General features: G+C 45.6%; 1 protein-coding gene across 1 annotated transcript; it reads right to left on the reverse strand.

The window, feature by feature from the left end:
• Positions 1 to 22140: 22140 nt before the first annotated feature.
• SSR1 (signal sequence receptor subunit 1) lies at positions 22141 to 33999 on the reverse strand. Its single transcript, XM_077269822.1, has 8 exons — positions 33674 to 33999; positions 32274 to 32386; positions 31117 to 31210; positions 28737 to 28999; positions 25277 to 25353; positions 24857 to 24935; positions 23699 to 23792; positions 22141 to 22988 (listed from the first exon to the last, which is right to left on the reverse strand). The coding sequence occupies exons 1-8, from the start codon at positions 33738 to 33740 to the stop codon at positions 22921 to 22923; spliced, it is 855 nt and encodes a 284-aa protein (XP_077125937.1). The 5' UTR covers positions 33741 to 33999; the 3' UTR covers positions 22141 to 22920.
• Positions 34000 to 55177: the final 21178 nt, after the last annotated feature.

The raw sequence follows: 55177 nt of genomic DNA on the forward strand, positions 1-55177 counted from the left end.
GAGTTTTCCATTACCTGAAGCATTTTGAAAGAGCATTTTTTTTCTGATTGAACAGTGCCTGGTTTAGATCGGATTACATTAGGAGTAGCTCCAAAGAAGTAAAAAGCACTTTCTTTTTTTCCCTACAGGTAATTTTCAAAATCTTAAGTGTTGTTGGGCTTGGGGATTCAAGACTTCTGAATGGTCCCCTAACCAGGTAACCCTGATTACAACTATGGCGGCACAGACTAAGGCTACTTTCACACTAGCGTTGTTGGCTGTACGTCGCAATGCGTCGTTTAGGAGAAAAAAACGCATCCTGCAAAGTTGCCCGCAGGATGCGTTTTTTCCCCATAGACTAACATTAGCAACGCATTGCGAAGTATGGCCACACGTGCGACGGTTACGTCGTGTTTTGGCGGACCGTCGGCACAAAAAAACGTTACATGTAACTTTTCTTGCGCGTCGTGTCCGCCATTTTCGACCTCGCATGCGCGGCCGGAACTCCGCCCCCTCCTCCCCGGACCTTACAATGGGGCAGCGGAAGCGTCGTAAGACTGCTTCCGCTGCCAACGTCGGGCATTATTTTCACAACGCGAGTCGGCACGTCAGGCCGACGCATAGCGACGGCCCCGTGCCGACGCTAGTGTGAAAGCAGCCTAATAGTGCATGTAGGGGAAGCTCACAAGATGACAGAGCAAAACAAACTAAACTAAACAAACAAGAGCCTACTCAAATAAGAAGACTAAACAAAAATCTCTATACAAAGACCAACACTGATAATATCGCCATCTTTGACATACAATGGTAGATACCAGTCATGCAGAACATGTAAGAGATTACAGCATAGTTATAGATGGTGACTTACAGCTGACGTTCTTTCTGGTGGAGTTGTTCATTTTTCCTGTCTTTTCCATCTGGCCCAGACCGTCATGACAACTTCTTCCAGCCAGGACTCGGTTGCAGAGTTACAACAAAGACACATTTCACTTCTCATATTTCCAGCACTATCCTCATCTATCCCCAACTTACACAAACTCCTTAACTTGCTGATACCGCAATACTGAGCCGCTGCTGCCATATCTGTCCCTATTACTACACCTACTTTGTGGTACTCTCTAAATAGCAAAACAACCCTCTAGAACAGGCAGGCATGGACAATTAATTTTCCTGAGGGGCCACATGAGAGACAGTAACTCTTGTTGAGGGCCGAACCAATAGGCTGAAATTAATTCTACTCAATATTAATATCAATATACTATAATTATATTATTGATAATTATATTATTAATTGTATCACTTAATATTGAGCAAAACAGCCCCTTCTGTATATCATATGAGCCCCCTTATATACTGCATGAGCCCCACACAGCCTCCCTGTATATACACTGCATGAGCCCCACACAGCCTCCCTGTATATACACTGCATGAGCCCCACACAGCCTCCCTATATACACTGCATGAGCCCCACACAGCCTCCCTATATACACTGCATGAGCCCCACACAGCCTCCCTATATACACTGCATGAGCCACACACAGCCTCCCTATATACACTGCATGAACCCCACACAGCCTCCCTATATACACTGCATGAGCCACACACAGCCTCCCTATATACACTGCATGAACCCCACACAGCCTCCCTGTATATACTGCATGTGTGCCTCCCTATATACACTGCATGAGCCCCACACAGCCTCTATATACACTGCATGAGCCCCACACAGCCTCCCTGTATACACTGCTTGTGCCCTTCACTACCTCCCTATATACACTGCATGAGCCTGACACAGCCTCCCTATATACACTGCATGAGCCCGACACAGCCTCCCTATATACACTGCATGAGCCCCACACAGCCTCCCTATATACACTGCATGAGCCCCACACAGCCTCCCTATATATACTGCATGAGCCCCACACAGCCTCCCTATATACACTGCATGAGCCCCACACAGCCTCCCTATATATACTGCATGAGCCCCACACAGCCTCCCTATATACACTGCATGAGCCCCACACAGCCTCCCTATATACACTGCATGAGCCCCTCACTGCCTCTCTATATACACTGCATGAGCCCCTCACTGCCTCCCTATATACACTGCATGAACCCCACACAGCCTCCCTATATACACTGCATGAACCCCACACAGCCTCCCTATATACACTGCATGAACCCCACACAGCCTCCCTATATACACTGCATGAACCCCACACAGCCTCCCTGTATATACTGCATGTGCCCCTCACTGCCTCCCTATATATATGCAGCGCCCCAGAGTCCTGGTCGTTGCAGTACTGTCGCTCCGCCGCTAAGGGGAGTGATGGTATGTCTGATGGCACTGAAGGAGTTCATCTGACCAGGTATCACAGACACCAATACACTTCATAGTCTGGCCTCCAGGGGGAGCTAAGGGTGCTATGTATTAGGCCACTCCTCACAATCTGGTAAAACTGGGGGTTGGATAGAAAGTGAGAGAGAAGCTGACTGGGTTGGAATCAGGCAACATCCTGTGGCAGAGGGTGTTGCAGGGGAAGATTCAGGGGGGTCCCTGTCAGGGGTGGGATCCTGACAGAGGCCTGGCGAAAAGGACAGAACGTTAAGGAACCGCGCCTGCACTACATCGCGGCGGTATCTCAAGAAAGGACAAGAAGCGAGGTTTATTGTGGAGAGTGAGAAACGAGATCAAAGCAAAAAGGAGATAACACCAGTAGGAGTCGTGCTGTAAGATCGTGGCAACATCCTACTGAGGCGCGTAGCCGGTGGCCGGAACGCCGAGGAAGTATTGGGCTCCAAGCAGTACTTCAAACCAATGGCAGGACAGTTAATTATAGGTTGGCTGTTTCACCTAAATCAACTAAGCAGACATAGGAGGCAATTGTGGGAGAGGGGCGACTCTAGGGTCCCGGAAGAACTCCAGGCCTACCCGTCATACGGGTGCGTCCTATCCATATCATCTGGGGGACGGAGAAGAACATCAGAACAGACATAAGTTGTGGGAAAGAACATCAGAAACCGACACAACAGTTGTGAGGACTATCCCGTGGTGCTCAGCAGGGAAGTACTACAACAACACACAGGCGCTAGAAGGTAGGCACAGATTTCCACCTGCAAAGGGAACTCTGGAGGTGCCATCGGACCGGCCGGTCTCAGACAGCCCTGTTAGCAGTACTCTGGATTGAGGATCTTGAAGCCTTCAGTAAAAAGGTAAAGAGACTGCAACCCTGTGTCCTCGTTATTCATTGCGACCTGCACCACGCACCACCACCTACAACTTTCATTGGACGCCCCTTAGTAGAGTCACGGACCGGGTCTAGCCACCGTGACAACCCCAGAACTGAGACAGAGAGGCCCGGTACCGAGTAGCCCGCGGCCCTGCGTCTGGGGGCGCTCCATATACTGCATGAGCCCTACACAGCCTCCCTATATACTGCATGAGCCCCACACAGCCTCCCTGTATATACTGCATGAGCCCCACACAGCCTCCCTATATATACTGCATGAGCCCCACACAGCCTCCCTGTATATACTGCATGTGCCCCTCACTGCCTCCCCATATATACTGCATGAGCCCCACACAGCCTCCCTATATACTGCATAAGCCACACACAGCCTCTCTATATATACTGCATGTGCCCCTCACTGCCTCCCTATATAAACTGCATGATCCCCACATAGCCTCCCTACATATACTGCATGAGTCCCACACAGCCTCCCTATATACACTGCGTGAGCCCCACACAGCCTCCCTATATACACTGCGTGAGCCCCACACAGCCTCCCTATATACACTGCATGAGTCCCACACAGCCTCCCTATATACACTGCATGTGCCCCTCACTGCCTCCCTATATACACTGCGTGATCCCCACACAGCCTCCCTATATACACTGCATGAGCCCCACACAGCCTCCCTATATACACTGCATGTGCCCCTCACTGCCTCCCTATATACACTGCGTGAGCCCCACACGGCCTCCCTATATACACTGCATGAGCCCCACACAGCCTCCCCATATACTGCATGAGCCATGCACAGCCTCCCTATATACTGCATGAGCCTCACACAGCCTCCCTATTTGCACAGCGTGAGCCCCACACAGCCTCCCCATATATACAGTATGAGCCCCACACAACCTCCCTATATACTGCATGAGCCCCACACAGCCTCCCCATATATACAGCATGAGCCCCACACAGCCTCCCTATATACTACATGAGCCTTACACAGCCTGCCTATATATACTGCATGAGCCCCACACATCCTTCCTATATATACACAGTGTCAGCCCCACACAGCCTCCCCATATATATTGCATGAGCCCCACACAGCCTCCCTATATACACTGCATGAGCCTCACACAGCCTCCCTATATATATACTGCATGAGCCCCACACAGCCTCCCTATTTACACAGCGTGAGCCCCACACAGCGTGAGCCCCACACAGCCTGCCCATATATACAGTATGAGCCCCACACAACCTCCCTATATACTGCATGAGCCCCACACAGCCTCCCCATATATACAGCATGAGTCCCACACAGCCTCCCCATATACAGCATGTGCCCCACACAGCCTCCCTATATACTACATGAGCCTTACACAGCCTGCCTATATATACTGCATGAGCCACACACATCCTCCCTATATATACAGTGTCAGCCCCACACAGCCTCCCCATATATATAGCATGAGCCCCACACAGCCTCCCCATATACTGCACAAGCCCCATTCAGCCTCCTAATGTGCCACAAGAGGCCTCCATAGGCTCCCCTTGTGCAGCACGATGCCCCCATAGCCTCCCCATGTGCACCATGTCACCCCCATAACTTTCCCTTGTGCAGCACAACACCACTATAGCCTCCCCTTGTGCAGCACAACACCCCCATAGCCTCCCCTTCTGCAGCACAACACCCCCATAGCCTCCCCTTGTACAGCACGATACCCCTATAGACTCCCCATGCCCACCCAAACATCCCATACACATGAAAAAAATGAATTCCACATACTCGCCTCGATCCTGTTCCCCGGCGCTCTGCTTCTCTCCCTGCTTCAGGTGCGCTGACTCTCCGCAGCACACAGCTGACGCGATGAAATGACGTCATCACGTCAGCTATTTCACACGCTGATTGGTGGAGGAAGTGGCCGGAGGCCCCTCTTCCACCAATGAAGTCAGCGCAGATGGAGACAGCGAGCGTATGGGCACGGTGCAGCCCGTGGACCTCTGTTTTCCAGCCCCTCGGCTATCTTGGTCCACGGGACGGACTGAGACAGACAAAGGGCCGGGTGTGGCCAGCCCAGGTCTGCTCTAGAATATAGTAGTGCCATATGCAAGTACCCTAGAAAACAGTGCCCACATTTTGCCCCCTAGAAAGTAATAATGCCCTATGTTCCCCTTTGACAGTCACAATAACCTGAGTTCCCCTATAGCAATAAGTGGCCATTTAACATTTAATAATGTCCTAAGTCTCCTCCCTGTACAGCTTCCCTATACACAGTATTGTGCTCTCTTATACACTGTATAATGCCCCCTCACTGTATAGTATCACACACACAGTATACTGACCCCTTAGTAGCCCCCAACCTGTTTGATGGCTCTAACACTCTATGATGGCCCCCACACTATACAAAGATCCAACATTATCTCTCACACTGCATGATAGCCCCCTCACTGTAAACCTCACACTGTATGGTGGCCCTCTAAATGGTCTCCATATAGTATAATGCACTAGATAGTCTGCCATATTGTATAATGAACTCCCCATAGGTCTCTATATAGTATAATGCACTCCCATAGGCCTCCATATTGTATAATACACTCTTCATAGGCCTCCATATAGTATAATACAATCCTCATAGGCCTCGTCAATGCACTCCCCATATGCCTATATATAGTATAATTTGAAGGGGAGGTTTTGGCCTGCACTCTGTCACGTAGCAAGGTGCTGGTGTAACGGGCCAAATGACCCTTAGTTCATATAGTCAAAATTCACCGCACACGCTAATGTTCATATTTATTATAGTCAGTGAAAACAGGAACCAATAGGAAAGATGTAGGAAAAAATTACCGAGCGACTATACTCAATTGTAGACATTTCGACCTGTCCTAGGTCTTATTCATTATGTCGCTGTAAGAAAGAAAGATACATGAGTGACATGTTCATACAAAACATAAAATAGAAATAATAAAAAAAAAAATGATCATGATACTGAATAACAACTGAAGTCAAAAGGTACTAGACATATTACAATCCCTGATTTTAAATATTAAAACAGCATAATGACATATGTGGAGTATAAGGTAAAATCTGATGTGTCCCCAGTGGGGTGGGGGAGATTTGTAGAGATGATCTACAATATAGAGTCAACCTGACCGGGTATTGGGAAGAAGGTAATGGTCGCTGATCTATAGTCATGAAGAGAACTTACTTGTATGACGCTGGAGATAAAGGTAAGTGTAGTCTGTAATGGGACAGTCCCCAGGATGCAAAATAGTGAGTGCAAAGCTGCAGAGAGAGTAGAGTTTTAAAGGCAAATAGCTGTAGGATTTCATGAGATAAGTAGTGCCAAGGAAAGGAATACCTGTATAGTCCTCAGTTCATAAGGGAATTTGTGGTTTGCTGTAGGAAGTAAGGTGATATGGTTAGAAGATGGAAGCAAGCACATGTTATGAGGTATGCTCCGGCGGTGGTGTGGAACAGCGCTCCTGTACCTGTTGATTGAGATAATGGCGGCGCTCCCGCGCCTTGCCCCCTGTTGCCGGCGTGCCATTTGTGTGGAGCGGGGGATTTTATACACCAGCGCTAGGTGCCCTTGCCTGAAATGCGTCAAAGAATAAAGAATTGCACCAGGAATTGTGAGTGCTGCCTTTTGCTACTTTTTGGACAATGCTGTCAATCAATGTGCTGACAGCCCAGCACAACCCAGCATCAGATTGGACTAAATGGGAGGAGACACAGATTAGATATTAGAAAAGAAACTTTTGACAGTGAGGGTGATAAAGGAGTGGAACAGACTGCCAGGTTTGAGAGTATGATATTAAAAAGCCTTTATTTGTGAACAAAAAGGTATATAAATTTGAACCAAAAATGTCCTACTAGTATCCTACAAGTATAATAGTACAATGCACATGGATAAAAAGTAAGTAGTGTGATATTAACAATTACACCTACCCTTGGACCTGTGAAAAGTTGTGTATAGTATTGCACATGCCCCAAGGTGTGCTTAGTCCATCACCACTGTATATTAAACATATGCTGTGTTGTATCAAAAACTGGTGAATTACCGGATCATATGGTGTCCTGCAAGCTGTGCAGCTCTCATACGAAAGCGTCTTTCGGTGCATCCTTCATCAGGGACTTAGAGAATTATTATTTAAAGATCTATTGATTAAAATGTTGATTAGAATTAACATTGTTCATGGGAAAACCCCTTTAACTTAAGGTACCGACGGTGAAGTTACACTGTACATAGCAGGGGCATATTTAGAATAGGAACATTTTTTTAACACATCCAATTGTGGAACTTGATTAAAAGATTAAAATGTACTTTGTTCGTGGGAAATCCCCTTTAATGTTCCTGGATGACACCCAAATCCTATTGACCAGTTCAAAAAAAGGAACTGACGAACTTTTATCAGATTTTCGTTTGTGGCAAGCTTGAGCAAACCCAATATTCTTTTAAACCTCCTTCCAAACATCCCCAAGCTTCTGTATGGCGACCTCCACCCCAGGACACTCAGAATGTATCCTAGATAAGTCACCGAAATGGGAGTGAAAACCATTATTACCGAAAAATGGCGAAGTTCCAGTGGGTGATTGACCTGACTGTTAAAGATGAATTCTGCAAGAGGTAGGAATGAGGGGTAGTCCTCCTGCTGAGCTGCAAGAAAACACCTTGAAATTTGCTCCAAAGATTGATTTGTCCTCTCTGCCTGACCATTGGTCTCAGGGTGGTAGGCAGAGGAAAAAAGGCAAGTCAATCCCCAGTTTCTTACAACAAGCACACCAGAACTTGGGAGACAAATTACACTCCCTATCAGACACAATTTTAAGAGCAATTCCATGCAACCTCAACACATGACAATTAAACAACCTGGAGAGTGTTTTGTGCACTAGGTAACCCTGATAAAGGAACAAAATTAGCTTGTTTACTGAATCGGTCAACCACCACCAAAATGACAGTTTTCTCATCAGATGGAGGCAAATCCGTAATGAAATCCATGGATGGATGAATCCACGGTCTTTCTGGAATTGGCAATGGAACTAATTCCCCGGCTGTCATGACAAATTTTAGCGTGTACAGACTTCACAGGCAAATACAAATCCTTTAATATCATTACTCCTAGATGGCCATCAAAAGAGTCCGGAAATAGCTTTCTGCGTAGCTATGACCCCAGGATGACCACTCAAGACAGAATCATGAAACTCCTGTAACACACAAGAGGAGGACAGAGGAGGACACAGGAGTATATAGGTTAAAAAATTAGTAATATTTTATTTCACTTACAAGGTATCAATAAATTGTGCAAGTAAATACATACAAACAATTAAGGTGCATAAGGATAGTTACAAAGGATGGACATCCCCCGGTGTGCATAGCCCATAATATCAGTGCAAGTAATGGCAGTGAGCTGCTATAATCAATAATCGTGACCACCAGATATACCAGGTATACAGGCAGTGCTTACCAATAGAGAAGGCAGTAGAACACTGGGTTGGATCCGGAAAGAGAGACCCCCGAAGCGCGTTTCGCTTCTTGTCGCTAGCTTTCTCAAGGGGAAGAAGCAATCTTAAGTACACAGGTACAAATAACTAGGACCCTGAAGTGGCGGATGGGGCCAATGACTGAGTTTTATGGATCTCCACTTCCAACTCCCAGGATACCACAGAAACCACAATGTCCTTAGAAAGAATGGAGGATGGAGGTTCTGGAGGCAAAACTGAATCAAGACTGCTTGACAATGCATCAGCGTTCATGTTCTTAGACCCCGGCGTGAATGTGATAGAGAACTTGATTCTAGAGAAAAATAAGGGCCATCCTGCCTGTCTAGGAATTAACCGTTTAGTTGATTCAATGTAAACTAAATTCTTATGGTCAGTTACCACAGTGAGTTGATGAACTGCCCATCCAAAAAATGCCTCCATTCATCAAAAGCTAAGTTAACAGCGAGTAATTCACGATTGCGAACAGGATAATCTCTTTCCGCAAACAAAAATTTATTTGAGAAAAATGCACATGGCCACAAATTAATCCGAGTTTTGATTAAGACAAAACCATCTTAAGCCGTACCTTATCTGAGGAGAAAAAGGGTACCTGGCAGTCTGGGTGACTATTTTCCAGACTTAGACGTTGACCCGATGGCTTGCTTGCTTGGGAGCAAATTGAACAGGCCTTCAAAAAATGTCTCTGCAAGACCACAGTAGAATCAGAGAACAAGATCCTGTTTCCGTTTCTTCTCCACAGCATGAAGACGGTCAGCTCCATTGGCTCTATTGCGGGTAAATGCACATACTGCAAGAAGTATACAAGGCATCTCGCTGTCCACCATGCCTCTCACAAATTCTGCGGTCCATCCTTATGACCTGGGTTATAGCATCAACCAAAGAACGGGATATCATGCAGAACCAGAGCGTCCTTCAGGGATTCCAACAGACCTCTATGAAATTGGCACCTGAGGGCCGCATCGTTCCGCTGAACATCAGTGGACCACTGCTGGAATTCAGTACAGTAGTCCTCAGCAGGGTGGCTCCACTGTGTTAGGTTCATGATCCTTGCCTCAGCGACCTGGATTCTGTTGGGTTCATCATAGATACCCCCTTAGGCATCAAAAAAAGGCATCAACTGAAGGCGTGGGTGCTTGTGGAGACAAAGAAAATTCCCACGTCTGAGGGCCCCTTGCAATAGGGACATGAATATTCCCACCCGCTGGGACTCATTCCCTGATACCAGGGCAAAGAAAAGCCTACAGCTCTCCCAGAACACCCCCAAGGTGGTTTTTCTCCCCGAAAATGTATTAGCGATGATCACTACTGGTTCAGGGGAGACCAACTGAACATCAAAAGGTGCAGACATCGCAGTCTCCACTGACAGAGAATAGTTATGAGGAATTTTCATAAAGCTAGGCATCTCACCCTGCAACTGGGACTGAGAAGATTTAAGACTCTGATGCTTCTCAGCCAGATCTTGAATCACTAGAGACAGGCTTGCCATATGATCACCAAGCAAAATAATGGGATCCATGCTGGTGAAAAAGTTAAGGTCAGTTGTAATGTGATGCTGAGTCACTACTCATGGACAAGCCATAAGACAGAGTAGTCAGGAAGTCCGAGGTCAGATACCAGGAAGGGACATAGTACAGAGGGGCAAGAAAAAGACATGGTCAGGTAACAGGGTACCACAAGACAAGAGAAAAACAAAGGGGTAGTCAGAGGTCAAGTACTGGGTCAGTTACTTGAAGTCAGAAAGCATCAAGAGCAGAAGGGATAGTCCACACGAATAGTCACAACAAATCCTAGGTCTGGAAACAAGATCAGAGAAACAGACACAATGCTAAGCACATACACCAAACAAAGTTAAGCAACAACTGACACTGGACTGCTCAGAGTTTGCTAGCTAAATAGCCAGTAAATCACTAAATCACTATGGGCGGGAGGCACCTAGGGAAATGCCGCAGGCTGGACCAGATTGAGCAGCAGGGTATGTCAATCAAAGTGCTGACAGCCAACCACGCCCCAGCATCAGATTGAATAACTGGACTGTATATGACTGTCTAGAATATATGGATACAGATTTGGGCATGAAAATAAAATTGGTCGGCAGAGAATGGACATGCAAACCCCACATTATTGAGATAAAGAGTTGTGGGATATGTGCAAATATTATTAAAGGAGCGGTCCATTATAATATAGCGGGGTTTGAATGTGAGCAATACCCCGCGTGGGTTTTTTGAATGCAAGTAATATCCCATGCGGTCATGTGCACCCCATAGTTTTTAAGTATTTTCTGTCTTTTTGCACCTTGCACTTTTTTGGTTTGGCATATTACTCTGTGAATGTTTTAATAAATTAATTAAAGGTTAATTCTCAATCAAAAACGCTAAATGCCCAATACTGTTTGGATTTTTACCACCAGCTAAAACTCTCCCACGTTTGATCCATAAAGATCAAGTGGGATTTGTTCCTTTATGACAGGTAGGAGATAACACTAGTTGGTTGGAGGAGGTGGTTGATGTGGCCAACAGAAATAAGATGTGGGCACTCCTACTCAGTCTTGATGTGGAGAAGCCTAAAACTCTCTTCTGTGGACTGTCAATTCAAGATTTGTACTCCACTTCTGGGTCCCATGCAATTTACCAGGAGATATATGGTATTCCTGAAGTAGATGATTTGTCCTCTTATTACAGTATTCTCCCATAATATCATTAATTTATCAACCTCCATTACCAGGTAGCTTGAAGGCTTTAATGGGTCATCCGTAGATTGCCGTTGGGTTGTTTAGGTTCACTTATCTAGCTGACAGGTCCACATTGGACATCCACACCTTTGAATACTTAAAATCGAACTAACCCATCACTAACCTTGAATTTCTTCAGTTTATGCAAATTAAGCATCTGGCAGTATCTCTTTTGGGTTCCTGTAGACTAGAGTCTCTAGTTCAACTGAGTTTGAAATGTTGTGCAAAAGCACCCCCTCCAATAAAGGGTTAATATTGGATATTTATAAAATAATTAACTCTTACCAGGGAGATTCCTTTTTTTAATATACATATATGACTAAATAGGAAAGCTTTCTGGGAAAGGACTAGACTTGGCAGACAGTTTGGTCCAAAGCGGTCAAGACCTCGATTTGTAACCTCTAAAAAGAAAATCAAGATTAAGATTATCATGCTCTAGTATCATACTCCAGATATGCTTAGCAAAATTAATTCCCAAATCTCGAATGTCTGTTGGCACTGTAGTTCCTCTATAGGAACTTTACCACATATCTTTTGGACTTGTGGGAATTTAGTCCCTTTTTGGGAAATAGTCAAATCCCTGATTCAGGATGTTTTATATACAGAGATTCTACTGGATTCTTTTATCTATTCTACTGGATCCATCTATCCTCAATGTGACTCCGAGGGGAATGGGTAAAAATTCTTCTAAATTGCTTTTCTATCTTCTGACTGCTGCTACATGCTTGTTTGCCTGTTGCTGGAAGAGGCCTTACTCCCCATCTCATCAGGAGTATTGTAGCCGGATTTGTGATATCCATCATATGGAATACTTAGCTGCTACTCTGAATGCAAAGATAGAACTATTTGAAGTAGTGTGGGCCCCGTGGGACTATTACTCGGTGCAACATAATGTGTAAACTCCTTTCCTAAGCCTATATTCTTCTTCCCAGCCTCTCCCTTCCTTATCCTTTGTCCATGTCTTTTGTCTTTGTTCTTTATTTTATTTTTGTGTTTTATGTGAAAAATAATATTATATTTTGTAGTATATGCAGAGACTATCTTTCTTTTGCTGGATCATATGTGACATGTGTGTGATTACCTCTATAAGCTCATATACAGTAATATGCTAACTTGTTTTCTTTTTGTTAAAATCTGTGAAAACGTTGATAAAAATTAGTTTAAAAAAAAGTATATTTTCGCTGAACGACTGTAGCATTTCAGATAAAAATATACCTAAATTAAATTGTGAAGCCAGACTCCGAGTCATGCTGCCCGTGGTTTGGGCAGCATGCATGGGATGACAGGATCTCTTTAAACACTTTTGAGTAACTCCCTCATTACAATCTCAATTGTATCACTTATATCACTGGTATTGGGACTCATCACCGTCTGCCCCGACACATCTGGTATTTTCTTCTTCCTTTTCTAGGTCCAAAGCTGAACTATGTCTATCAGGGTTAAAGTAGGTTTCACCCTTATGCAACCTCTAAGTACCTGTTTTATGGAGTTGTTATGGAGTCCCAATAAAATGATCAATACAAAGTTACTTATCAGGCTGAGGTACGGCAGCACAACCCTCCGGGTATTTGTGGTTCAATAAGTTCAAAAGACTGTGTAAGCCAATGAAGAAATGCTCCCATTGAGCAGTGGTGTAAAACCTTCTGCGAAGGTCCAGTTCAGAGGACAGAGTCTTCATATAAGATATGTTATCTTTGTATGACAGCTCCAGAGGTTGATTGTTACTTTGCAAGCATCACAATAACTGCTAGGCAAGCATCCTGAGCACTTTGGCCATTGCTGCCCTCATAAGAGCAATACATTTGCTGTCTGGAAGCTGTAGTACTGCTTTTAGTGTCTACAGTTTTGGCAGAGTGATGCTGCCAACTGCACCAAATGGAACCAAGATCTGCAATAAGACGATATGGACATACAAGATGTATATAACGAAGCTCAGGGAACTCACAGAAGTCCCACGTCAATCTATGTACGTTACAAGCACATCACTCTTACTTTCATTTCACATATTGTCAGAGATTCTGGTTTCCTTATACACTTTAGAGAGAGAAAGTAGGAATTAGTCCTAGCGGTTATTGGGTTTCCAGGAGTTCATCAAGACAGCACCAACAGGAGGTAGTTCTTCGTATCCTTGATAGGGACAGGAACATACAAGAGGTTAAAAGACCCCTCCCTCTACCACCCACCAGTGATTTTCCAAGTACCACACCAAGATGAATGCAACTCTGTTTTATTGAGGTTCCTTCTACATACATTACCTTTAGTGATAGGCTAACCCATGGATGTTTGGGTTCGGCGGGTTCAGTTAAAAAAAGTTAGGTTAGGGCACCAGAACAGTACCAAAACCCATACCCCATTCACTTGAGTGAGGGGCCCAAACATCCTGTGTTTGCCATGCTGTCATGTTATGCAACCCTCAGCTGTCAGCTTTAGCAAGGCTGGTTATCAAGAATAGAGGGGTCCTCATGCTGTTTTTATTATTATTAAGACTTTTTCTCACTGTGCTAGCAGTGATCTCACCGAGGTCACCACAGTTCAGGGGCTCGGCTGGGAATGCAATATCAGTGACCTGCGGTAACCTCGATTACGTCACCGTTACTGAGGCTGAGATCGCAGCAGCTCATTCCTCAGCGGTTCTCAGCTTGGACGGTGGCATATTGGAACCGTCCAGGTTGAAAGCTGTTTATCTCCATATATGGTTGATTTTTATTTTCGTTTTTTTACAGGAGACGTTGGCTTCAGTGGAATGGGCGTTAGATGAGTATAACAGTGCTTGTAATTTTTAAATAAAAAAGTATTTCAAATAAAGGACTTTATTCTGGCTGTGTATTTATTTACAATATGACTATTAGGTTAGTAATGGATAGGTGTATTATAGGCATTTTTCCATTACTAAGCTCTGGGATTGATGTCACCAGACAATACAAAGGTGACATCAACCCCATAAATGTAAGCCCTACTTGTCACCGCCACAGGGCAAGTAGGAAGAGTCGATATGCATGGCCCCTTACCAGCCTGAGAATACCAGCCCCCAGATGTCTACTTTAGCTTGGTTGGTTGTTAAAAATAGGGGGGGTGGGACAGGGGGGACCCCACCCCATTTTTTAAAAATTATTTATTTACATAATTACTGTTTGGTACGGACCGTGAACTTTACTGTTTGGGTTCGCCCATCTCTAGTTACCTTCACATAGCAGACAGGAATTTTAAGGGAGGGCATGTAATGTGTGCTGTCATGATGGACTCCTGGAAATCCAATTATCGGTAGGATTAATTCCTACTTTCCAGGACATCCCTCCTGACAGCACCATCAGGGGAATAACAGAGAATACATTCAGGGTGCTTGGAGGACTTTTCTTCCAAAGGCCTGATAAAATGTCCAACTTATGTCTGCAAAAGGTGTTGAGACTTGTCCATGTTGCTGCTCTGCAGATTTGGTCTGCAGAGGCCCCTGCTCATTCTGCCCATGATGTAGATACTGCTCTGGTTGAGTGGGCTTGATGTTGTCCGGGGATGCACCTCGTTCTGAAGAATATGTCAGACTGATTACCGACTTAATCCATCTTGCGAAGGACAACTTTGACGTTTTCTTACACTTATTCTTCCCTGCAAACTGAATGAACAGATTGGAATCTATCCGCCAACTTTTTATTGCCTTTAGATATTGGAGGACTGCTCTTCTTACATCTAAAGAATGGGATGTGAGTTCTGACTGTCGTTATGGTTCTGACAAAAGGAAGGCAAGACTATCTCTTGGCTCATATGAAAAGTAGTTACCACTTTAGGTACAAATTCTGGATGTAACCATAATACAATGCAGTCCTCCAGCATTTTTAGATATGAATCTTTGATGGAGAAGGCCTGTATGTCTCCTATCCGTCTTGCAGTATTTATGGCAACCAGGAAAGCTGTTTTTAAGGAGGGAGGTTTTGGGTATGTGCACACGTTGCGGATTTGGCTGCGGATCCGCAGCAGTTTTCCATGCTGTGTACAGTACCATGTAAACCTATGGAAAACAAAAACAGCTGTGCACATGCTGCGGAAAATTCCACACAGAAACGCAGCGGTTTATTTTCCACAGCAAGTCAATTCTTTTTGCGAATCTGCAGCGTTTCTGCACCCATTGACTTCCATTGATTTTGTCAAATGCGCAGCAAAACCGCAGATGGAAAAAATATCTGCAGTTTTGCTGCGGATTAGGGTGTCAAAAACGCTGCAGAGGGAAGTGATGTCAGGCAGGAGGAAGTGTGTGGGCGGAGTGTGTACTGTCGTGGAAGAAGGAAGTCACCATCTTGGAACGAGCATGGAGTCCTATCGTCGCATGGAAGAAGGGGTTGGACAAGGAAATGACATCACATTTTTTTCCTTAGTCAAGTTTGTCAAAGTTTAGATAGCTTTACTGCTGTCAAAAACGCAGACAAATCCCCAGTCAAAACCGCAATGAAAAACCGCATCAATCTGCATCAAAAACGCACCTGCGTTTTCTGCCAAAAGATGCGGATTCTGTGTGGAAAAATCCGCAGACAAATCTGCAACGTGTGCACATACCGTTTAAGTCTGAGTCTTTTAGAGGCTCATATGTTGGTCTACATAGGTCGTTCAACATACTTTAATCTACATCATTAGCTAATGTACTCACATAGGAATTCTGTTCACGTTTTATGAAGCTACAACACAATCTTAAATCTCAGTTTCATGGTTTAAGCTATTTCATTACTACTCTAGCCTTCATCATAAGTTTACATACACATGTAGGAACTCAGTTTCAGGATGTTTCGTTAAATTATGACTTCTATACGTTTGTAAACCTGCCTTTTTCCCCTATTTTGATAGGGTTTCCTTTCCTTATCTCATATCCCTTCCCTCCCCATCCTCTCCTTCCTGGTTTACCCTATCCTGTAAAAATTGTTAAAATCCCAATAAAATTGTTTGGAAAAACATAGGTCGTTCAACACCAATCTCAAGTTCCATAGAGGGACAGAGTCCTTGATTGTGGGCCTAATCCTGCCTGTGGCCTTAATAAATCTAGGGATGGCTTGCTAATGGATCATCCAAGAAAGCACTCTGAGCTGAAATTTGTACTGGGTCTTAGCCCTTTATCAAACCCGGATTGGAGAAAATCCAGTATCTTTGGAATATTAGGGTTTGCAATATCTACCATTGTTTCCTTTAATTGTGAGCAAAACTTCTTCCAGATCTTCGTAGATATTGCCAACATCACTTGCTTCCTACTTCTTTGGATAGTGGATATGATGGACTCTGACAGTCCTCTGGATCTCAAGATCTGCCTTTCAGGATCCAGACAGATAACTGAGGGAACTTCATATATGAATGATCTATTGGCTCTTGGAAAAGAAGATTGTGCCCCACCAGTAGGATGATGGGGTCCTCCAGAGCCATATTTTTTTAACAGTGGAAACCAGATTCTCTTGAGCCAGAATAGTACTATCAATTAACTTGGCCTGATCCTCCTGGATTTTGCTCAGCACTGCCAGAATTAGCGGAAAAGGTGAAAAGGCATATGCGAAGTCAATGTTCCATATTTGGGACAAGATATCTATAACTGCTAGGTTGTCTCCTTGATTTAAGGAAAAAAAAAAGGGTTGAGCTTTTGTGTTTTTTCTTGTGGCAATAAGTCTAGTTGTGAAACATCGATGGGTTATCTTATGGAATTCCTCCCAGTTGAGTTCCAATTCTGATTGTTGAACATGCTTTCTGCTGAAAAAAATCTGCAATGAGATTTTGAGTTCTCTTTAGGCTTATTGCCGAAACTGAAAGGACTGTTTTTTTCTGCTCAACTGAATATTTTTGTGGCCAAAGCCTGAAGATGGTGATGTCTCGGACCACCCCAATGCTGGAGGAAGGCCATTGTCATGACATTGATGGAATTCTGACGTGTTGAACTTTAAAGAAATGCTGGTTAAGTTTAAATTTAAGTCTCCCAGACCACTTGGTCTTCTCTGAGGTTTGATGATGGGACATGTCCTAGTTTTAGAGAGGTGCTCTGTAGGTATTGAACTTGTACATGGGCCCCCATCCGCTGTTGCTTGCATTTGTGGTAATAGCTACAATTGGGGATAGACTCCACATATTTCCTTTCTGAAGGTGGATCATGCAGGTCTACCAATTCAACGACTTTTTTTTAGTTATGGACAATCTTATTTTCTTGTCCAATCCATCTTCTCGTCTGTTCCAGGATGTTAGGATCTGCTGCTGCAAGTTTAACCTCTCTTGCGTTCCTGTCCCTATCAAGGATAGGAAGGACTACCTCCTGGTGGCGATGTCAGGAGGGACGTCCTGGAAACAAGGGTTTAAGACTAGTGCATGATGGCAAAAGCAGATTGCATTTAAGGGTTTACCACTCACTGCACCATCAACAGCTCCATATTACCAAAAATGGCTCTTCACTGACTGCCACTAGCTTCTTCTCGCTGCTCTAGCAACTCTTCTCCCTTCCCCCACCATACCATTGACATAGAATACACAGGGAGCAGATAACCATTAGCACAGACCACCACCACAGCCAGCCAGTGCTAGCATTGCCAAATTGATTTTTTTTTTCTGGACAGCTGATCACAAAATCATGGACAGACAATATTTTTTACGGACACTTTGGAAATCCATAATTATTATAAGTGATACGGGTTTAAACCTCACAATTCTGATGTGAAGACATCAGCAGCATTCATTGTAAACTATATTTTGACTCTTTGACTGAAAGTATCACCATTTGAATCTGTAAACGTGTCTTCAGCTCCCCCCAAAAAATCACAGATGTCTTGCTTTTTTTTTTACCGACAGGATATAGTGCCCTATTTTTACGGATTATCCTGGAATTTCTGGATAGTTGCCAACTCTGCACAGTACAGGAGAAGACATAACTGGTATACATGATACTCCCTATCCAGGGCCGGTGTCAGCACCTGGCGTACCCTGGCAAGTGCCAGGGCCCTGGTGAGATGGAGGGGCCCATTCAGGGCCGGCGTTAGGGGCAGGCAGCTGCCTAGGGCCCCCGCTCCCCCAGGGGCCCTCAGCTAGCGGCACATCAGCCGGTAAAGTTCAAAGCAAATGATGGAGGAGAGAGCGTCACCTGACGCTCCCTCTCCCATCATTCCCCACTCTGCCTCTGACACTGCCGCTGGGGGTGCGCGATGACGTCATCGCGCACTCGCTGTGTGTCAGGCAGTGCAGTGGCAGCCGCCGAGACCGGAGCAGGGAGCAGCGCGGGCACGTTGAGAGGTGAGGAGTGTTTTGTTTTTTTTTAACTATAAGTGATTACTGGACCATGGGGCCATTCTTGGGGGGAGGGGAGCTGTGCTGTATACTATATGTCTGTGCTATATACTACATGGGCCGTGTTATATACTACGTGGGCTGTGCTATATACCGGTACTTTTTGCACCTGTGTTGTTGCCATCATTTATCGGGTCCGATGCGCCCTGCTGGTGCATTTGTTTGGAGGCTTCAGCAGGTAACCATCTCTGCTTTTTTTCTCTGTGATTTTTTTGTCAATTTTCTGGAGGATTTTTAAGTCCACTTTGTGGGTCTGTGAGCTTTTACTCAATGTTTAGCGTTAGGACCGGCAAAAATGTAAGGACCCTTGACGTGGGTTGCCGGCTTACGTACTGAGGCCCCAATATAAACTAATACCTTACATACATTGATATGTGTTTTTTTTGCACTTTATCTTGCAGGGCGCAGTCGGACCAAGATGGTTCTGTAAACTGTAGGCCTCTATTCACACAGCATGCATTTTGTAGCACTGGGCAGCCCGCCTGTATGTGCGTTAGTAATGGGCTGTAGACCAGATGCTCTGCATTGCCTGTGTGAACAATGCCACATACAGACTATTATCGCTTATCTTTTTGTGCACTAATGCCAAACAACCAATACTGGATTGAAAGTGGTTGTTTCATCGGTATTTTTTGCACCTGTGTTGTTGCCATGATTAATCGGGTCCGATGCGCCCTGCTGGTGCATTTGTTTGGAGGCTTCAGCAGGTAACCATCTCTGCTTTTTTCTCTGTGATTATATGCTACGTGGGCTGTGTTGTGTGTTACATGTCTGTGCTATATACTACATGGGCCGTGTTATATACTATGTGGCTGTGCTATATACTATATGGGCTGCTATATGCTATGTGGGCTGTGCTGTATACATATGCTATGTGGGCTGTGCTGTATACTACATGGCTGTTCTACATGGCTGTTCTACATACTACGTGGGCCGTGTTATATACTACGTGGGCTGTGTTATATAATATGTGGCTGTGCTATATTCTATATGGGCTGTTATATGCTGCGTGAGCTGTGCTATATACTACATGGCTGTTATATCCTACGTGGCTGTGTTATATGCGATCATGAATCGTGGTATGTGTTAAAAGGGGGGGGGGGCGCACCGAGACTCTTTCCCCGGGGCCCTCAAAAACCTGGAGCCGCATGCGTCTTTTAATGCACAGTGGAGACGGGATTTCATTAATTCCCCTCCACTATGCTGTAACATCTGGACGCTGCGTTTTTGACGCTGCGGCTCAGCGCTGCGTCAAAAACGCAGCGTTTCCTGAACGTGGACACATACCCTTAGAGCGTCATACACTCTCCCAGACTGAGCCCCTCTCCCCAGTTTGATTTCTGGCTTGTAGAATTTGCATTTTCATTTTTTGCACTATGCACTTACTTGCCACAGTATACAGCTTCAATGGGCTTTAACTCTTTGATGTCAGCCTGCGCAGCTGGTCCTGTTTTGGTGCTTGTGTGTCCCTAGTTGTTACACAGAAGCCCCCTATGTACCCCATCCAAGATAAGCTGTTTTAATGTTATATGTTTGTCATGTTTTGCAAGATACACTGTGTGCAGAATTATTAGGCAAGTTGTATTTTAGAGGATTATTTTCATTATTGATCAACAACTATGTTCTCAATCAACCCAAAAATCAAAGCTTAATATTTTTGGAAGTTGAAGTGTTTTTTTTTTTTTTATATTTGGCTATCTTAGGAGGATATCTGTTTGTGCAGGTAACTATTACTGTGCAGAATTATTAGGCAACTTAATAAAAATCAAATATATTCCCATCTCACTTGTTTATTTTTCACCAGGTAAACCAATATAACTGCACAAAATTTAGAAATAAACATTTCTGACATGCAAACCCCCCAAAAATTAGTGACCAATATAGCCACCTTTCTTTATGATGACACTCAACAGCCTTCCACTATAGATTCTGTCAGTTGCTTGATCTGTTTACGATCAACATTGCGTGCAGCATCCACCACAGCCTCCCAGACACTGTTCCGAGAGGTGGACTGTTTTCCCTCCGTGTAGATCTCACATTCTATGAGGGACCACAGGTTCTCTATGGGGCTCAGATCAGGTGAACAAGGGGGCCCATGTCATTATTTTTTCTTCTTTGAGACCTTTACTGGCCAGCCACGCTGTGGAGTAGTTGGAGGCATGTGATGGAGCATTGTCCTGCATGAAAATCATGTTTTTCTTGAATGATACCGACTTCTTCCTGTATCACTGCTTGAAGAAGTTGTCTTCCAGAAACTGGCAGTAGGTCTAGGAGTTGAGCTTCACTCTATCCTTAGCCCGAAAAGGTCCCACAAGTTCATCTTTGATGATCCCAGCCCATACCAGTACCCCACCTCCACCTTGCTGGCGTCTGAGTCGGAGTGGAGCTCTCTGCCCTTTACTGATCCAGCCTCTGGTCCATCCATCTGGCCCATCAAGAGTCACTCTCATTTCATCAGTCCATAAAACCTTTGAAAAGTCAGTCTTAAGATATTTCTTGGCCCAGTCTTGACGTTTTATCTTATGTTTCTTGTTAAGTCATTTTCAGCCTTCCTTACTTTGGCCATGTCCCTGAGAATCGCACACCTTGTGCTTTTTGTTACTCCAGTATCGTTGCAGCTCTGAAATATGGCAAAACTGGTGGCAAATGGCAGCTTCACGCTTGATTTTCCTCAATTCATGGGCAGTTATTTTGCGCCTTTTTTGCCCAACACGCTTCTTGCGACCCTGTTGGCTATTTGCCATGAAACGCTTGATTGTTCAGTGATCACGCTTCGAAAGTTTGGCAATTTCAAGACTGCTGCATCCCTCTGCAAGACATCTCACAATTTTGGACTTTTCAGAGCCTGTCAAATCTCTCTTCTGACCCATTTTGCCAAAGGAAAGGAAGTTGCCTAATACTTACGCACACCTTTTATAGGGTGTTGATGTCATTAGACAACACCCCTCCTCATTACAGAGATGCACATCACCTGAACAGCTTGGAGTAGGACAACATGTATAAAAAGTATCGTGATCAAAATACATCTTGCCTAATAATTCTGCACACAGTGTAGTTTAATAAAAATATATATTTTTAATACTTGGTTTGGACATGAACTCCATGTTTTCTGTAGGAATTGTACATCCAGGAGTGTCCTTGATCTCACTGATCTAGTCGCTATGTATAGGTATCAGACCTAATTTGGCATTTAATATGCATCACTGGTTATTGTTGTTACCCTGTATAACCCATAGTAGTCCTGGCTGACAATATTAGGACTCTTTCGTATTGTGGTATCTGTATCTGAGACTTTGTATCATAATATACAGGGTACCAGTTTTGCAAAGCGTAAACCTTTAATGAAGAAGCCACACTTGGTGAAATTTCGAAACCTCACTGTTTAGCCCTACAAAAGGTTGAGCAGCAGTACAAAAATGGAGTTCGCTTTATTTAAGAATTTATTTCTTTGTACACTTGCAGGTTGACTGTTCCAAATGACTTTCTCTGTTTACAAAAAGTAAGATTTGTTCTTTGCACACCTCTGCCCACCCACACAGACACAATGTCTTATTCAACCATTCGATATGCCAATCTATTAAAAACCTCATCTTATAATATTCCACATAACCATGATTTCCCAAACCAAGATAGTCAGTAAAAACTTCTGCTAGAAGTCTTTACACACAATTACATTTTCAGGTCACAACTTGGCGACAGGCAAGCTCATCAGCTCTTTCCCCCATAGCAGAGTGTTAACCTAGAAGCCAAATACACTGGTTTACTTCACCAGGTCTCAGAAAACAGGCACAGAGAAGCAGGGCCACCGCAAAAATCCACTGCAACTTGCAATGAGGGGAATAAAAACGTAATACGTCCATAGTCACATTGCTCTCAAATTGTACAAACAGGCCAGTGAATGGAGAAGTCATGCAACTTAGGACTGCCCCTGCAGTATTACGGTGCTTCAAGATCCTTGCTGATGTATCATTCCTTAGTTTAATGGTGGAGGGGGGTGGGGACCAAAGATTTATTTAAAAAAGAAAAAACCCCTATGGGAAAAGAAAAAAAAAAAAAATTGCAGTCAATGATTTTACAAGACTTCACATCCTACTCCACTTTTCCATTATGGATGTCACAGGTTTATTCATCCTGGATAGGAGGGACTGGTATTAGTGGACAGACAATTGTCACAAATCACAAAGTCTGTTTATTCGTCAGATCCTGCTGATCGTTTCTGGGCTCTTTTACGAGGAGATCTTCTTGGGGAAGCTTTGTCTAGAAGGTAAAAGGGGGAAAAAAAAGTAAGTATTGTGCAGATGGACAGCTGTCTGACAGCTCAGTGACCTCACAAATGTGAGACATGCACACTCTTGTGGATACCAATTTAAGCAGAAAGCCATTGGCACAATAGGACGAGTGCTCCGTTACACACAAAACACTTTGGTACTGACCATAAATGTAATGATTAATTGCCAAAAAACTAAACATTTTACCTGTATAGTATATAAAAAGAATGAAAAGCAATAATTTTTTTTTGTAAGTGAAAATAATGAGGTTTGAATTGTATAAACAGTTCCTTATTAGAAGGGAGGAAAAAAAAACAAAGCAATGCTCAGGTATGGTGGCCAAATCTTTACTTTTATAGTCAGTAGTACAGCAGCCAAGATCACAAACAGTGCGGAAACATATCAGTACTTCAGTCAGATTTAAGTGCTCTCACCTCGTCTACTTTGCACTGAAGTTGCAAGGAAGCAAAAAAATAAAGAAAAAGAAAGACAGCAAGAAGTATTAGAGAAGAGAACAGACACTGCAGTGAAATCAGAAGCGTCATTTTCCCACTAGTCCCACCGATAGTTACTAACAGTGTCTCCATGTATCACATTTTAGTAGAGGATCCTACAAGTCTTACTAGCATATTGGGAAGCAATGCTTTACTTATGTATACAGCAGGGAGTAAAGAGCAGCCATGGATGTAGAATACTTACTGATTTGACTCAACGTCTCAGCAGGAATCCAGCTCATATCAACATCATTTTGGTTAGATGTGCCCATCTCCACTTTTTGGGCAGGTCGCTTTCTCTGCAGACAGAAAAACACAGGCATTTACATACAGTCACAATACTATGGGCAAAGCTCAGCCATCACATAAGGCAGCAGCTGCATGGACATGCGGATACATAGTTTTCTTTGTAGCTCGTGTCCACCATGGAATGAAGCTATATTAATATATATTCTTGCTTCCTGGATTCTCTGCAATTTTACAAAGTTATGTGAATAGAGATGTATCTGTTTTGTTGTTTAACCCTTGTTTTTAAATGGCAAGAAATAACTTTTGCATCGGGTGACACACACAGCTACATAAAGTATTTGAACAGGTTCCCCATTATAATTCTTCATTTAGACACATTACATGAACAGTCTTGGGTGATGTGGGTTTGAGTGGATGGCAGGTGACTGCCTCTCTGACAGCCATGTACGCCACCACATGTTGCTACACTGGATTAGAGTTAGGGCTCATAGACTTCAGTGAATTGTCGAGTACACTAAAACTACTGCAAGTTTTGACAGTTCTAGGATAGAAAAAAAAAAAAAAAAAAAAACAGACACTAATGGAGGTTTTTCAAGCATCAAAACGGTCAGTGAAAAATGTACAACACACAGCTGGCATCAGAGTGCTGTCCGATTATTCCACTGACCAACAGACGAGTTTGATCTGACATTTATTGAACAAGTCACCATGGTTAATGCCATGCACATGCCATATAAGTTTACTGCAGTCCACTATGTTGTTTTTCTTAAATATACCCTGCAGTTTTAGAGATATGGGCCTTTTTTTTTTTTTTTTTTTTTTTTTTTTTTTTTTACTAAGTGCTGTTTTTATGTGCTTTATGAATTGGGGGTGGGGTGGGGTTGTGTGCTTACTCTTTACACTGCTCAATTATTACTCAGGGAGCCATGACCCCCTTGGAAAAGACCAGAAGTAGCAGAAGAAAGCCAAAAAAAACAAAAAAAAACAAAACAAACACTCCACCTCATTCTCTGAAACAGTATTGTGGATTTTAAAAACAATAAAACATTACTCAGGAGCAGAAGAATAACATAGACTACAGGTGGAGGTCTCGGCAGCAGTTATCTGAGCTTACCTTTCTGGACTCCAACAACTGATGCAGACCAACAATGACAAGCAGCCCAAGACCACTGAGGAACAAGTACATGAAGATTCTGCCAAGACAGAATGTAACACGAGTCAACACTACGAACAAATAGTAATATACACACACTTTTTTATTTTTTTTTTACTCTCAGAAAAAAGGGTAATGTAAAAGAATGGCGTATAAGGCTGTAGCATCCCATCTTACATCACCCAAAAGTCAATTTGGAAATCCATTATCCCATTCATCTCACTAATATAACATTTGTGAAAATGTTACAAGTGAAAACCTCTTTATGAACAAAATTAGTGTGTGACCACTGGCAAGAACTCTATAGGGACCCAGCTTATACCAGGGTGTGACCAAGCATGACCAATATCCATCTTACAAGGGTAGCAGTTGTACACTTACGTTTCTCCATCCAGGCCATCTTCCTTTTCAATAATTGTCACAGTCTGATTGAACACAGCATCCTGGAAAGAGTTGCCCTAAAGGAAAAAAGAAAAAAAAAAATGTTGAAAGTGCAAAGGTCATGTTATTGTCCCATTCACTGGCATGGTGCTCTAACTCCGTGTTCCCCCAACTCCAGTCTTCGTGGCCCAATCACAAATCATGTTTTCAGGATTTCCTTAATATTGTACAGGTGATTGAGTTATTTAAGGCTAGTTTCACATTTGCGTTTAAAAACGCAGCGTTAACGCAAACGCAGGTGGTGAAAAAACGCATGTAAACGCGTGCAAACGCTGCGTTTTTAGACGCATGCGTTTTTGCATGCGGTAAAAAAAAAGCGGCGTTTTGCCACGTTTACATGCGTTTTTTCATGCGTTTGCGTTTTTGAAACGCATGCTGAGAAGTCTGTGACAGCTGCCAATCATCAAAATCATCTAGAAAACCCAATATAAATAGAAAAAGCTATATTTACTTCAGCGCGATATATGTGAAAAGCTGGTAATTCAATTGCCGGCTTTTAATTTCTCCTGCCTAAACCCGACATGATATGAGACATGGTTTACTGTATGTCATATCCCCCTTTTTTTTGCATATTCCACACTACTAATGTAAGTAGTGTGTATGTGCAAAATTTCGGCGCTGTAGCTATTAATTGTACGGGTTAAATCGCGGAAAAAATTGGCGTGGGCTCCCGCGCAATTTTCTCCGCCAGAGTGGTAAAGCCAGTGACTGAGGGCAGATATTAATAGCCTAGAGAGGGTCCATGGTTATTGCCCCCCCCCGGCTACAAACATCTGCCCCCAGCCACTCCAGAAAAGGCACATCTGGAAGATGCGCCTATTCTGGCACTCGGCCACTCTCTTCCCACTCCCGTGTAGCGGTGGGATATGGGGTAATGAAGGGTTAATGTCACCTTGCTATTGTAAGGTGACATTAAGCCAGATTAATAATGGAGAGGCGTCAATTATGACACCTATCCATTATTAATCCAATTGTATGAAATGGTTAAAAAAAAAAAAACACACACAATATTGCAAAGTATTTTAATGAAATAAACACACAGGTTGTTGTAATATTTTATTGCTCTCTCAATCCACCTGAAGACCATCGTTCTGTAACAAATTAAAAATAATAAACCAACAATATACATACCTTCCATAGATCTGTAACGTCCCACGATGTAAATCCATCTGAAGGGGTTAAAATATTTTACAGGCAGGAGCTCTGCTATAATGCAGCTGTGCTCCTGCCTGTAAAACCCCAGGAATTAAGGTAATGTAGGTCAATGACCTATAGTTACCTTCAGTCGCGGTGATGCGCCCTCTGCTGGATGTCCTCATGAACTGCAGCCTGGGAACTTTTTCCCACGCTCGACGTCATATGAGGACATCCAGCAGGGGGCGCATCACCATGACTGAAGGTAACTATAGGTCATTGACCTACATTACCTTAATTCCCCGGGGTTTACAGGCACAAGCACAGCTGCATTATAGCAGAGCTCCTGCCTGTAAAATATTTTAACCCCTTCAGATGGATTTACATCGTGGGACGTTACAGATCTATGGAAGGTATGTATATTGTTGGTTTATTATTTTTAATTTGTTACAGAACGATGGTCTTCAGGTGGATTGAGAGAGCAATAAAATATTACAACAACCTGTGTGTTTATTTCATTAAAATACTTTGCAATATTGTGTGTGTGTTTTTTTTAACCATTTCATACAATTGGATTAATAATGGATAGGTGTCATAATTGACGCCTCTCCATTATTAATCTGGCTTAATGTCACCTTACAATAGCAAGGCGACATTAACCCTTCATTACCCCATATCCCACCGCTACACGGGAATGGGAAGAGAGTGGCCAAGTGCCAGAATAGGCACATCTTCCAGATGTGCCTTTTCTGGGGTGGCTGGGGGCAGACGTTTGTAGCCAGGGGGGGCCAATAACCGTGGACCCTCTCCAGGCTATTAATATCTGCCCTCAGTCACTGGCTTTACCACTCTGGCAGAGAAAATTGCACGGGAGCCCACGCCAATTTTTTCCGTGATTTAACCCTTAAAATTAATAGCTACAGCGCCGAAATTTTGCACATACACACTACTAACATTAGTAGTGTGGAATATGCAAAAAAAAAGGGGGATATGAGATGGTTTACTGTATGTAAACCATGTCTCATATCATTTCGGGTTTAGGCAGGAGAAACGAAAAGCCGGCAATTGAATTACCGGCTTTAGGGTTAGGGTTAGGATCCCTTTATCACCTTGATGGTGGGGGGTGGCTTATCAGTGTGTATTCTTGTTTTTTTCTATAAAAACGCATGCGTTTTTAACGCAAACAAACGCATGTGCTTAAAAACGCATGCGTTTACATAGACAGCAATACGTTTTTTTGCCGCAAAAAAACGCCTCTAGAAATTACTACATGTTGCATTTCCGCAACAAAACGCAAGCATGGAAAAAACGCATGCGTTGTCAAACGCGGCAAAACGCATGCAAAAAAACGCATGCGTTTTTAATGTTAAGTATAGGAAAAAAAACGCATGCGTTTTTTTGCGGTAAAACGCAGTGGCAAAAAACGCAAATGTGAAACCAGCCTAAGTTAAGGAAATAGTGAAACTGGAACTGCTGGTGGGCTGCGGGGATTAGAGTTGGGGAACACTACTGTAACTAATCTGGTATAATGTAGTACATGGTTACACTTAAAATCATCCCTTCATATATGACACAGTATCAATACAATGTATCTGTACAGATCAGAAGCTGGCAAAACAGGGAGCGGCAACAGCCAGCCTAGTGTGACCAGAACAACTGTGCTACATTAGTCATTACTACAGGATCTGCCTCTAACACCAGCGGGTGGCGCTCTGCACGCTGCCGTTAAATTGTCAATTCTCAACAGCATTAACAGCACTCAATCTGGGGGACATTCCATACGTTCTCAGTGGTTAGAATTTTTTTTCCCCCATTTTACGATAAAAATGAATTGAGTCATTCAAAACAATTATCACATGATTGTATAGATGGAAAAATCAAAAAAAGTTATAGCTCTTGGAAAACTTTCCACTGACTCACTAGAAAGGTGACCTTGCAAGAATTTCGACTAGATGACCAATTTGTGATAAACTTATATGGATTATCGTTTTAACTTGCATGATTTTGGAGACCAAGCACTGGGACGACACGGGAATTTTGCAACAGAGAGGCAAGGCTTCTTTACCATTTAGTTGCAAAATGATAAACCATGCTACAATTTTACATTTAACACCAAATCTTCTCTTTGTAGCCTATTGTAGCACATTTTTTCCCTATATATTATAATACGGCATTTGTTTTTGTGGTGAAAGTGGCCATGTTATATACTCTGAAAAGGTTTCAAGGAAAGTCTTAATGTTTTCTAACAAGAATAATGAAATCTTACACTGGCATCCTTGTAATTCAGATTAATGACCAGCCCAAAGGGACGTCCCCCCATTGGCTCGGCTGGGATAAAAGAATACTCAAAGGTGGCCTGCCTCTGAGGAGGAACCACTGTGTTCAAAGGAAGAGCTGTAAAATTCTGGATATAGAACTGGTAGTCCTGAGGGTATCTGAAGGAGGCATCCAGGGAGTCCACCACGAAGTCTTCGGTACCCTTGTTTGTGAAGCCAACAAGGAACTTTACAATATCATTAGCTGGGAAATCTAAAAGGAGGTGAAAATATGGCATTATTCACACAACACATGCAGAGTATAAGGCTGTAGCATCGATACACACATCTATACTTGTACATACTGCGGTTTCATTACAGGACCACAGCAACCCCTCCTTATCATCCTTATCATTGCCACTTTTTGTACATTTTTTCCTTCTTCCAGAATCCAATTTTTTTATGAGGACTTATTTATTTGCTTGAAAACTTATAATTTGGAATGACACCATTCATACCATATAATGTACTGAAAAATGGGTACGGTATATTAAATTGCAGGCTTTTATTATATTTATTGTGTGGTTAAAATGACCTGTAAACATGATTGCCCAGGTCACTAGGATTAAAAAAAAAAAATCATCAATTTAGCAACGAGGGATAGTGGGGTTTTTTTGGTATGTGGTGCGTTGATAATTTTTTTTATTGACCGAACTTTGGGGGTGGTGGGGGGAAATTAATAACTACTGCTTTTAAGTGCGGCGTTGCTGCAATAGAAAAACAACAATTCTGGAGTTTACCGTACAGGTTAAATAATTTTAGATTTTGAGAGACCAGACATTTACAGGAATAACAGAATGTAAATTTTTTAAATTATTTTTATTTTAAATAAAGGGAAAGCAGGCGATTGTAATTTTATTTTAACCCCTTCTTGACTGGACAATTTTCTATATTCGCTTGTCTTCCAAGAGCCATAACTTTTTATTATTCTATCCACATAGCCTTATGAGGGCTTAATTTTTGCAGGACACTAATCAATTTACTAGAAAATGGGAAGAACAAAAATAAATTAAGTAAAAAAATCAAAGACAAACCCACATTTTGGTTTTATTTTTATGATGTTCATAGTACTGTAAAAATAAACCTGGGAACATGAAATTACAGATCAGTACGATTACAGTGATACGAAACCCAAAAAATTACGGTACTTGTCAAGTTATTTTCCAAGACCCATAACCTTTTAATTTTTCTGTTGATTGAGCCATTTAAAGGCTTGTTTTTTTACACAGCTATTTGATGGTTTTATCAGTAGCATTCTTGGAGTATACACGTTTTCTTCACTTCTTATTACAGCAATAATAAGTTTTAGCCACAAATAAAAATGCTATTGTGGTGTTCATTTTATTTTTCTCTTTATGATGCTTCATCTCTTTATGAGGTTCATTTTATATCTTCATAGATTGGACTTTTACAAACAGTGATATAAAGGGTTTTTTCATTTTAAAATGTCTTTACTTTTGATGGGGGAAAGATGTGGTGTTGGGAAGGGATTCAAAATGGCGCGTCCCCTGGGCCACCTGCTTTTAAATGGTGGTGATCCGAGCTCAGCTCGGTTTGCTGCTGTTACAGGCATATGTGACTGCATAGCTCAGCCACTCGGCCTGTTCCATAAGCCCTCAACAGACATGTGCAGTACATGGATAGCAGATGTCGAGAAAAGGTTAAAACCAGGAGCACTGTGCAGATAAGGAAAAACACACACGGTAAGCAAGGAAAAAAGTTAAGAAAATCTTATGGTAAAAAAGATGAATCTGATAAAACTCTGAAGCCCCACATGCTTTTTCCAGCACACAGACTGAAATTTGTCCCAATGATTATTATAAGGACATGGACTGATCATATTAGTACAAAAACTATTAAAAACAATAACTGCTCAACAAATCCCAGTGTTCCTCTGACTTTAGTGTGAAGGTGAACCAACCATATGAGATTTCAGGAAGGGCAATGAGGCTAGTTGGGAATGCTCATCTTTTATAAATGATAACATATGACAAAGATGTGCCAACACTGTATGATTGCTGGTGGTACAGAGAACAAAAGTCACACAGGCTGCTGTAGTGCTGTGCCCCCTTCCGAATTCTCTGCACAAGAGCTTTTCCATCCACCCGGCTTTCAGGGAATTCTAGCTATGCCACACGCTGCTGGCCTGGGTGCAGGAAATACAGTGATATGGCCACTAAGTGATACCAGGACTGCATGCCCATAATTCTCAAAAATGGCAGGGGGCTCAGTGGTCAGATCAATCATAGAGTGGTGACATATCTTTAGGGCATTCAATCACTTTAGAACATGTGAATCCCCCTTTACTGAAATAGAAGGATTGTGAATTACCTTCGCCTTTAACAAACAAAATAGTGGTGTCAGCATTGGGAGAGGCCTTCGGTTCACCTGAACTCAAATCTTCTTCTTCCTCCTTTTCTTCTGTCTGTTAACAGAGAAAAAAAAAAATATCCAACGTACACAAAATGTTTTGCAGAAAATTCAATACAGATGCTCCAAGCACTAGTTACACAGTGAAGGACCATTTCATATAAATCCTCCTCCTCGCACCATATACGAGCCTTCACATGCCTGCACTGAAGCAGGAGGCTGCCGACCAGCACCTGGGCAAACTATCGGGTACGAAAGAGGCTTCAGATTTACTGCTGGTATCGGACTTTTTAGATTTTACTTTGCAGAGTCCATAGAAGTTATTGCTGTATGGCCATTAAATAAAAAAGCCAAACTGGTTCCTGGCATTTAAACTGTATACTAGCAATTCTCTGAGACATACACAGATATTACAGATGGAACAAGACTGTCTGAGATTAAAGAGTAACTGTTTTTGTTTTTTCACAAATCATTACTACATATTAAAATAAGAAACTTTCCAATGCATCTTAGACAAATCGGCTTCTTTGTCCTCCTGAGTGGAACACTCACTCTCAATTTACTGTAAAATGTGTCTTCAGCAAATAAGATTTCCCCATTTCTCATCTAGGAGGTGACAGTTGGTGCTTATAAAGTTCTATAGAGAACATGTAGCAGAATATCAGCCTCTTTATCCTCCTCCCCATAGACTTTTAAAGGCACCAACTGTCACCTCTTATCTGGTTAGTGAGAAAATCAGTCTTCGCTAAATACAGATTATGTCCCTGAATTAAGAATGAATGATCAGTCCTGGAGGAGAAAGAAGCAGATTCCTCAGATAAGTTATATTACAAAGTTGCTGATTTTCATATATACTATTGATTAAATTAAAGTGATGGTTGAGATGGGGAAACTGGAATTCATAATGTTGGAAGATAATTTTGATATAGTGGGAATAACGGAAGGTAACGGAGGTTGGTTCAGTAAAGCAATTCAGCTTGTGTTACAATATTCTGCGTTTTTAGGGGGAAATTTCAAGCAGCTGAAAGGTGGCAGTAGGAGGAAACAGAGGAAAACATCCCCTGCTCAGGATAGAGCCCAGCTAGACCACCCATCCTCTATTATGTATGCCCGTTTACCAAGTCTGTCGTCTCATCTTCTTCCACTTCAGCCTCGTCATCATCATCTTCTACTACAGAGTCTTCAATGGCTTCTTCATCTTCTGTGGCATCTTGGGCAGCAACTAAAGGACCTATGATAAAAGAAGGCGTTTTAGATTTGGACACTCCAAAAGTCAACGGTGAGATTTTTAGGTGAAGTTCTAAAATGCAAACAGTGATGTGGAAAAGAGCCAAAATGCATGATGCCAAGGGGCTATCAAATGTGGAGTCATCACCTGCTGCGTACTATTTGAAGGACATCCAAGAAAGTCTGAAATAAACTGAACAGCTTAGCCAAGAAAAGACACAAACGCTGAAAAAATAAAAAACAATAAAACAAACAAAGCCCAAAGGTGTGTTATGTCAGAGGCTGCAAAACAAGGTCAGGCACACAGAACATTGTGGCACCTTCCTCTCTCCATCCCTCATTATCTTGTGGCCTTCTGTAGTCCAGGCCTGATGTAGTCATCTACAGGCCACAGAGAATCGGCTATTCTGGGTCACGGATCTCTGCCAAGAAATAGTTACAGAGCCGCATCTGCTCTTCATTTCAAGATGAGAAGCAGATGAGGCGGAGGATCTCCCAAAACAGAGGTAATTAAGGAGGTGGAGGGCCTCCCCTAACACTGCCTGCTCGCCACGGACAACTCCTTCCCATATGTCAGAGGGTCCCTGCCGATCAGAGGATTTCACGACAACCATTCATTTCTTTGGATCCGCTTTACTTATTATAAACTCCACACTGGGGGTCTCACATTCATCTAGAGAGGAGATCAGTAGCTGCCAGGTCAGATCTGCGTATTACAGCAATGATAGTGTAAAGACCCCAACACACATTAGGTGGCTGATACCGTCTGCCTATTATATAGGGGGGGGAGATAAGGCCCAGGCCAGGGGAACACTGACAGTTGGTGAAGAACAATAGAAGGGCCCTTAGCAGCCCAATAACGCTCCACAACACACAATTCAACCTGCAGACGTGGCCCCTTACCTCATGGGCCCCTGATCCTGCAGCCACAGATGTGTGACCTGCTCAGCCGGGCGATGGCTCGCCACACAGTGTGCACAGGGAGCTAAAGGGTCAGATCCTCACAGGTGGGGCACAAGCTGGAGGAAAGTGGGCACTGAGTGAGGACCCATCACTGATCATCCCATGGAGCACCCCGCTGTCCCTGCACTAGTGGGGAGGAGCCGCAGAATGAATGGGCGCAGTGACACGTCAGCCACGGGCCGGAGCACCGCACACCCCGCGCTCCTCCCGCACGGAGCCAGCACCGGAGGACGGGACCAGAGCAGCCGGAAACTCCAGGGCAACCGCCGCACAGGGCTGCGCCACTTCCATCCGGCCACACACTGTAACGGGCGCACACTACACGTACCTCTGCCGAGCAGGGTGACCGGGAAAGCCAGCAGCAGCAACAGCACCAAATGGCGCAGCGAGGTCATGGCGGAGCACGGGGTGTCGCAGCTGTGGAGCCCAGAGAGACGCGCAGAAGCTCAGGCGGTGGAGGGTCTTTCCTGACGTCGCCGCCTCTTACACAACTCTCAGACCCCTTCACTCAATGGCGACGTGCTACGTATTCTAGAGAAATGGGAGGGCGTGGGCGTAGCCAGACAGAGGGGCGGGCATTAGGAAGACAGAGAACCCGCCTTTTCCGGCACTAACGGAAGTAGACGTGGTTGTACGATCGGCTCAATACTGCGCGTGCGTACTGAGGAGGTGTGGCCTTTATATACGGAGATTCGCGCCAACCAATGAGGTGCGAGCAGTAGTTGTAATAGGAAGTATTGACTTCTTATCAGACTGGGGTATTTATTAATGGAGTATTGGGGGCGCTGCACCTGTGTGAGTGCGGTACATGGAGGAGTATGGGGGGCTCTGCACCTGTGAGTGCGGTACATGGAGGAGTATGGGGGGCGCTGCACCTGTGTGAGTGCGGTACATGGAGGAGTATGAGGGCGCTGCACCTGTGTGAGTGCGGTACATGGAGGAGTATGGGGGGCGCTGCACCTGTGTGAGTGCGGTACATGGAGGAGTATGGGGGGCGCTGCACCTGTGTGAGTGCGGTACATGGAGGAGTATGGGGGGCGCTGCACCTGTGTGAGTGCGGTACATGGAGGAGTATGGGGGGCGCTGCACCTGTGTGAGTGCGGTACATGGAGGAGTATAGGGGGCGCTGCACCTGTGAGTGCGGTACATGGAGGAGTATGGGGGGCGCTGCACCTGTGAGTGCGGTACGTGGAGGAGTATGGGGGGCTCTGCACCTGTGTGAGTGCGGTACATGGAGGAGTATGGGGGGGCTCTGCACCTGTGTGAGTGCGGTACATGGAGGAGTATGGGGGGCGCTGCACCTGTGAGTGCGGTACATGGAGCAGTATGGGGGGCGCTGCACCTGTGTGAGTGCGGTACATGGAGGAGTATGGGGGCGCTGCACCTGTGTGAGTGCGGTACATGGAGGAGTATGGGGGGCTCTGCACCTGTGAGTGCGGTACATGGAGGAGTATGGGGGGCGCTGCACCTGTGTGAGTGCGGTACATGGAGGACTATGGGGGGCGCTGCACCTGTGTGAGTGCGGTACATGGAGGAGTATGGGGGGGCTCTGCACCTTTGTGAGTGCGGTACATGGAGGAGTATGGGGGGCGCTGCACCTGTGTGAGTGCGGTACATGGAGGAGTATGGGGGGCGCTGCACCTGTGTGAGTGCGGTACATGGAGGAGTATGGGGGGCGCTGCACCTGTGTGAGTGCGGTACATGGAGGACTATGGGGGGCGCTGCACCTGTGTGAGTGCGGTACATGGAGGAGTATGGGGGGCTCTGCACCTGTGTGAGTGCGGTACATGGAGGAGTATGGGGGGCGCTGCACCTGTGAGTGCGGTACATGGAGGACTATGGGGGGCGCTGCACCTGTGTGAGTGCGGTACATGGAGGAGTATGGGGGGGCTCTGCACCTTTGTGAGTGCGGTACATGGAGGAGTATGGGGGGCTCTGCACCTGTGTGAGTGCGGTACATGGAGGAGTATGAGGGCGCTGCACCTGTGTGAGTGCAGTACATGGAGGAGTATGGGGGGGCGCTGCACCTGTGTGAGTGCGGTACATGGAGGACTATGGGGGGCGCTGCACCTGTGTGAGTGCGGTACATGGAGCAGTATGGGGGGCGCTGCACCTGTGTGAGTGCGGTACATGGAGGAGTATGGGGGGCGCTGCACTTGTGTGAGTGCGGTACATGGAGGAGTATGGGGGGCTCTGCACCTGTGTGAGTGCGGTACATGGAGCAGTATGGGGGGCGCTGCACCTGTGTGAGTGCGGTACATGGAGGAGTATGGGGGGCGCTGCACCTGTGTGAGTGCGGTACATGGAGGAGTATGGGGGGCGCTGCACCTGTGTGAGTGCGGTACATGGAGGAGTATGGGGGGCGCTGCACCTGTGTGAGTGCGGTACATGGAGGACTATGGGGGGCGCTGCACCTGTGTGAGTGCGGTACATGGAGGAGTATGGGGGGGCTCTGCACCTTTGTGAGTGCGGTACATGGAGGAGTATGGGGGGCGCTGCACCTGTGTGAGTGCGGTACATGGAGGAGTATGGGGGGCGCTGCACCTGTGTGAGTGCGGTACATGGAGGAGTATGGGGGGCGCTGCACCTGTGTGAGTGCGGTACATGGAGGACTATGGGGGGCGCTGCACCTGTGTGAGTGCGGTACATGGAGGAGTATGGGGGGCTCTGCACCTGTGTGAGTGCGGTACATGGAGGAGTATGGGGGGCGCTGCACCTGTGAGTGCGGTACATGGAGGACTATGGGGGGCGCTGCACCTGTGTGAGTGCGGTACATGGAGGAGTATGGGGGGGCTCTGCACCTTTGTGAGTGCGGTACATGGAGGAGTATGGGGGGCTCTGCACCTGTGTGAGTGCGGTACATGGAGGAGTATGAGGGCGCTGCACCTGTGTGAGTGCGGTACATGGAGGAGTATGGGGGGGCGCTGCACCTGTGTGAGTGCGGTACATGGAGCAGTATGGGGGGCGCTGCACCTGTGTGAGTGCGGTACATGGAGGAGTATGGGGGGCGCTGCACTTGTGAGTGCGGTACATGGAGGAGTATGGGGGGCTCTGCACCTGTGTGAGTGCGGTACATGGAGCAGTATGGGGGGCGCTGCACCTGTGTGAGTGCGGTACATGGAGGAGTATGGGGGGCGCTGCACCTGTGTGAGTGCGGTACATGGAGGAGTATGGGGGCTCTGCACCTGTGTGAGTGCGGTACATGGAGGAGTATGGGGGGCGCTGCACCTGTGAGTGCGGTACATGGAGGAGTATGGGGGGCTCTGCACCTGTGTGAGTGCGGTACATGGAGCAGTATGGGGGCGCTGCACCTGTGTGAGTGCGGTACATGGAGGAGTATGAGGGCGCTGCACCTGTGTGAGTGCGGTACATGGAGGAGTATGGGGGGCTCTGCACCTTTGTGAGTGCGGTACATGGAGGAGTATGAGGGCGCTGCACCTGTGTGAGTGCGGTACATGGAGGAGTATGGGGGGCGCTGCACCTGTGAGTGCGGTACATGGAGGAGTATGGGGGGCTCTGCACCTGTGTGAGTGCGGTACATGGAGCAGTATGAGGGGCGCTGCACCTGTGTGAGTGCGGTACATGGAGGAGTATGGGGGCGCTGCACCTGTGAGTGCGGTACATGGAGGAGTATGGGGGGCGCTGCACCTGTGAGTGCGGTACATGGAGGAGTATGGGGGGCGCTGCACCTGTGAGTGTGGTACATGGAGGAGTATGGGGGGCGCTGCACCTGTGAGTGCGGTACATGGAGGAGTATGGGGGCGCTGCACCTGTGAGTGCGGTACATGGAGGAGTATGGGGGGCGCTGCACGTGTGAGTGCGGTACATGGAGGAGTATGGGGGGCGCTGCACCTGTGTGAGTGCGGTACATGGAGGAGTAGGGGGGGCTCTGCACCTTTGTGAGTGCGGTACATGGAGGAGTATGGGGGGCGCTGCACCTGTGTGAGTGCAGTACATGGAGGAGTATGGGGGGCGCTGCACCTGTGAGTGCGGTACATGGAGGAGTATGGGGGGCTCTGCACCTTTGTGAGTGCGGTACATGGAGGAGTATGAGGGCGCTGCACCTGTGTGAGTGCGGTACATGGAGGAGTATGGGGGGCGCTGCACCTGTGTGAGTGCGGTACATGGAGGAGTATGGGGGGCGCTGCACCTGTGAGTGCGGTACATGGAGGAGTATGGGGGGCTCTGCACCTGTGTGAGTGCGGTACATGGAGCAGTATGGGGGGCGCTGCACCGGTGAGTGCGGTACATGGAGGAGTATGGGGGGCGCTGCACCTGTGAGTGCGGTACATGGAGGAGTATGGGGGCGCTGCACCTGTGAGTGCGGTACATGGAGGAGTATGGGGGGCGCTGCACCTGTGAGTGCGGTACATGGAGGAGTATGGGGGCGCTGCACGTGTGTGAGTGCGGTACATGGAGGAGTATGGGGGGCGCTGCACCTGTGAGTGCGGTACATGGAGGAGTATGGGGGAGCTGCACGTGTGAGTGCGGTACATGGAGGAGTATGGGGGCGCTGCACGTGTGTGAGTGCGGTACATGGAGGAGTATGGGGGCGCTGCACGTGTGTGTGCGGTACATGGAGGAGTATGGGGGTGCTGCACGTGTGTGTGCGGTACATGGAGGAGTATGGGGGCGCTGCACGTGTGTGTGCGGTACATGGAGGAGTATGGGGGCGCTGCACCTGTGAGTGTGATATATGGAGTATGGGGGGCTTTTCAGCTGTGAGTGCGGTACATGGAGGAGTATGGGGGCGGTGCACCTGTGTGAGTGCGGTACATGGAGGAGTATGGGGGCTCTGCACCTGTGTGAGTGCGGTACATGGAGGAGTATGGGGGGCGCTGCACCTGTGAGTGCGGTACATGGAGGAGTATGGGGGGCTCTGCACCTGTGAGTGCGGTACATGGAGCAGTATGGGGGGTGCTGCACCTGTGTGAGTGCGGTACATGGAGGAGTATGGGGGCGCTGCACCTGTGAGTGCGGTACATGGAGGAGTATGGGGGCGCTGCACCTGTGAGTGCGGTACATGGAGGAGTATGGGGGGCGCTGCACCTGTGAGTGCGGTACATGGAGGAGTATGGGGGCGCTGCACCTGTGAGTGCGGTACATGGAGGAGTATGGGGGCGCTGCACCTGTGAGTGCGGTACATGGAGTATGGGGGAGCTGCACGTGTGTGAGTGCGGTACATGGAGGAGTATGGGGGCGCTGCACGTGTGTGTGCGGTACATGGAGGAGTATGGGGGTGCTGCACCTGTGAGTGTGATATATGGAGTATGGGGGGCGCTGCAGCTGTGAGTGCGGTACATGGAGGAGTATGGGGGCGCTGCACCTGTGAGTGTGATATATGGAGTATGGGGGGCGCTGCAGCTGTGAGTGCGGTACATGGAGGAGTATGGGGGTGCTGCACCTGTGAGTGTGATATATGGAGTATGGGGGGCGCTGCAGCTGTGAGTGCGGTACATGGAGGAGTATGGGGGCGCTGCACCTGTGAGTGCGGTACATGGAGGAGTATGGGACAAATAAAGAGAAAAAAAAAGAGAAAAAAGATGGGCCTAACAAAAAACGGGAGTCACCACCATACAAATAACAAGAAAACAGCTTTATTCCACACATATGCAAAAGACAGAACATTTTAAAAACATTAAAAACTGAGGGATGTGACATATCCCTGTACAAACCAAAGGCCCATAATACGGCCACAGCACCGCACCACTCCCAAAGGGGTATTATTTGCACATGCCCAAAATAATACAATATCTGTCCCACAGGCTCATGTAAAGGCTAAGAATTGAATTAACCAGCTCCCTGAATGCTGACTGTCACTAAGATGTGAAAATGCAATGCCTACCTAATAGTAGTATGCAATCTGGAAAAGGAAGAAAATGCACACAATTTTACACATGAAAAAATCATCAGACTAAGACAGCATGCTGTAAATCACCATGGATGAAATACCCACCAATAGAGGGAGAATCATGACCTGGAGCGCAAAAACACATGCAATAACGCAGAAATACCACAGATTACTAGCATGGGCATGTGTACCCTACAGGAGGTGCGGGCAGCAGACACCCAACGCGTGTCGCCACACAGCGGTGGCTTCGTCAGGGGTGATGTCTGCATGCCCTGCCTTCTGTTTAAGTACCAGTCATAAAGTGACTTACCAATATGCAGCTGTGTAAGCGGCCAGATTGGCCGCATGGAGCAGCGGTAATGGCGTTTGTCTATCAGCCGGGCCCGGCATAAAGTTACTGCGCATGCGCCGGCGTTCCAGAGCGGAAGTGTGAGCTCCGCTCTTGGTTGCCATGGCGGCGCATACACAGTAGTGAGGAGCGCTTGCGCAAAGAAAGAAATAGAAGACACATACTAAAATAGCAGCATGAATCCGCTATAAGTATTAGCGTAATGTTAGGATCCTGGGGCAATTCCTTGGTTTGTTGGTGGGGTATATACATTGTCCCTTTTTCCTTTTATTATTTAGCATGTGCATTGTAGGTGCTTGTATGGCAACTGTTAGTCTGCCTAAATAGTGACAATATTTTCCAGCTGCCAAACATTACGCTAATACTTATAGCGGATTCATGCTGCTATTTTAGTATGTGTCTTCTATTTCTTTCTTTGCGCAAGCGCTCCTCACTACTGTGTATGCGCCGCCATGGCAACCAAGAGCGGAGCTCACACTTCCGCTCTGGAACGCCGGCGCATGCGCAGTAACTTTATGCCGGGCCCGGCTGATAGACAAACGCCATTACCGCTGCTCCATGCGGCCAATCTGGCCGCTTACACAGCTGCATATTGGTAAGTCACTTTATGACTGGTACTTAAACAGAAGGCAGGGCATGCAGACATCACCCCTGACGAAGCCACCGCTGTGTGGCGACACGCGTTGGGTGTCTGCTGCCCGCACCTCCTGTAGGGTACACATGCCCATGCTAGTAATCTGTGGTATTTCTGCGTTATTGCATGTGTTTTTGCGCTCCAGGTCATGATTCTCCCTCTATTGGTGGGTATTTCATCCATGGTGATTTACAGCATGCTGTCTTAGTCTGATGATTTTTTCATGTGTAAAATTGTGTGCATTTTCTTCCTTTTCCAGATTGCATACTACTATTAGGTAGGCATTGCATTTTCACATCTTAGTGACAGTCAGCATTCAGGGAGCTGGTTAATTCAATTCTTAGCCTTTACATGAGCCTGTGGGACAGATATTGTATTATTTTGGGCATGTGCAAATAATACCCCTTTGGGAGTGGTGCGGTGCTGTGGCCGTATTATGGGCCTTTGGTTTGTACAGGGATATGTCACATCCCTCAGTTTTTAATGTTTTTAAAATGTTCTGTCTTTTGCATATGTGTGGAATAAAGCTGTTTTCTTGTTATTTGTATGGTGGTGACTCCCGTTTTTTGTTAGGCCCATCTTTTTTCTCTTTATTTGTCATATAGTGTTTTCTGGGCCTAGGTTTGAGTCCCACCGACCGTGGTGCCCCCGTTTGCTCCTTTTTGGTCCATGGAGGAGTATGGGGGCGCTGCACGTGTGTGTGCGGTACATGGAGGAGTATGGGGGGCGCTTCACCTGTGAGTGCGGTACATGGAGGAGTATGAGGGGCGCTTCACCTGTGAGTGCGGTACATGGAGGAGTATGAGGGCACTGCACCTGTGAGTGTGATATATGGAGTATGGGGGGCGCTGCAGCTGTGAGTGCGGTATATGGAGGAGTATGGGGGGGGGGCGCTGCACCTGTGAGTGCGGTACATGGAGAAATATGGGGGGGTGCAGCACCTGTGAGTGCGGTACCTTTGTGACGTCAGCGTGAGTGCGGTAGGAAATTTTCTCACGGCGCTCGTGCTGACGTCAGAAAAGTGAAGTGAGTTCAATGGCCGTGAACTCGCAGGACCTGTCTGACAGCACCGCGATCAGAACTTTCTCACCCTCGCGGTGCCGTCACATAGGTAATAGGAGTTTACAGAGAGACACTGAGCACACAGTACTCAGTATCTGCTGGATGGCAAGCTATTTGGTCGCATCATGCAAACATGCAGCCTTCCATCTAGATGTAGCAAAGCTGGAACCGTCGTGGGACAAATGGATTAGGCTACGTTCACATTTGCGTCGTGCGCCGCAGCATCGGCGACGCAACGCACAACGCAGGAACACCGCATGCACAACGCATGCACAATGCTGCGTTTTGCGACGCATGCGTCCTTTTTTTGCTTGATTTTGTACGCACAAAAAATGCAACTTGCTGCGTCCTCTGCGCCATGACGCGTGCGCCGCAGTGACGCATGCGTCGCAAAACGCAAGTGCAACGCATGTCCATGCGCCCCCATGTTAAATATAGGGGCACATGACGCATGCGGCGACGCTGCGGCGCCCGACGCTGCGGCGCAGAACGCTAATGTGAACGTATCCTTAGCAGCATCTCTGCAGAAAGGTGAGGAATATTGTTTTGTTTACTTCTTTTTCAGATGACAAGGGCATCGGTGGACTGGGTGAGGTTGTAAGTATGGTTTAATTAAGATTATTAAAGGAGTCTGTCATTCTTTCAATGAATGGACTTTTTCTCTAGTAACCCCCCACGACAGCACACCTGGAGGATGTTACCCCTTTCCTAATAGGGACAGGAAATGACAAAGAGGTTAAATAACCCCTCCCTCATCCTCCCCCTCAGTGTTTTTTCCTGTCCCTACTAGGGATGAAGAGGTCATCCCAGGTGTACTGTGCCGGCAGCGGTCACCGGGGGGGGGGAAAATACTAAACGCCGGGCAGCTGGGGAGCAGATTACCTCTCTTCCCCGATCGCTGCTCCCGTCTCCTCTGGACTCGGGACATCTGCCACCAGTCCGCACCTCAGGGCAAGGTCTGGGCGGCATTTTTCGGCTGCAGACCGCTCGGACGCTCTCCAGCCTCTCTCCTCCTCCAGCGGTATGCGCGCAGTGGGCACTTCCGGTCTGAACTCGGCGGCAGGATGTGACGTCAGACGCCGGCCGGCTTCAGCATTCAGGAAGTGCTTTTGCGTTCCTCGCTGGAACGCATGATGAATAGCGTTGATGTCGGCGGCCCCCCACATCCGGACAGTGGAGGAGGAGGTCCTCTCTCCAGAGGACTGGTGCTGTGTCCGGTCGCCTATTTAAGAGCCCCGGACAAGAAGACATCTCAGGTAGGACCACTGTGTGGTGAAAAAGCATGGAGATGTCGTCTACCTCGCGCTCTGCTCCTGCAGATCCCAGCACCATCCCGGCCCCAGTAAGTAATCTGGCCCAGGGTGTCCACTCCCTGATGCAGGTTGAAATCTTATGATTCCTTCTCCCCTTTATTTCAGGGGGACAGGGAACCTGCATCAGGAAGCAGAACCAAACCTACGCGCAAATGCGCAGTTTGTGTAAAGAAGCTATCCTCTTCATACAAAAAGACACTGCAAGGAATGCACAGACAAGATTGTTAGGAGATGTCGGATGAACCTCCAGAGGAAGGTGAAATATCCTTGGACTCAGAGGCGTCTCAGCAGGAGAGATATTACTTCTCCTCCAGTGACATAGAGGAACTCCTCACAGCAGTGAGGAAGACTATGGAGATTGAAGAGGAAAAAACAGCTCACTCAGTACAAGAAGAAATGTTCGGGGGTCTCCGTTCTAAGAAAAAAAGTATTTCCCATTCACAAAAATATTCGTGATTTAGTTCTAGAGGAATGGGAAACTCCAGAAAAAAGGCTGACCACCCCAGCAGAGATTAAAGATCGTTTTCCCGTAGATGACGACACTGCTTCATGCTGGTTGGAGATTCCAAAGGTGGACATCCAGATCGCTAGGGTAGCTAAAAAGACCACGCTACCATTTGAAGATGCTTCCCAGTTGAAAGATCCTCTGGAACGTAAGATGGATGGCTTACTAAGAAAATCATGGGAGACATCAGCGTCCTTACTGAACATTAATTCGGTATCTACCTGTGTGGCTAGATCAATGCATCGCTGGCTGGGACAACTAGAAGAGCACCTGTCTTCAGGCACTCCCAGAGAGGATATTCTAGCCTCCCTACCTATCTTCCAGAAAGCGACTGGATTTCTAGCAGATGCCTCGGCCGAATCAGTGAGGGTGGCAGCGAGATCATCAGGGTTGTCAAATTCCGTAAGACGAGCACTCTGGCTGAGATCTTGGTCTGGGGACATGACTTCAAAAATGAGGCTGTGTTCTATTCCTTTTAAAGGAAAATATATGTTTGGGCCCGCACTCGATGATCTACTGGAGAAGGCTTCAGACAAAAAGAAGACCTTGCCAGAACCTAGAAACCCTAGGAAGAGGCCCTTTCGCCCCCAACAAGATCATATTCCTCAATACAGAGGGAAAGGCAAAACGGGGCGTTGGAGTTATCCAAAAGGAGGGAAAGATAGAAATCTCTTTCTTTCCCAACCCCAAACTCAAAGAAAACAATGACGCCACCAGGGTAGGGGGTCGTATCTCAAACTTCCTCCCATACTGGCAATCAATCTGCTCAGACCAATGGACCTTAACATCAGTCAGAGACGGAATAAAAATAGAGTTGATATCATATCCTCAAAGGATGTCAAAAACAACATCTTTACCCTCACCAAAACTACAATCCACATTGATGGCGGGTGTACAAGATCTACTAGCCAACAATGTAATCTCCTCAGTCCCAGAGAACGAGAGGAACAGAGGACATTATTCAAACCTTTTTCTAATAAAAAAACCAAATGGGTCCCATCGAGTGATAATCAACCTAAAACCTCTGAATCAATGTGTTGCCTACAGAAGGTTCAAGATGGAATCAGTAAGATCCACGGTTCCCCTCATAGGACAAGATTTCGTCATGGCGACTATAGATCTTCAGGACGCATATTACCACGTCCCAATCCATCCAACGTATCGGAAATTCCTGAGGTTCGCAGTCGCCAGGGGAAAGGAAATAAACCATTTTCAATTCAATGTCCTCCCGTTCGGGCTATCTTCAGCCCCGAGGATCTTCACAAAGATCATGTCCGAAGTAGCGGCCTACATCAGAGGTCAACAGATATGCATAATCCCGTACCTCGACGACCTGCTGATAGTGGCTCCCTCAGTTCCTATTCTACAGGAACACCTTCAAAGGACAGTCCAGATCTTATCGTCCCTAGGCTGGATAGTGAACCACAAAAAATCGGATATGGCCCCGTCAACGTCAAAGGTCTTTTTAGGAGTCCTACTGGACTCTCACAGACAGACATCCTTTTTACCAGAACAAAAACGGACCTTGCTTACAGCAAAAGTAAGAACGTTGCGGGACAAGAGATCAGTCTCTCTAAGATGGGCCATGTCAATTCTCGGGTCCATGACATCATGCATCCAGATGGTGTTATGGGCACAAGCCCACACCAGAGTTCTCCAGACTCATATTCTGTCAAATTGGGACGGATACCCAGATTCTCTGGACAAAAAGATCAGAATACCACCACATGTAAAATCCTCTTTGACGTGGTGGCTACAAAAGCAGAACTTAATCAAAGGAGTTCCCTGGTCGCAGGATCCAGCAATCTCCATAATGGTAGATGCCAGCGAGAGAGGTTGGGGAGCTACGGTGGCCCAGCACATATTTCAAGGAAACTGGTCAGACGAGATAGGCCATCGATCCTCAAACTCAGAGAACTAAAAGCGGTGGAGGAAGTTCTCAAATCAGCAGTAGCGCTTGTCCAAAACTCCCATATCAAGATCTACTCGGACAACATGACGACAGTTGCCCACCTTCGCCATCAGGGAAGTACAAGACACGAGGATCTAAAGGCCATATCAACCAGAATATTTTCCTGGGCCGAGGAACATGTTCTCTCGCTTTCGGCCCTACACATAAAAGGAGAAATAAATATACAGGCCGACTTCCTGAGCAGAGAAAGAATCCATCCAGGAGAATGGGGTCTAGACCCAGAAATTTTTCAAATTTTGACCAGGAAGTGGGGACGGCCAGAAGTGGACTTATTCGCAAGCAGTCAGAACACAAAAGTGGACCAATTTTTCTCACTGGATCCAACCAGTCCAGGGCTAGGTGTGGACGCATTGGCCCAACCATGGACATTCTCACTGGCATATGCTTTTCCGCCGTTACCAATTCTACCAAAAGTCCTACAAAAGATAAGGACAGAAAGGATCAGGGTAATCCTAGTGGCTCCACTTTGGCCCAAAAGAAGCTGGTTCGGGACACTCATCAGCCTAAGAGTGGATGGACCGATAGCACTACCCCCGGTCAGGAACCTTCTCTATCAGGGGCCAATACTCCACCCAGATCCCGAAAAATTACACCTGAATGCCTGGCTTCTGAATTCTCAATTCTGAGGACCAGAGGGCTATCAAAGAACGTCATTAGAACACTACAGAAGAGCCGAAAGACGGTAACTAATTCCATCTATCAGAAAGTATGGAAAACTTTTATCACATGGTGTGCCCCTGATCAGCCTAACCCACACCGGCCGAACCTAGCCAGGATCCTGGATTTTTTACAAGATGGGCTAGAAAAAGGTCTCAAACCCAGCACCCTCAAGGCGCAGGTGGCGGCCCTGAGCTCCTATTTCGACCAGCCTTTAGCCGAACACAGATGGATAAGAAGATTTATGAGAGCGGCATCGCGCATATCTCCAAGATCCATAAATATAGTTCCATCATGGGACCTCAATATAGTCCTAAAAGGACTTACACTTCCTCCTTTTTGAACCCTTGTCATCAATAGGAATGGATAGACTGGCCTGGAAAACCACCTTCCTGGTAGCAATAACTACAGCCAGGAGAGTAGGTGAGCTACAGGCCCTGTCAATCAATGAGCCCTACATGAAGATTCTACAAGATAGACTTATTTTGCGTTTGGATCCTTCCTTTCTCCCAAAGGTCGTGTCTGAATTCCACAAGTCTCAGGAGATAATTCTCCCTTCCTTCTATCAGGAACCAAAGAATGAGGAGGAACAACAGTTCCATACTTTGGATGTTCGGAGAGCGGTACTTTATTATCTTGAAGTATCAGACAGAATTAGAAAGGATCAAAATTTGTTTATTCATCTTCATGGACAGAATAAAGGGAAGAAGACTTCCAAAGCTACAATTGCCAACTGGATCAAGAGGGCAATCCTGGAAGCTTACCACATCCAGGGGCTTCCACCGCCAGAAAAATTCACAGCTCATTCTACCAGAGCAACAGCTGTCTCCTGGGCCGAGAAAGCCAGTGCTTCCATTGAGCAAATTTGCAGAGCTGCCACGTGGTCCTCGGTCCACACATTTTCCAAACATTACAGGCTAGACCTGATGTCAAAAGAAGACTTGGCCTTTGGAGAAAAAGTCCTTAGAGCTATAGTCCCTCCCTAAAATTACTCTTGGGTACTGCTCCAGGTGTGCTGTCGTGGGGGGTTACTAGAGAAAATAGAATTATTCTTACCGTTAATTCGGTTTCTAGTAACCCACCACGACAGCAGGAGTAATCCCTCCCTTTGCTTAATATATGTTCTGGAAAGAATAAATATAATTTGAAGCATTCCTTCTCCTGTGGTCCTTTATAATAACCCCTCCCTCATCCTCCCCCTCAGTGTTATTTAACCTCTTTGTCATTTCCTGTCCCTATTAGGAAAGGGGTAACATCCTCCAGGTGTGCTGTCGTGGTGGGTTACTAGAAACCGAATTAACGGTAAGAATAATTCTATTTTTATGGGTGTCTGTGTTTTCATACAATGTGACTATGGGGTTAGTAATGGAGGTGTCTTATTGGTGCATCTCCATTACTAACTTCAGGGCTTGATGTCACCTGACAATACAAAGGTGACATCAACTCCCCCCAACTATCGCCCCACTTGCCACCGCTACAGGGAAAGTGAGTAGAGCGAGGCTAAGGGTACTTTCACACTAGCGTTTTTTGCAATGCGTCGTTTTAGCGAAAAAACGCATCCTGCAAAGTTGTCTGCAGGATGCGTTTTTTCCCCATTGACTAACATTAGCGACGCATTGACACACGTCGCAACCGTCGTGCGACGGATGCGTCGTGCTTTGGCGGACCGTCGGCACAAAAAAACGCTACATGTAACGTATTTTTGTGCGACGTGTCCGCTTTTTCCAACCGCGCATGCGCGGCTGGAACTCCGCCCCCTCCTCCCCGCACCTCACAATGGGGCAGCGGATGCGCTGAAAATCAGCATCCGCTGCACCCGTTGTGCAGCGCAAACAACGTTAGCGTCGGTACGTCGGCCTGACGCACTGCGACGGGCCGAGTACGACGCTAGTGTGAAAGTAGCCTAAGTGCCAGAATTTGTACATCTTAGAGATACGCCTTTTCTGGGGTGGCTGAGAGGTGATGTTTTTAGCCTGGGGGGGGGAGGCACAGTATCCATGACCCCTTCCTAGGCTATTAATATCAGCCCGCAGCTGTCTGCATAGCCTTTGCTGTTTATTAATTATAGGGGGACCCCACATCATTTTTTTGGGTGTCTCCCATTTTAATAGCCAGTAAAGGCTAATTATCCAGCTGTGAGCTGATATTAATAGCCTGGGAAGCTCCATGAGTACTGCCTTCTTCCCAGGCTATAAACATCTGCCCCCAGCCTTCGGCTTTCCCTCTGCTGGTTGGCAAAATTATGTGGGAGCCCACACCATTTTATTTTTATTTTTTTAACCCCTTCCCGACATGTGACGGAATAGTACGTCACATGTCGGGACCCCCGCTTTGATGTGCGCTCCGGCGGTGAGCGCACATCAAAGTCGCGACATGTCAGCTGTTTTTTACAGCTGACATGTGCGCGCAATAGCGGCGGGTGAAATCGCGATCACCCGCCGCTATTAACTAGTTAAATGCCGCTGTCAAACGCAGACAGCGGCATTTAACTACCGCATCCGGCCGTGCGGCCGGATATGAGCGCATCGCCGACCCCCGTCACATGATCGGGGGTCGGCGATGCTCCTCCATTGTAACCATAGAGGTCCTTGAGACCTCTATGGTTACTGATTGCCGGTGGCTGTGAGCGCCCCCCTGTGGTCGGCGCTCACAGCACACCTGCATTTTAGCTACATAACAGCGATCTGATGATCGCTGTTATGTAGCAGAGCCGATCGGGCTGTGCCTGCTTCTAGCCTCCCATGGAGGCTATAGAAGCATGGCAAAAGTAAAAAAAAAAAGTTTTTAAAAATGTGAAAAAAATAAAAAAAATATAAAAGTTTAAATCACCCCCCTTTCGCCCCAATCAAAATAAATCAATAAAAAAAAACCCCAACCTACACATATTTTGTATCGCCGCGTTCAGAATCGCCCGATCTATCAATAAAAAAAAAGCATTAACCTGATCGCTAAATGGCGTAATGAGAAAAAAATTCGAAACGCCAGATTTACGTTTTTTTGGTTGCCACGATATTGCATTAAAATGCAATAACGGGCGATCAAAAGAACGTATCTACACCAAAATGCTATCATTAAAAACGCCAGCTCGGCACGCAAAAAATAAGCCCTCACCTGACCCCAGATCACGAAAAATGGAGACGCTACGAGTATCGGAAAATGGCGCAATTTTGTTTTGTTTTGTTTTTTGCAAAGTTTGGAATTTTTTTTCACCACTTAGGTGAAAAATAACCTAGTCATGTTAGGTGTCTATGAACTCGTAGTGACCTGGAGAATCATAACGGCAGGTCAGTTTTAGCATTTAGTGAACCTAGCAAAATAGTGAAGCAAAAAACAAGTGTGGGATTGCACTTTTTTTGCAATTTCACTGCACTTGGAATTTTTTTCCCGTTTTCTAGTACACGACATGCTAAAACCAATGATGTCGTTCAAAAGTACAACTCGTCCCGCAAAAAATAAGCCCTCACATGGCCAAATTGACGGAAAAATAAAAAAGTTATGGCTCTGGGAAGGAGGGGAGCGAAAAACGAAAACGGAAAAAGCTCCGGGGGTGAAGGGGTTAAAGAAAAATTATCTTTGTACAGTAAGCAGCACACACTGCACTAATTGTATTTGTCAGTGACCCGCTATCTATTCTATTTGTATTTACTGTATGTAATCCATCTTTTCTATCCTGTCTGCTTTTAGTGATTTTACACTATGCGGCTTCTGAATCGCTGGCTTTTATTGAGATATATATGTGTATATGTATGTGTATATATATATATGTATGTGTATATATATATATATATATATATATATATATATATATATATATATATATATATATATATATATATATATCTATCTATCTCTCCGTTCAAAAGTTTAGGGTCACCCAGACGATCTTGTGTTTTTCCATGAAAACTCATATTTTTATTAACCCCTTAAGCCCATATGACGTACTATCCCGTTGAGGTGACCTGGGACTTAATTCCCAGTGACGGGATAGTACGTCATATGCGATCGGCCGCGCGGCCGGGTGTCAGCTGACTATCGCAGCTGACATCCGGCACTATGTGCCAGGAGCGGTCACGGACCGCCCCCGGCACATTAACCCTCGGCACACTGCGATCAAACATGATCGCAGTGTTCCGGCGGTATAGGGAAGCACCGCGCAGGGAGGGGGCTCCCTGCGTGCTTCCCTGAGACCCCCGGAGTAACGCGATGTGATCGCGTTGCTCCGAGCGTCTTACCTCCTATCCCTGCAGGCCCCGGATCCAAAATGGCCGCGGGGCTGCATCCGGGTCCTGTAGGGATTACTTCCAGGTCCAGTGCAGGCGCTGGTAAGCCTGCAGCGCTGTAAGATCGCTGATCTGACAGAGTGCTGTGCAAACTGTCAGATCAGCGATCTGTGATGTCTTCCCCCTGGGACAAAGTAAAAAAAAAAAAAATTCCACATGTGTAAAAATAAAAAAATTATAAAATAAAATCCTAAATAAAGAAAAGAAAAAAATATTATTCCCATAAATACATTTCTTTATCTAAATAAAAAAAACAAAACAATAAAAGTACACATTTAGTATCGCCGCGTCCGTAACGACCCAACCTATAAAACTGTCCCACTAGTTAACCCCTTCAGTGAATACCGTAAAAAAAAGAGCCAAAAAACGCTTTATCATACCACTCAACAAAAAGTGGAATAACACGCGATCAAAAAGATAGATATAAATAAAATAACCAAGGTCCCGCTGAAAACGTCATCTTGTCCCGCAAAAAACAAGCCGCCATACAGCATCATAAGCAAAAAAATAAAAAAGTTATAGTCCTCAGAATAAAGCGATGCCAAAATAATTATTTTTTTTCTATAAAATAGCTTTTATTGTATAAAAGTGCCAAAACATAAAAAAATGATATAAATGAGATCGCTGTAATCGTACTGACCCGACGAATAAAACTGCTTTATCAATTTTACCAAACGTGGAACAGTATAAACGCCTCCCCCAAAAGAAATTCATGAATAGCTGGTTTTTGGTCATTCTGCCTCAAAAAACCAGAATAAAAAGCGATCAAAAAATGTCATGTGCCCGAAAATGTTACCAATAAAAACGTCAACTCGTGCTGCAAAAAACAAGACCTCACATGACTCTGGACCAAAATATGGAAAAATTATAGGTCTCAAAAATGTGGAGACGCAAAAACTTTTTTGCTATAAAAAGCGTCTTTTAGTGTGTGACAGCTGCCAATCATAAAAATCCGATATAAAAAAAGCTATAAAAGTAAATCAAACCCCCCTTCATCACCCCCTTAGTTAGGGAAAAATAATAAAATTAAAAAAATGTATTTATTTCCATTTTCCCATTAGGATTAGGGCTAGGGTTAGGGCTAGGGTTGGAGCTAAAGTTAGGGTTAGGGTTGGGGCTAAAGTTAGGGTTGGGGCTAAAGTTAGGATTTGGATTACATTTACGGTTGGGATTAGGGTTAGGGGTGTGGTTAGGGTTACCGTTGGGATTAGGGTTAGGGGTGTGTTTGGATTAGGGTTTCAGGTAGAATTGGGGAATTTCCACTGTTCAGGCACATCAGGGGCTCTCCAAACGCGACATGGCGTCCTATCTCAATTCCAGCCAATTCTGCGTTGAAACAGTAAAACAGTGTTCCTTCCCTTCCGAGCTCTCCCGTGCGCCCAAACAGGGGTTTACCCGAACATATGGGGCATCAGCGTACTCGGGACAAATTGGACAACAACTTTTGGGGTCCAAGTTCTCTTGTTATCCTTGGGAAAATAAAAACTTGGGGGGCTAAAAATCATTTTTGTGGGAAAATTTTTTTTTCATTTTCACGGCTCTGCGTTGTAAACTGTAGTGAAACACTTGGGGGTTAAAAGTTCTCACAACACATCTAGATAAGTTCCTTGGGAGGTCTAGTTTCCAATATGGGGTCACTTGTGGGGGGTTTGTACTGTTTGGGTACATCAGGGGCTCTGCAAATGCAACGTGACGCCTGCAGACCAATCCATCTAAGTCTGCATTAAAAATGGCGCTCCTTCCCTTCCGAGCTCTGCCATGCGCCCAAACAGTGGTTCCCCCCACATATGGGGTATCAGCATACTCAGGACAAATTGGACAACAACTTTTGTCCAATTTCTCCTGTTACCCTTGGGAAAATACAAAACTGGGGGCTAATAAATCATTTTTGTGAAAAAAAAAAAAAAAAAAAGAATCTTTTTCACGGCTCTGCGTTATAAACTGTAGTGAGCAAGAAGAAAAAGACACTGCATAAATGCGTGCACACCTGTAAATACATAGATAAGAAATCCAACTTTATTGTGTAGAAACAAAGGACATACAAAATGTAAAACCCACACCTTCTCCTCCCACCGACCAGCCAGCATGGTGTTCTCTTTATAGCGGCCGTTCTCACGTAATTATCTGGATCTTTATTCTTTGTGAGCGTTCTTTGCATACAGCCCGGCCATATTTGCAGTAGGTTTGCCATTAGGCTGTGTTTTCACAGCGATATACAGCATTTTGCTTGATACCATCTCACATTTGGTCTATGCAAACACCTCCTGTGCTGCTGCACATTGCACATTGATCTTTCACTAAAGGTACCTTCACACGAAACGACTTTGTAACGATATCGCTAGCGATCCGTGACGTTGCAGCGTCCTCGCTAGCGATATCGTTTAGTTTGACACGCAGCAGCGATCAGGATCCTGCTGTGATGTCGCTGGTCGCTGAATAGAGTCCAGAACTTTATTTGGTCGTCCGATCGCCGTGTATCGTTGTGTTTGAAAGCAAAAGCAACGATACCAGCGATGTTTTACACTGGTAACCAGGGTAAACATCGGGTTACCAAGCGCAGGGCCGCGCTTAGTAACCCGATGTTTACCCTGGTTACCAGCGTAAAAGTAAAAAAAACAAACAGTACATACTCACCTGCGCGTCCCCCAGCGTCTGCTTCCTGACACTGAGCGCCGGCCCTAAAGTGAAAGTGAAAGCACAGCGGTGACGTCACTGCTGTGCTGTTAGGGCCGGAGCTCAGTCAGTGTCAGGAAGCAGACGCTGGGGGACGCGCAGGTGAGTATGTACTGTTTGTTTTTTTTACTTTTACGCTGGTAACCAGGGTAAACATCGGGTTACTAAGCGCGGCCCTGCGCTTAGCAACCCGATGTTTACCCGGGGACCTCGGCATCGTTGGTCGCTGGAGAGCGGTCTGTGTGACAGCTCCCCAGCGATCAAACAGCGACGCTGCAGCGATCGGCATCGTTGTCGCTATCGCTGCAGCGTCGCTTCGTGTGAAGGTACCTTTAGGGATCTGTCCAGTTATTACCCCTTAGCACAGGGTCTGGTGTGGTTGTGTGGTGACAACTTTAGGGACGCCCTTATGTTGTCATCCCTTGTGGTTGCTTTTTTACACATATATGGTACCAGGTTTTTTACCTTAGGCAAAAGTGCATACTTTATTGTGCATTTAATCTTTCTGCATATGCATATACATTTGTGATTGCACTAGTATCATATTTTTTGTCTTTTTCTGGTTTAACATCATATGAGGGGAATGGTGTGTTTGTTTTTGATCCTCATGGATCAAGTTTTAAATGGTTTTACATTTTGTATGTCCTTTGTTTCTACACAATAAAGTTGGATTTCTTATCTATGTATTTACAGGTGTGCACGCATTTATGCAGTGTCTTTTTCTTCTTGCTCAGCATTTGCATTTCCATGCATTGTGTAGCACCCTGTTCCATATTTTGACCATTCTTGGCATCCGTAGTGCTCCTGACAATTCTCTTTTGACGTTGATAAACTGTAGTGAAACACTTGGGGGTTCAAAGCTCTCAAAACACATCTAGATAAGTTCCTTAGGGGGTCTACTTTCCAAAATGGTGTCACTTGTGGGGGGTTTAATGTTTAGGCACATCAGGGGCTCTCCAAACGCAACATGGCGTCTCATCTCAATTCCAGTCAATTTTGCATTGAAAAGTCAAACGGCGCTCCTTCCCTTCCGAGCTCTGCCATGCGCCCAAACAGTGGTTTACCCCCACATATGGGGTATCGGCGTACTCAGGACAAATTGCACAACAACTTTTGGGGTCCAATTTCTTCTCTTACCCTTGGGAAAATAAAAAATTGGGGGCGAAAAGATCATTTTTGTGAAAAAATATGATTTTTTATTTTTATGGCTCTGCATTATAAACTTCTGTGAAGCACTTGGTGGGTCAATGTGCTCACCACACATCTAGATAAGTTCCTTAGGGGGTCTACTTTCCAAAATGGTGTCACTTGTCGGGAGTTTCAATGTTTACGCACATCAGGGGCTCTCCAAACGCAACATGGCGTCCCATCTCAATTCCAGTCAATTTTGCATTGAAAAGCAAAATGGCGCTCCTTTCTTTCCGAGCTCTGCCATGCGCCCAAACAGTGGTTTACCCCCACATATGGGGTATCGGCGTACTCAGGACAAATTGTACAACATCTCTTGGGGTCCATTTTCTCCTGTTACCCTTGGTAAAATAAAACAAATTGGAGCTGAAATAAATTTTGTGTGAAAAAAGTTAAATGTTCATTTTTATTTAAACATTCCAAAAATTCCTGTGAAACACCTGAGGGGTTAATAAACTTCTTGAATGTGGTTTTGAGCACCTTGAGGGGTGCAGTTTTTAGAATGGTGTCACACTTGGGTATTTTCTATCATATAGACCCCTCAAAATGACTTCAAATGAGATGTGGTCCCTAAAAAAAAAAATGGTGTTGTAAAAATGAGAAATTGCTGGTCAACTTTTAACCCTTATAACTCCCTAAGGAAAAAAAAATTTGGTTCCAAAATTGTGCTGATGTAAAGTAGACATGTGGGAAATGTTACTTATTAAGTATTTTGCGTGACATATCTCTGTGATTTAAGGGCATAAAAATTCAAAGGTGGAAAATTGCGAAATTTTCAACATTTTCGCCAAATTTCCATTTTTTTCACAAATAAACGCAAGTTATATCGAATAAATTTTACCACTATCATGAAGTACAATATGTCACAAGAAAACAATGTCAGAATCGCCAAGATCCGTTGAAGCGTTCCAGAGTTATAACCTCATAAAGAGACAGTGGTCAGAATTGTAAAAATTGGCCCGGTCATTAACATGCAAACCACCCTCGGGGCTTAAGGGGTTAATCAAATGAGTTGAAAATCTAGTCCAAACATTGACAAGGTTCGAAAAAAAATATTTTTATTTGAAATAATAATTTTCTCCTTCAAATTTTGCTTTCGTCAAAGAATGCTCCCTTTGCAGCAGTTACACCTTTGCAGAACTTTGACATTCTAGCAGTTCATTTGCTGAGGTAATCTGGAGAAATTTCACCCCATGTTTCCAGAAGCCCCTCCCACAAGTTGGTTTGGCTTGATGGGCACTTTTTGTGTAACATACGGTCAAGCTGCTCCCACAACAGCTCAATGGGGCTGAGATCTGGTGACTGCGCTGGCCACTCAATTACAGATAGACCAGATGCCTGCTTCTTC

This window comes from Ranitomeya variabilis, chromosome 6, assembly GCF_051348905.1.
Source record: "Ranitomeya variabilis isolate aRanVar5 chromosome 6, aRanVar5.hap1, whole genome shotgun sequence".
In the NCBI taxonomy this organism is placed as follows: Eukaryota; Metazoa; Chordata; class Amphibia; order Anura; family Dendrobatidae; genus Ranitomeya; species Ranitomeya variabilis.

Coding starts and splice junctions, on each gene's coding strand:
- SSR1 (XM_077269822.1), bottom strand. CDS start 33,740: ATGACCTCGCTGCGCCATTTGGTGCTGTTGCTGCTGCTGGCTTTCCCG. Junction 25,354..28,736: donor TGAATTACAAGGATGCCAGT/GTAAGATTTCAT, acceptor TTTTTCCTTTAG/GGCAACTCTTTCCAGGATGC. Junction 22,989..23,698: donor TGAGACGTTGAGTCAAATCA/GTAAGTATTCTA, acceptor TTTACCTTCTAG/ACAAAGCTTCCCCAAGAAGA.